This window comes from Balearica regulorum, chromosome 5 (genome assembly GCF_011004875.1).
Source record: "Balearica regulorum gibbericeps isolate bBalReg1 chromosome 5, bBalReg1.pri, whole genome shotgun sequence".
NCBI lineage: Eukaryota > Metazoa > Chordata > Aves > Gruiformes > Gruidae > Balearica > Balearica regulorum.
In genome coordinates, this window is record NC_046188.1 from 11,668,127 (window position 1) to 11,739,322 (window position 71,196).

General features: G+C 45.6%; 2 protein-coding genes across 3 annotated transcripts; one reads left to right on the forward strand and one right to left on the reverse strand.

The window, feature by feature from the left end:
* Nucleotides 1-14,025: 14,025 nt before the first annotated feature.
* TRMT61A (tRNA methyltransferase 61A) lies at nt 14,026-37,199 on the reverse strand. Its single transcript, XM_075753468.1, has 4 exons — nt 37,082-37,199; nt 34,433-34,797; nt 24,653-24,919; nt 14,026-15,453 (listed from the first exon to the last, which is right to left on the reverse strand). Exons 2-4 carry the CDS (start codon nt 34,761-34,763, stop codon nt 15,125-15,127), a joined length of 927 nt encoding a protein of 308 aa, XP_075609583.1. The 5' UTR covers nt 34,764-34,797; nt 37,082-37,199; the 3' UTR covers nt 14,026-15,124.
* A 4,524-nt stretch (nt 37,200-41,723) lies between these two features.
* CKB (creatine kinase B) lies at nt 41,724-49,904 on the forward strand. Of its 2 annotated transcripts, none has more exons than XM_075753470.1 (8): nt 41,724-41,825; nt 43,445-43,632; nt 44,116-44,270; nt 45,170-45,302; nt 46,222-46,393; nt 47,930-48,053; nt 48,776-48,965; nt 49,538-49,904. In XM_075753470.1, the coding sequence occupies exons 2-8, from the start codon at nt 43,455-43,457 to the stop codon at nt 49,714-49,716; spliced, it is 1,131 nt and encodes a 376-aa protein (XP_075609585.1). In that variant the 5' UTR covers nt 41,724-41,825; nt 43,445-43,454; the 3' UTR covers nt 49,717-49,904. The 2 variants fall into 2 exon arrangements, with proteins under 2 accessions (XP_075609585.1, XP_075609584.1); XM_075753469.1 differs by lacking the exon at nt 43,445-43,632 and adding an exon at nt 42,763-42,975 and having other exon boundaries at nt 41,725-41,825.
* Nucleotides 49,905-71,196: the final 21,292 nt, after the last annotated feature.

Below are 71,196 nucleotides of genomic sequence, written 5' to 3' on the forward strand. Positions count from 1 at the left end.
ACTCATTGCAGAAAGGTAGAAGATCTTTCAGCTACTCTTGTTCCTGTCTGATAATTAAGCTGCTAAACTAAAGGTTGCCAGAGGGAGAGGTGATCCCAAATACGTTTTTAAAAGCACTGCTGCGGAGCGCTGTGTATCCCTGTTCCCGCAACACCTGCAGAAATGAGGGGCTGATTCAAAGGCTGCTGAAGTCAATGGGAAGGTTTCCAGTGACATCCGTGGGTTTAGATCCGATCCCTAAATCCTGGGCATGGTTTCATTGAGAAAAACAATACACAGCAGCCTTGGAAACTGCTCCCCAAATCACTGTCCTTAGACGAAAGGAAACATTGCTGGTGAACTCCAGCAACTCCTGAGTGCCACGATAGCACCTTGGATCACGAACATGCAGTTTCACATTACAGATATTTACATTATATTGCCCATCTCAAGAGTTTACGGGATTAAAGCCATATTTCCCTCCCACCCCACCCCAATCCTGAACTGACACATTTAGGCTAGATTGGAGGCTCCACTCAACAGTGCTCTACAAAGCATTTTGTTAAATGGGTCATTTGTGCTTCATGGTTCATTCCTTATAGTTAGTACAAGTAACTTTTTAGATGGAAAGAGTCCACCTGCTGTTCTGCACGGTACCAGGTACTGCTGCTGTGTCACCTCAAGCCCAAGCTCCTTAATCGCATATGCCTGGTGATGCAGGTGCATTTATCTGCTGATAAGAAGTATTTGCATAAGGCAGATCGATTTTCTTTATATATATATATATCCTGATATAAGAGGAAGTACGTGCCTGGAAAATATTGGCAGAGAACTGGAGAGATACCGTAGTTCCTATGACATCCCCCATCGGCCTTTAATCTCTATCACCAGTATTACAATTTGCAATGGGGTTGAAAGGCATTTCAAAGAGCTCGGGTGGTAAAAGTGCTGACTGCAAGCTTGGAGTCCACGGCTGAAGGTTACATGCTGAGGCATGGCCAGCAATGGCAGGTCTGACAAACAGGTTGAAAGTCAGGTGCTCACCTTGCAATTTCTTTGCTAGACATGAATTCAAGAGCCTTTGAAGGTCAGTGGTAAAGTTTTCTAGTAGGCTGAAGGGAAAGATCTGTCTGCAAATAAAGTTTTCACCAAATGCAATGTTACTATAGAATCAAAGTCCTCTTTGTTTAACAAGGACAACAGGTTTATAAAGATCTTATCGCTGCTAGGGTACTACAGCTGCTCTGCAAAAACACACAGCAGGGTGCCTGAGAGCACAGGAGTGACATTATACCACATTAAAGCCTGTAATTAAAAGAATAGTTCTTGCTTGGAAAAAAATTAACAGAGAATGCCAATTCTTCAACTTTTTGTGGGCAGGCACAATTCAGAGAGACATCAGGCAGGTGTAGCAAGGTGTCCATGTTAGATGATGCTGGGCTGAACCTTAAAAGAAGACACTAGAGAGAAAGCCCAGCAAAGGTGCTGTGTGAGTCAAGTCCTCTGGCTACAATTTTCAGGGGTCCCACAGGGCTTTCCACTGGTAGTGCAAGCTGGCTTGACTTTCATCTCTGGGTGTTTTCCTTTCTTCTCATTAAAATTAACTTTCCCTGCTGATATTTCCTCCTACCTGTTGGACTTCCCCCGGGGAGAGGTAGCTCCAAGGCCGTATCACGTATGCTCCGTAACACGGACTTTGGAGGAACGTGGGAGGAAAAAAAAAAGTTGCCAATTTGGAGAGATGCAAAAGACACATTTAAAGCTGTTATTTAAATATGAAATGGCAAGCTTTTAAAAACAAAGCATTTTTATGAATAAGAGAAGCTCATTAAGACTTCTTAAATAGTGCCAGCTCTAAGGAAGAGACATTTTCATTTAGCTCTGTGTGCAGCAAGGAAGAGTTTTTGAGATTCTTGGTATTTACACTGAGAACAGGCTATATCTTGTGAAGATCTGGAGAAAAATGACAGAGCACTTTCTTTACTAAATTGAAGCTTTGCCCCCTGGGCAACCCAGGCCAGCGGGACGCAGGTGAGAGGAGCAGGGGACGCACCAGGCTGCATTACGCCCGCTCCCTCTTTAATCTGTGCTACCACAAACTCATCTGGCTTCCAGGTAGTGTGCGTTACAGGTGAGCTTGGCTATTGCAACTCTGCTCCAGGGACCTCCAAACGCTTCGCTTTCATATTGGATGAAGAGTATAGAGCGCTTATTTCGTGCAGAGATATGGCTGAATTACATCGGATCATTCCCCAGCTTTCAGAAAACCTGGATATAAATCGTAGGTCTGAACTGTGAAATTTATGACAGATCTTTGTTTCAATGTACAGAAGCATTCTAAAAGACATTAATTTACTGAATAAACCACTAATACGCTGACTTTATAAAGTACCCTTCACTTTGCTTTCTGCATATAATCGATCATCATGTCCATATGGCCTTTGTAGAGTGGAAACTAATATTATAAACAAGCATGTTAGAAGGCTTAATATGAATAACAAATGGGTAGCACAATGCTAGGGGCAGAGCCAGCAGCAGTGTCTGGCCCCGTGCTGACTGACTGCAGAGTCCTCGCCCGCGATAGTGCCGTGCTGGACCTGAGTGACCTGTCCAAGGTCAAGCACAGGGACCAGTTTGGCAGCAGCGAGCAGGGACGCTGGCCCTGCTCCATCAACTGAAGTTTTCCTGTACAGGTAATCAAATTTTCCTTGACTTCTTCGTTTTAAATTTGTGAGAAACTGGCCCTGCAGCCAGAGGGATTCATTCCCCAGAGGGGAAGCAGCCTCCCTGCCCGTGCCCTCCCCAAATGGGCGCTGGCATTCCTGGGGTTTAGCAGTTTCCCAGTCTGACTGGGAGGAGGAAGACAGGCAGAGAAGTGGAAACACCAGTTTCAGCAAGGAACACGGAAAAAGCCTTCCCATTTCTGAGACTTGGGTTTCTGAAGGTGCTTCCTTCCTCCTCAGTTGCTCCTGGCGAGACACAGGGAGAGAACATGGTTCCTCCAGCGGGATAACATCAGTCCTCCACAGCATCCCAAGAGGTGACAGGGACATAGAGGCACAGTGTGTCCGTGCTTCTCCTGCTCTTGCGGCTCATGGCAGAGTTGCCTCTGGGGGACATCTGCTTCAGGGGGCAAATTTTGTTGCTGCCCAGCCTTCACTTTGCAAGTGCGTATTGATGATGGAGTGCAATTATTTGTGGTGAAGGTACAACTGCTTCATTTTCCCCAAGTAAAACTTCTAATGCGAAAAAACCCCCATCCGTAACTAATGTCTGAATTCACAGCACATGACGCAGGCAGGTAAAGCTATAAAGGTGATCAAGGAGATAAAGCAAAGGCTGCTGACTACGTTGCCTTCACGTATGCCAAAGTGCCAGCGTGTCTTTCAGGGCATCAACTGACCTACCCTGTGCCTACTGGGGTGTGCAAAGCTGTGGGATGGGAAAGTCGTCCCCGTGGTGCTGTGGCTGCCATGAGAGCACCTTGCACCATTCCTGCACTCGGGCATGAGCCCCAACGCCACCGCGCAGCCCGAGACCTGCCTGAGAAAGGGGAAGAGAATTAAACCGACGCATTAAAAAGAGACTGAAATGAAATGTCGTGGGTGTGATTTGAGTAAATGCTTCAGAGCTTGCGCTTGAAAATAGCACAGGGGAGGGGGGGTTAAACCTTGTGCTGCGTTTCCAAGTGGCTCTTTGGATAAATTGACACAAATTCCAGAGGGATTTTAACTACAAGGACTAGGATCCAGAACCTCTGCTCAGCCTGTCATGGAAAAAGCCTGATTTCAGTTCCATGGGGCAGGGACAAAATTTGGGAAAGGAACGTGCTTATAATGTGCATGTTTGCACAAGCTTTATTAGGATTATTTTTAGGAGTATTTATTGTACCTGGCCAAAACCGTATGATGCAACACAAGCTCCTTTCAAATAATAGCTTGGTGAGAAACAGCAAAATAAACATGCACCTAGTGAAAGGCTCAGGAATAGGGTTAATTTTTATTTTATCTTCGGCTTGATTTTCCTGTTAAAGAAATAATTCTGCTGTTAAAACTCCATTTGTAGAGAAGCGTGGTCTTTTTTTAAAACTGACTTTAAGCTGCATCATGGGGAAAGAATCTCTGCGACTTCCCAAATACTTCTTTTTCTAGGGGATGGTGGGGGAAGAGATTGGAAAGCGAAGTAGCTGTAATTAGGATGCAGTTCATTCCTGCTTACTTTCCCCAGCTACTGTACTGCAGTGCAAAGCTGCTTTGCTCTGAACCGTGGGGAGGGCATGAAGCTTCCCTGCACAGGTTTGCTCCTGGTCCTGAAGAGATGAAAGAGAAATTTGTCCTTCTGCTGGCAAAACCCACTGCTTACACCGTCACTCCTGTGGCGGCACACACGGTTCCCCAGCACCAGTGATTAAACCGAACCGAAATTCCTCACAAGGCTGCGCCAACACCCACAGCCTGCGCCCCTGCGGAGCTCAGCCCGGCGTTCCCCGGGTGCCGGCGGCCAGCTCCGGCTGCGGTTACATGGCAGTAAATCCTCAGCAGCCAGGGCAGCGCCAGCACCGCGCCGTGGAACTCAGACTCCAGCACCGGGACATTCTTCAGGTGTTTTTGAAGCCGTCTTGCCTCTTTTATCTGTTTTTCAAAGATAATGAGCCAAATTTCTGATGCCATTGGTTTACATTTCCTCATTAACTCTAATTGCACTGGGTATGAGAACAGGGCCTCCGGACAGGGCCACGGCAGCCTCCTGCTCTTGCGTGGCAAGGAAGGCCTTAGGTGGCGATGCTGAGGGGAAATTGTCAGAGCAGCCTCGTGTACGGGTATCCCCCGAGTAACCGCTGAAGGTGACACGGTCGGGGATGTTAGTGAGATCAGATCAAAGAGCAGAGCCTGTCCGGCCCAATCAGCTCCGTGCCAGCGAATGCAACCGAGAGACCTCCCATAAAACCAGTACCAGTGGGATGAGGAGGGCACCCTGATTGCGTGTGACTAATCAGACAGGGACGTAAAAACTCCTCTTTAATGCACCTGCGATTTAACAATGTCACCTTATGCACGATGGGTCCAATTCCAGAGAGACTTTTCCAAGTTTGCCCACGTTATCCCATCAAACGCCCAGCCTGCGAAGGCAGCATCCTTCTTCGGGACCAGCACTGAACCCACTTTTCCAGCGCATTTTTTTAGGCTCTTGCCTGTCAAGGGCAGTTGTTGGATGGGGCTTGAATTACGGGCCCATTCCAGTTCCCTCCTTGCGTGAACGCCGCTCTCGCAGGCAGACAGCTGCTTTTACCTCTTCTCTGAAATTCTGTGAATTCTGGACCCTGTTCAAGACTGAGAAAATCAACTGGGGACTTTCCATTGTTTGCTGTAAGCTTCAGAGCAGCTGTTATTGTTCCTCATCATCTGCTGGAACATTTCTGATCGAGTTATTGTTGTCTCCTGAGGAAACTTTTAGAAGACTGTCAGAATGAAGAAGCCTTCACTTATTGGCAAAGCAATTTTTTGGTTTCGTTCCCAGTGCGATAGTCAGAGTTTTTCCTTTTTTACTGACGTCATGGCTTTTGGATGTGCTCAGACTGACTCGTGGGTGAATTCAGTATTTGTCTTCATAGCTTCTGCTACATTTTCGTTTTTACCCTGCGGTGGTTTATTGGCCACTCGTTCTTACAGAACCATGTTTAATTTCCACAAAAGAATGAACTAAAGTCAGAAAAAAGTCTTTATTCTTTAAGTGTTTAGAAGGAAAAAAGTAAATTAATTGCGGTTGCTTAATATCACAATGTCTGTGTGTTTTTTTTTTTCTTTTGCAAAGACTTCTCACACATATCTCCATCTGTAGCCATTTTTCTGGTGCATCTGGGTTTTGTTTCTCTCTTCTTGTGGGAACACTGGTGGGTATTGTCAGCTTTTTCCAAAGTTGTGGACTTAGAGATCCAGAAATCTACTAATTAGTTCATGTTTAATCTGCACAATCTGCAAGAGCAGTTCTGGAGTCCTGTAGATTTGTTCCAGCACAGTCAAATTATGCTGATTAGATGGTAAAAAGCCAAAAGAAAAAAGCATAAATAGCAATTATTTTAAATAAATTCCAAGCACATAAAGACTGATTTTAGCCTCGCCTGTTGAAAAAAATCTCACGCAAACTGTAGTGTGTGTTTATTGCATTTTTTCCCAAATGAAGTGGAAGAGTTGGACTTAGTAGTAGTGAGAAAAGAATTGAAATGCCCTCCGCAGCTGTGATCAGGAGCAGTGAAACAGATACTCCCCGCAGCTGTGCGGTGCCTTGCAGGGGAGAGCACCGTTACCGCGCTCTGCCGCCTGTTCCCAAGGCAGAGCGCTGTCTTTTACAACTCCTAATAAAATCCTAATGCCTGTAAACCAAACCGCTCCTGTTGAACCGTGCCACCTCCCAAGGTCGCTCGAGCTGCCTGGTGGGGGAACGGGGCTGCTCCCCGCCGCAGCCACCCGCAGGCAGCCCAAACCCTGCTGCAGGTGACCGGGCGGAGAGGGGTAGTCGCAGGACAAGGAGCGTTGCTCCATCAGTGCAACCAATGGTGCTACTCAGCAGTGCTCTTCCTGGCGCTGCGGTGGTTGCTGTCCTTGTTTTGGGGGTGTTATGGAGTTTAAACAAGGCATTTAAAAGTCTCGCTCTTTGGTTCATCACAAATTCAGGCACGGGAGCCAGGAGGTTTAGCTCCCCAGGCTGCGCTGCAGGTAGGAGGCTTCTTCCATCATTGGTCTCACAGGACTGCTGCACTTGCTAAACAGCAACACACATACTCGGAGGATAAATACAGGGGAGAAAACAAGTCAAGTATAATTGGAATGTTTATGGACACAGCAGAGCGAGTCCTCTGCTTGTCAAAGGCTTTCAAATGTTTAGGAAACAAAGCCATAATGAAAACCTCCCATTTTACAAGTGGGCAAATGTGCTGTTAAGAACCACGATGGTTTTGCAATGTCAATCTTATTACTGTGGTTGAAAACACAACTGGAACTTGACCCTGACTTGCAGCATCAGCCATTACACGTTTTGGGAAGTGTCATGGAGCTTTAGACCATCACTGCCAGGAAGGTACAGAGGGACCTTGGAGTAAATGGGCATGAGCTCCTCGATTAGCTCCATTTAGTCACGCTCTGCTAGGAGGTTTAAAACACCTCCTGTGAAAAGGAACAAGTTTGTCCTTCCCGTGGAGGGGATGATGGTGCTCCTTTTGGCGGTGTCGCTCAGCCTGGAGCAGCCGCGGCGGTGAGCTGCCGCTGAGTGCTGAGCTCCTCTCCCCGTGCTGCAGCCCCAGTGCCTGGTACCCAACACCCATGGGCTCACACCTCCCGAGAGGGTTGCCCCCCTTCCCCTCACCCTGGTAGCCCTCTGCATTTATCTACACTGAGTTTCACCTCCACTTTATTGCCCAGTCAGTGATTCAAAAGGACTCACCTGTAAAGTCTTTTTATAGTTCTTTACAACCTGTCCCCATCCTTACTGCCGTAAATAACTTTGTGCCATCAGCAGACCTCCTTGGCTAACTGCTCAGCCCTTTTCCCAGGTCATTTGTAACAACATTAAGCTGCACAAGTACCAGCACGGATGCTGGGATGCCAGCTGTGACCTCCGTGCTCCTGCAAGACCCAACTAGGACCTCTACCCTCCGTTCCTTATCCCTCAACTTGGCCTTATTTATCCTATAACTAATGGCTTCAGAAAGTGCCTTAATTTGATGAGATTCCTGAGCTTTTTGCATGGGTGGCTCTGTAGCCTTGCTCATCGTCTTTTAATATTACTTTGGGGGGTATAATTGAATTCAGTCACTCTTAGGTGCTCTATAATGAATTGGGGCAGGACAAGAGGAAACCGCTGGTTGCGTGGCGTTTTGAGCAATTAGCAGCCTATTTCTGCTTTGTTGATTTTTACTGGAGGAAATCAAATGCTGGCTGGTATTCTGTAAAAGTGCAATAAAACATGACTGTCTGCTGCTAGGGTGACTGCATGGGATCCAGACTATCCAAAACCAGTGCCACGTTTCATCTGCTGGGGGAAAAGTACATAACTCTATCTATAGTCATCGATCCTTCTAATTCACAGGAAATTTGGAGGGTTTTTTTCAGCTCTGATAAAAACAATGCAGCACATAAGCCTCTTTGAGTCATCCTCTCTGCTATAAGATCAATCATAAACAGCTGATTTCTATGAGGCAGATGTATTTATAGGCTTGGGATAGAATATAGATTTTAAAATGCCACTTTTCTGCTTCAAGGAGATCAACTTACATTTTTAATCTGTACAAAATTAATCCAGCTAATTAATGAAAATGGCTACAGAGTAAAATTAATTCGTTTCAGAAAATCATTAAGCATTGATACAGCTACATGCTCTGATTTGGTAATGAGTTGTGACATGGTGAACATTATCTAGCTGTATTTGCATCCAGGTAGTGTAAGAACTTGTCGGCAAGGAGATGCTGCCAATGTGAGAGCAGGAACAGCTTTGCTCTGGAAAAGGTCCTTGCTCAGCACGAGGAGAGCACTGTTATTTAGGAAGGAGCTGTAACCCTTCCAGCAGAAGGAAGATCTGGGACGTCAGGTCCTGTTTTCCATCCTGCCACTGACTCACACAATTCCCTTATGCATCAGTCTTTAAAATGAGCGTGGTGCTGTACGATTCCCAAAGAAACCTATGCAACCAGGGCCCAGGTCATCAAGGGAGTTGTGCTGAAATCCCACTGAAATAAGTGAGTAAGGCAGCCAGCAGCTCCCTAACATGGAGGTAGACCACCACACTCTCACAACATCCATCTCTTGCCACAGCCATTTTACAAATCCCTTCGCCTCCCTGAGTAAATGTTTGCAGGATCAAAATCAAACCACCTGAGAAATGAGGAACTGTTTCCTTACAAAGCAGAAATCATGTCTCACATGGAGATTTATCATGTGGAAGAATCACATTTTCTTCTCCTAGGGAGGCATGTTGCACCTTGACTCTTATAATATACCTCTGTCAGAAGTGGTACAGAAAGAGCTGGCAGGTGCACAGGCGGTTGCTCACTCTGAAGGAAACACCGAGCCCTGCGTATTCCCTTGGAGGCAGAAAATGCTCCAAAGGATAATACACAGGACCCAGTGCTGTTCCTGAGGTCAGGAGAAAGCCCCGGGCTAGCTGACATGCTGCACGGTTGTCCACCAGTCACGCCACACCTGTTTTGCCCGTGGCTTGCTCAGCTGGTGAGCTGTTCAGGACAGGCTCTATGTGCAGTGTTTAGCCCACCTGGGCCTCTTGGTGTTGCTATAATGCTAGCAATGCACAGGGGCTGGATGTAATGCTGGCACCCCGTTGAGGGGGAATACAGTCCCATTTATAGTCTATATAAGAAACCTTAAGGAGTCCAGTGCTGTCGTCCTTGCTCTGACATTTGCCCACAGGCTGGTAATCAGCCATAACCATGTGAGTATCTGCTCTCGCCGCTGAAAAAGGGCAATTTTCTCTCTCTTTAAAAAGTGCTGCTGAGATCAATAAGGAAGTGTTGACAATGAAGGATCCTCCTGGGAGCACTAGGTGGTACAAACTGGAAATCAATCTCCTGTCTGTGAGGCTTTGTGTGCTTGTGAGGTATATATTCCACTCAAGTATTATCCATTTTCTTAAATGTTTCCACCTTATCTGACAGGGGATACAAAAACACAGTAAGAGAACGTGCAGAAACTGCAACTTGTGTCTTAGTTAAATCTGAGATGTCATCACAGGTAATCAAATCTCTTTGTTGTCCCATGCTCTTGCCCAGTAATGTATTGAAGCTTGTGATTCTTTTTTGTATTATATATATTATGTAAGTATATAGTATATTTTGCTAAGCTAATTTAGACCACCATTGTAACAACAGCACGACATGACGTAGGTGTAATCCAACAGGTTGAGCTGACTGCAGATGCTTTAAAACCCTCTTTTTCTCTCCCTCCCTCCTTTCCACTCCATCGGTTGCAGATCCCAGCCTACATGCCTTGTTAAAACAGCCTGATTGAACTGACATCCTCACTAATGAGCATTTCTGATCCATGGCTTTTAAGGGGAGCAGCTGGAACCTTCTGGGGAATCGTCTCTTCGTTGCAAAAGGCCAGGAAAGGAGGAGCCTTCTCCCAGAAATAATTCTCTACCTTGCTACTGCTTCTTCCACTTCTTCCTCCAGGCAGATTTGGTTCTCACATCCAGCTGATTCCTAGAATAGGTGGCTCTTGATTTTTTTTTTAAATTATTCTGAAATAGTGCTTTACGGACAATTTCTAAGGGCATGGGGGACCAATGTAAAAAGTACCACAGAACCTACAATGTCATCATCTTCCTCACCCCCCAAAGTGGAATAAAATAGCTTCTGGCTCAGAATATTTTGGTATCACAAACTTTCATTCCACATGCTAAGGGACCGGCTCGGCCAAGTCCCAGACTGCTGTGTTAGGGGTAACTACTGCTAACGTACTTTTGACTCAAGGAAGGAGGGGGGAACTACACCCCCCACCCCACCCCACCCCAAGCAACAGGAGAGAGGAAAATCTCACTTCAGACTTCCCTTTCCTGCATGGTGCCCGATACAAAGGGAGGTTGCTAAAGCAACAGTTTCTCCCAGCTGACTAGACCGAGTCATGCACATAGGCTTCGTGCTGAATCAGTACCAGTCCCATCAGAAAGATGGAAAAAGCTCCTTGTCTACTTCCTAGCTTCGACTGCTCAGCCAGCACCTCTGGGAGCTCTGAATTCACTCCATCCTGGTCTCTGACATTTCCTGCAGCTATCTGGACCCCTGGGGAGAGCTTCTCCACAGCTCCACTGGAACCATTCATGCAAATCACCCTCTTAAGAACTATAAAGGAATACGGTATTTAGCATCAACCCACTCAGCCCCCACCGAAATAACTTCAGGCTGAGGTCTTCAGCGGCTTGAATGATGCTGTGCTGTTGCCATGGCAGCACAACCGCTCTCCCAGGGTGCCTGGGGTCAGGACCATTCAGGAGGCTTCTCACCACAGCACCTTGCAGCAGCTGTAACTGCAGAACCTCTGCGGCTCCATGGCCTGGTGGGGTGGCAAAAAATAGCCCTTCTCCCTGCCTCGCGGGCCAGTAAAGAGGAAAATGCTTGCCTCTGCCAAAAACCTGGCTGTGCAATCTGAGTTGTCTCAGAGCGCCAGGAAGAGCTGGTGTATGCTAGCAGTACGTCTGTTAGCTTTGGGTTTGAGGAGAGAAGCGGGGAGATGACAGAAGGGATGGCTCCATGGCAAGGGAAGCCCAGTTGTGGGCGATCTACCTTAGCAGCCAGGTAGAAACACGTGAGATGCCCCACAGGCCAGTGTTCCCAGCTGGCTTCTGCATTTATTTCTATCAGCGTATCAGCCAGCTAACCTCAGAGTTCAAAGCTGTTGCCCTCTGGCAGAGGAGAACAGCACGTCCTGAACAGCCTACAAAAGGACATCAAGCTCCTGGGCGAGATATGCAGGTAAAGGGCTGGATACCAGTGAGGAAGATTATTTTTATTTGACTATTTAATTCAAGGTTTATTTGTTCCCTGTGTTGATACTGATGCAGATTCATTCCAGTTCAGAAGCCGTCACGTAGGGAAAAAGGAAATAACACAATCTGGCTCCCCTCTTTTGGCATCTGAACAACATAGTTCCTCAGAAGCACTCAAGAGGCCAGCAGCATGTAAATGCTTTCCCTCATGGTGACACAGACAGAACTTTCTGGTACTAGAGTAACCCCCTTCCTCCCTTTGACTAGTCCCAGCTGCACGTAGCTTTGGTGTGAATCATGGTTATGCAATGCTGACTCTCCCACTTTGCTCTTATTGCACCTCTCTCATATTTGCACAACCAGAAGCCAAGACGGAGCCCAGCCATTTCTCAGCCATCCTATTCTGAGCGTGCACTGCTCCCACTGGCATCAGAGGTGAGCTGGGAGCACCGAGCACCACTGAGCTGCAGCCCAGGAAGGCACAGTCTTCTCCAGTCTCTGTCCAGAAGGAACCTGGCAAAGCATGAACACGTCGGCTGCCCAGTGCACTCACCCACCTAAATGATGCAGACTCTGCTGGGATGCGCGATAGTATTTACAAGTAGATCTAGGCTCGCTGCATCTCTGGGCCCCCCTCCTTTCTAGGTCACCATGACTTCCGCAGTCATCCAGTTGACCAGGACTAATGGAGCACAGATGTACTCTCGAGGGAGTGAGTGTGAACCAGAACCCTCATCTCTGGAACGCTTCCCAGGAAGAACCATCTCCTCACCATCACGTATCCCAAAGTACCTAAGGAGAAGACAGAGCAGGAAAGGAAGCAGAAGAGTGAGTTCCTAGTCTTTTTGCTACTTTATCCCTTTAAGGTTCTCAAGCAAGATTTATGATCACATCTTCTTCAGAGGAAAACAGTGTTGTGCTAACAGGTAAGCAGGAAACAACCACAAGGAGATACAGATCTGCAATGCTTTAATTAAAGCACAGGTAAACAGCGAACAGCAGGAGACCTCTCAAGCGTTTCACAAGCCTCATCTTAGTCATTACTGTTTGCCTTGTAGGTTACAAGGTGTCTACGACTGCTCTCCACGCTAGCTTGTAGGGCACGGAGCACAACAGGACAAGCTGAACCTGGCTGTCGGGCAGAGCTGTGTGCTGGTGCTTGTCCACAGCAACTGAGGGATCCAAGTGCACAGCAGCAATGAAAAAGTGCAGCCTGCCAATGTGAGACCAAACTGTGTCAGGGCAGGAAGAAGAGATGTTTCTTTCCATACTGAAGACTAAAACGTATTAGAAAGAGAAAGGAGCCTTTGAAAGCATGGACCGGTCAGATTCCCCCAGTGTGGCAGGAAAGGCCCATGTTTCTGACTTACCACTTTTGGCAGGGAATGTAGCCAGAATGTAAAACATGGGTGATCATAAGCAGAATTAAACAGTGGGGGGTTCTGGAAGCACAGTACTGTCCATGCTGGACAGTGTGGGATCCTCCTTGTGACCCTGACAACAAAGCAACAGCAGGAAGCGGTGTGGTGCTGCCGGCCATGGCTGTGATTGGCAGCAAAAACACAGAAGCCTTGTTAATATTGCAAAGACAGAAATGAAATCCTTCTCCTCTTACGCAATGCTTGCCCTTCCTCAGCAGGGATCAAATCAATATGAGACCTTGCAAAGTCAATGGTTTATTTCAGGGGTTTTGAATTGGGCTTTGTAGGCAAAAAGGCATCAGCCTTGTTTCAAGCTCCACGAAGACACATCTGTATTTCCATTCCACATCTATTTGTGGGACAGAAACATGACTTTGTTCCTCTTTAATCCTCTTTAAATATTACACTATTTTAAAATAAAGTCTGTCAGGAAAAAAGAATCAAGTCTAGGGCTGGAATTATCCCTGGTGAAGACTGGGGATCCCACTTGTTAGTGAGTAAGAATCACCTTGAAGGAAGTTAAGAACAACCTTGTAGCATTAACGTCGTATTTCCCCATCCTTTCTTCTGGTTTATGTTAGTACCTTAGCCTTACCTCTATGGTGGTGGTTTAAGCACACAAACGTGCATACGCATACACATGCAAGCATGTCACTATAATACAGCTACCAAACCATATAAACAGTGTTAACAGTTTACTGCAATGCCTTTCTGAGGGACATTAACAGCAATAGAGAGAACTTCCACATAATTTCTGAGGAAATGCTACAGTTGTAGGCCAACTTACATAACTGATTTAGTTGAACAGAATTGCTTTCTGCCTTTAATCTGCTCAACAGTTTATCTTTGCTGTCGTGATCAGTTGAGCTTTCTTTAAACCATTATGGATTAGCGTTCTGCTATAACACGTTAAAAGCTTAGCTTTGTTTATTTTTGTCAAGAATGGGGGAGGGATATCAGGTTCAAATGTTCAGGCAGCAGTTCATGAATGGTTATTTTTCTTACATGGCAATCAATATATTCAGGTGCTGAATGCATGGCACAGCTAAACGCTTCCAGAGATAGAACTGGTGGCCAGAATAAAAATATTTGTGAATTCATGAAAAAAGGAAAAAAAAAAGAAAGAAAGAAGGAACTTTATAAATTTGCATCATTATTTTAATCTGTAAATATAAAATTTAATCCAGCATTCAAACAGTCCATCACAGCTACCAGCTTTGTATGGAAGACCAAAGAACAAATGGTCTGAAAACTTAATAAAGCTGGTTGAGGATTTTACTAAGTTTGCATTGTTGTTGCAATTTGGACACAGAAATCCTGCCAAAAGCAATCTGTCATTCAACTGCAGGAAGATAGTACACCATAATGCACAAAAACCTCCAAACAAACAGAACCTCAGCCACACTACTTAAAAAAAGGTGTTCAGATAATATTAACCAGCTGTTCGGTGAATTTTCACAGTGGATTCATCAACTATGAAAGTGGATGATCTATTAGAAGACTACAGTATGAATCCAGGTCCAAATTTCTACTATAAATTGATGAGCACAATATACTATTTGAAACCAAATCCAATGATTAGCACACTTCCTTGACCTCCGTGTAATCTAAGTGATTTGCAGATGCCAGCCTGGAACAGAGAGAGAGGTTCTGTTCCTGAACGCTGCCAATAATCCTCTGTGCAGCCGAACACTATTGCAAGGAAACACTAATTCTGTGATCAGTCATGTTGGCAACCCCATGACCTTGCAACTTTCGTTTCTAAAATGAAGCAAGTAGGCACTTCCACATTCCTAAGAGCAACACAGACATTAGAGGAGTTAAAAAAAAAAAGTGTCTAGTGGTGCTAGAAAAAAATAAAAACATAAACCTGGGAAAGCAATTCAGAAAAGAGGAAGAAAAAATCCAACTTATTTGCAATTAGTGTGCTGTTTGTTTTGCTTTCTTATCGGGAGAGATCTTTATTCTGCACATTCCAGTGAATGGCCATTCGCTATTAATTTATCTTCTTTCTGACGGCAAGTGGAGCACCATTCCAGAGTCTCAACATTCCCTTGATGCTGCTCTGGTTAATGCTTGCGTGCTATTTAAACAAAGCATATTCCAACCAAATCTGACTATATATGGAATTCCCTGACAAGTAAAAATTTGGATGCCCTACAAAAAAGAACCATGAAAACAGAAAACATACACAAACACACAAAACACTCCAAACTGCACAAACTCAACATGTACTAAAACAGGCTCTTGGTGGCGAAGGTCAGGTATCCAGTGTGACCGACCATCTCCCTGAGTGGCACGCCACTTTTGAACTGCACAGTTCCTTGCTGCAGATTAGCGCACGGGCTACCTTGGTTTGATGGGTTGCTGCTGTCAAAGCCAGCGCTAGAATTATCCTCAGCTGCTTTTCCAAGGTCAGGGATTTGCAAGCTAATTGTCCTTACGTTGTACACTCGGAGCAGAATTTCCAAGGTGTTAATCTCTGTAAAACCATATTCTTCCATTGCTAGGCAGGTTCTTTGGACTTGTTCAATGCAGGGGGAGAAAGAGCAGATGCGGCCACCTGCAAAATGAGACAGGTAGTGGAAAAGAGAGCAAAAACCAAAACAAAGCACTTAATCTTTTTTCAAATTCTCCCAGATGCACATAGAATTGCTATTATACAAACAAAGTGAAAACATTCTTCAGGAAAATCTCCACGAGGCAACTATGCATTTTTCAAGTGCACAAAAATCAAACATGGGCGACTCTATGTGATGCTTCAGACTGTTTAAAAATTTCAACAGCAAATTCATTCATCTTCCAAATCCAGTGTTGCCCACCACATTTGTTCACAATAAAACTGTTAAAGTTGATCCCTTTAGAGCAGTGACTTTTTTGGAATCACTCTCCACTATTCTGGACTGAGGCACCGAACTGAAGTTGGCACCTACACAAAGCCAGAAGTCATTCTCCGCACACTGTACAGAGTTGCCTTCATTAGAATATAAGCGTGCATGCACACACACTCTGACAAAAGCGGCTGTGTTTATTTGAGAACGATGGTATGCGTGTACAGAATAAAGTAATCTCTCCAGGCCATAGATGGAGTGCTGTTAAGGCTTTACCCTTTTAGTCAAGCTGACTATCATGTCTCCTCAGCATTAAAGTTTACTGGGTATCACATCGGGCAGTTTTACAGCAAATGCTTCAAAACTCTAGGATAGGACTTTGAAGTCATAAACTAACACTTGTCTGCGCACAGTGCAGATTTTTGGTTCTAATACAGGGTATTAATAGGACCCCTCCAACTTTCTGTGTGCTACAATGTCACCTTAACAGCTGAGAATAGAATGATTCAGATTTACTCTGAAAAGCCACAGCCAAATCAGATCAAAGAATTATAAGGACACTGTCTGCCATAAAGCCAGGGCATGTGCTTTCACCCAGGACACAGTGTCTCACAAGGCAACTGCCCTTCCTGAAAAGCTTTTGTGCTGGGGGAAGGAACACTGGGCAATGCAGCTCCAGCTATTGTTTCACTTATTACAATTACATGAAAATGCTTGCTGACCTGATTTGCATTCCTTCCCAGCCCCCTCCCAGGCCCATCCAGTCAAGCCTTCCAACACTAGTTGTCTAAGCAGTTAAAGAACCCATGCAAGTGAGAGCAAAGCATCCTGCTAAAAATAGAGGCTATGCTGGGACTACGTGAAGCCTGCTTTATCTCAAACTCCCCTTTTTTTTTCCTTTTTCGTTTCTAAAGTCACATCTCTAAAAAAAGAAAGCATCAGGTCTGAAAGCGTCACTGTAGCACTCTAGTTACTGTGCAGCAATGATGTGCTGGGTACTGACTGAGGAAGAACACTTTCCATGACTGTTAATCCACCATACACTAAGTAGGATTTAATTTTAGTCCTGAAATAAAGTCTCCATAGCCAGGGGTTCTTAATCATGCATCTTCAGAACAAAGTACTCTGGACAAGTAATTCCCTGGAGTGACAATTAAAACCCAAATCTAATAATCACCTGCAAAATTAATGCTGGTATGTGTCATTATTAACCAACTCTGTTGATGCTGATTTAATTGCACACCCAGTCCACTAGCTCCCATGAAGTTACATTTCTATGTTCATCAGCATGGCCAGGGCTACCAAAATGATTCTGAATCAGACAGCTAATCTTTTATGGCCAAAGCAGTACACACTTCTACCATGTTTGTAGATGTAAAAGAGAAAAGCTCAGGAAGAAATTTCTATTGCCTAATTAGAAAGCTACTATGATGCACATATGTCATGAAGAAAGATGTTATATTCTTATTGTGTAGGGAACTGAAAAAATGTCTAACTTAGCTAAATGTCAGTTCACAATAACTCTTTGTCTGCGAAGTAAGAATTTGCAGAGAGACCAGAGACTTACTACTATTTCATTCAGGCTTTTTTGGTTTTGGTGTTTTATATTGCAATAAAAAAGGGAAATATATTTACATTTACAGTAAGTCTGTTCTTATTTATTCTGAGTACAAGGGTTTCAAGATATGTTTAGGCTTTTGAATTCACGTGCTCTAGATTTACAGTCAAAAACTAAGGAGCCTGCACACAGCTGTTGGCATACAAGCTGCAAAGCCGCCTACGGTTCTTGTCAAGCCTTCAATTAAAGGCAGAGCACCCTTCATTTGCCTCAGGATGGTCAGCTGAGCATAGCATGTCAACACCAAACTTGGTGATGATTTATCAGATTGCCTCGTTGCAAAGCGGACTTCTTGGGGAAGTAAGGTTACAGAAAATGGGCTTTCAAGCTGCTTGGTAGGGAAGAAAGATCTTGCTTGCAATAGCTAACATCCAGAGGGGAAGTGCAAAAATTAATGTTACTTTACTTACTGCACTGCTGGAAGCTTCTCAGGTATAAGGAGTGAGAAAACAGCCTAACAGTTGCTATTCCATATAACTGAGAGCATCCAGTGGGTTTTAGTAGTTCTGCCAATTTCATTCTTTCCTTTTCATACCTATTGTTCTGGTTATTACACATCCCTCCCAAATAAATATACTTACAAATAGCTTAGAAGCAAACCCACCAAGCATCTGTCTTTATGGGTCCTAACAAGTGGGAGAGGGGTCTCCTGCTTTTTCCTGTACACAGCATTGGGTAGGCCAGATTTCACTTGCAGGCTGGACTTGTTTGATTAAGTAGATATTAAGAGAAAAGTGGAAAGCTACAGTTAGCAGAAGGTTGGAAGGCAAAAATGAAATTGCAGTTCCAGACTGCAAGAGGCTGTCTAAAATAGAAAGATTTGGGAAGCTTCGATTGCCATGGTGTGTTTAGACCAGCAAAAAACCCCACTCTGAGCAGCAGAAAACCAGCACTCAGAAGGACACGGTTATCTGTTCCAGGAGCGGAGACACTGTCATCTTCAACAGACCAGATGCTTCTGAATTCTCTACACTGGGCTTCCCTCTGTACCCCCACCAGATTACCAGCTAGGCAACACCCTTTCTGTCACAATCACCAAACAGATATAAATCTAGATTTCAGCATTCACAATTCTCAGATTCTCTAAGAGCCCTCTTGTCCTTTAGACATCAAGAGGCATTTAGGGCTTAGAGGACTTGAATATGCATTGCTTTGTCTTGCCATGCCAAGGATTCCTTAGTGAATGAAGAAAAGACATGTACTCCCTCCCTCTCCACTTGCTGGGGCACACTGCTCTGTGGATCACAAAGGGGTGGACTAGACTAGAGAGCAGTGAAAACCACTGAAGAGAAACTTTTTAGTACAAACTGAGTTTGTGTTCTTTCAGAGCGCTCCTTTTAGGAAAGCTACCGTTCCCAAATTTGGTTAATGAGATGTGTGTCATCATAAATTGATATAGTAATTATCTGAGATTAATCCTGTTCACATTGGGAAGCTGTGTGAGCTTTTTGATCTGAAGAGCTGTCTAAAAATGTGTTTATTCATGTATAATGCATCTGACAAGTGCTACAGTTGAGGAGAAGAGAATAATGAGACTGTATGAAAGACTTAAATTTTTTTCTACCTTCAATTTTACAGGGAGTGACTTAGTTTGAAACATTTAATGGAGAGATTAAATCTCCCAAACCCGTAGGCTGGAACAAGCCCACACAGTCCTGGCAGTCATTGTAACCAGCAACAGGGTTGAGAGGATATGAAAACTGAAGTACAATTCAGACTGGAATGATTAGAGAAGAGAGTTAAAGGAAAGGGGGAAATAGAAGATTTGCATCCACATAGCACTGTACATTTTAACAGACAGTATCTAATTAGTAATCAAGGGACACAACCTTGCATCTTTACAAGACGTCAGTGCCTTGAAAGTTCCTCCTCTTTCAAGAGCAGTTCCTGGTACTTCCCTGTGCAACTCCGACAAACAATTTTGTTTCTGGTTTGTCTGAGCAAGGACTAACACCTCTACCAGTTCTATTTAGCTGATAACTGCACTAGGTTTGAAGTATGGAAAATCTGGCAGTGCTACCCAATTGACAAGAACTCCAGTGCATGCTTATGATACAGAAAATGTGTCCAAATTACATGCTCTCACTTCTGTAGGTTATATTATGTGTCACAAGTGTGCTCAGACAGGTTTTTTCATCATCCCAGTATTATTCAGAAGATGCAGAAAGAACATATGTAGTGCAGCACCATTAAGTTCCAGGGAAAAGAGCCTGTAATTTTAGCAATGGTTCTGTGATGTAAAGAACACAACACAACATTTTTACCTCCAGTAAAAGAACACAGCCCTGGGTTTTGGGACTTCAGTGCATTGTCGTAATTGGAGGATTATGTTACAAAGATCTCATGGAAGAAAAAATCACACAGGCATTATCATTATGTAGGGGCGAGGCAGGAGTCACTGAGCAGCATCACCGTGGCATTTACTCTGTGCTAGTAGGACACTAAAAATATTGCCTCTGTAAAAGGGGACAGAACGTCCTTTAAGTGAGTGTGCTCGTGGGCGATTTGATGTAGCTTCCCTGACAAGTGAAATTAGAGGATTCGGCTGTTGGAAGAAATTAAAGGATGCTTCTTGATTCAGAAGAGAATTTTCTCCAAATCACTTGCCAGCTCATTAATAGGAGCTTGTTGTGATTGTCTGCAAATGTGACCTTAACATCTATGTTTGTAGGTGCATCCTTCAAAAGGAATTTATTCCTGCTCACTACTACGGGCTGGCAAAAGCATGTAACAAGGAAATTAAAAAATCAGTTGGCTCCGAATTGGGGAAGAAAACCTAACAACTTCCTTTAAGCATATTTTCATCCCAAACTACTTCTTACAAACTGTGTAAAGGCCAATAGCTTTGGCCGGCATTCCATGGATTATGATGCAGGAATCCTTCTGCTTGATTCTTGACATGTGATTGAATCACTTTTACTTCAGGCCAGACCCACTGTGTGCACCTGACCCTGGCAGACCAGAGCTATGTTAATGCCCTCCAATGAGATACAACTACTGGGGCTGGCTCAGCAAACAGCCAGTGCTTGGGAACCAGATGAAGCTGCTTTGTGGGTTAGCACCCGGTCCTAGATCTTAGTGGGGCAGCTTTGCACTAGACCAGATGGCATCTCAATGTTGAGAGGATATGCTTCAGTTTAGTTTGTGGGTCTTTAACCTCACCTTGAGTTAATTCTCTTTCAAATCAAAGCAGGTACCGCACTAGCAAAGGCTGGTGCCGACATTTTAGCAGGCACTCATTGCTTCATCCATTTATTCCAAAATAATCTCCTGGGGACATAAGAAGCATAGATATCGACTTGAGTACCACCTGCACGGGTGAAGGACAACAGCAGGCTAGACTGTCAGGCTCCACTTCCTGCCCTAACACATTCCCTGTGTGTTCTTGAGGTAGCCTGAGCCCAAACATCAGCCTTGATGTCACTGCCCTCTTCTCAGTCTGATTCAGCCTGGGGTACCCCCTATCCAGACACCACATGGGTGAAGACTTGTTGCCAGGGATTTCAGCTGCTGCTCAAAGCCACACCTAGGTGGTTTAAAAATGGGACCATGAATAACTTCTGGGGCTCAAGAAAAACAGCCAGTGAGACGTTCTATGTGGACGTGGTATTCCCTGAAAGCTCGGGGGAGGAGGGAGACAAGCCCAAATGAAAATTGAAACCAGCTAAACCAGGCAACAGCTTACCTGCACCACAGGTTACTGGGAGAATGAGATATTATTTATGCTCTTATACAGCATCTGTAATAACCAAACCTGGCAGGTTAGGACAACAATCAATGGCTATGCTAAGGGGAAAAAAATGCAAACAAGACCTGTTTTAAGTCCATTGTGTACAAATGAAACAAATATAAGAGTTTGGAAATGAAAACCAACTACTACTACAAAGAGCAGAGTACTGCTGAAGGGCTTCTGTGATGGCAGGAAATGCAGAGGCCCAAACAGGGAGATGTTCATAGGGAACTTTCCCTGCAGAGTTTTGGGGGGAGACCTGACAACACCATGTTATCTGATTCAGGTGATATCTCAAGGATCACAATTTGACAAACTCATAATTTAAGGGCTTTATGATACTCAAGAGGGAGTGGCAAGTCTGAATTTAAGAGTAAAATCTTTAAAAGAAAGAAAGAAAATAAAAGAGGGGTGGTTTTAATAATTTTGTGACTCAGACTGTTAAAGTAAACACCACCAAGGACTGATTTATAATGCAAGAGGCCAATCCAACTTAAAATATGGCTGTATTTTTCCATCTCCCTACCTGAAAATTTAAAATCTGTATGAAAATTACTGGACAAGTGGGTTTCTGCCTCATCTTCCACAGCCTTGGAAGAAATAGACAATATTTATGAGAGTAGAGTAGGTGGATGCAGAATTATATTCAAAGCACTACAGTATTCAGCTGTGAGATGACTCTGAGTCAAAAGTTTCAGGGCATTTAAGAAGTGTAGAATATTGAGGATATTTTTGTTACCCTACAATTTTTTCATTTTCTTCATTTTTTAAAAATATAGCCTGAAGGGGTTAACAGCAACTTTGCAAAAACCACCAAGGTCAGATATTGGGAACAGCAGCTATGACTATAGAAAAGCATTAATCAGCAGATGCTGCAAAAGAAAAACAGTGCAGGTCTGGAAATGAAAGCAAGTTCTGCAGTGCAGCAGTGCCTGAGAGATACTACAAGCAGCATTTCTGCTGAAAATGTGACTGGTGAAATCAGCACAGAAGGATGCAGCTGAGTTGCAAGCCTGAACGTTGGCAAAGTACATCACCAGAGAACAAGAACCTTCTAGTCACAAAACTACTCTGTCATTTTATTCTTTTAGCTCTTCAGAGCTTGGCAGTGCTTTAAATGGGAGGCCAAGCTACTGTAAGTGTATTTACAGCATACTGCAAGGCATAACGTGAGTGATAAATACACTCTGTAAAGAGGATCATTAACACTCAGCCTACTAGGAGCTGCAACTATTCAGGATCTTGAGCTTAAGTAGGAGAGAAAACACTGATTTGATAAGGTTTTGTTAAGAACTCTCTCTTACATACTGTCTCAGCTGAACACTCTATAATGAATATTGTGGTTTTAAAGAGGTGGCTAGGTGATGCTATATATTGAATTCATTTAGCTCTGATTTCATTCAAAGTACCTTAAGACTTTAGGGAATAAATTACCACTATCTGGCAGTACAGCTGCGATACTTGCATGGCACATCACAATAAAACCCACAGTGTGAGTGGTTCAAATGTGACCCTGTCCAGATGTGAGAGGGTGTGGAGGGAAAATAGTGGAACGACTCATTTTCTCCAGTGATGCTTTATCACTATACTAACCCTTGGAACGGCCGTGAACAGCAGTATGTGCACAGACTGTTCTTACTGCGGAAGAGCTTTAACTTTTTGAAAACAAAACAAAGGAGCACTATAAAATTATCTGCCTGTGGTAGGGAAAGGGAAGCAGTTACAGATACCCTTCGATCATATTTTAGATTTTACAGCAGTGAAAAAAACCCACAACAAAACTACCCACATGATTTGGAAAAAAACAGAAATGTGGGTAAGTTTGTACTTATAACTACTGCAATCGATTATATTGCATATGAAAAAGAAAATCGGCTTTTGTTAATATGCAAAACAGCAAAATAAAAAAAACATGCCTGGCTCAGTCAGGTACTATGAAACCCAAAAGGTGAGCCTTACACCAATACCAGATCTCAGACACTGGTGGTGTTTGCAGCAAAAACTGCAGCAAGGATCAGCAACTTCACCTTTTGACTGGTACATAAAGTGCACGATGCCACTTCACAAACACAAAATGTGGGATTTTAAAGTATTTATATTGCTTAAGCAGATGTAACCTTGTAGCATAGCACAGAAAAGTATAAGCAGATGGTAGGGCCAGTTTAGGACTATAATACCTTTTCTAGCATTGCAAATGCTGGAGTGAGACAAGGATTCAAAACTTGGAACAGTTCAGGCAGCTCTGCTTAGCATTCTAAACATGCACCACTTAAATAATTCAAATTGGACTGCGCAATGCAGCGCCTTCTAAGCTGGGAAGTCAGCTGAGTACTGTGCTCACTAGATTAGATAATTTGAGCATGGGAAGGGCATCGTACAGTGCAGTGAAATTTTTTTTTTTTCCCCAGGACACACTGGAAAGCAGCTACAAATTGAGCTGTAACCCTTGCAGGTACAGTGTGCTAACCAGTCTCTCTTTATTTATTCACTTTTTAAAGAAAGCATGTGTTACATTGGTATCAGAAAGCTTTCTAGAAAATTCTCACTAGTAGCTGAGGTAGCCTAACAGCTAAATCAGTCCTCACTGAGCAAGGTAACGTACATTCAGTGACCTATAAGAACAAGCTTAAATCCTGTGATTACAAGAAGACCTAGCAATTCACTTAAACTCAGGCCTGTGATTACATATTTTAACAGAGAACTGGGCCTTGGCACATAATCAAGTTTTACTAAACTCATGTCCCAGCATGGGCACTGTTCAGCACTCCATGCTCTCTTGATTAGAAGAGTCACTTTTGTAGATGGAAGTGATCTGGCACAAGTTAGTTCAGATCCACACTAGTATAGTTACACTAGTATAACATTAATTAAGGGAAAACTTATTTCAGGATAACATAATAAATTATTTACTGAAGGTTATTTTTCAATAGGGAGAAGATTTATAATAAACTGATAAAATCCATCCAATATCTCAACAGCAGTCCTGACTTGTTACCACAATCCCAGAATAACTGGCATAAGTTAGAACAGCCTTTATGTTCCATTCCCGCTGCAACCAATGGCAAACTTCTCATTAGCTCCAAATAGCTGAGATTTAAGGCAGAAATTGGCAAGCATATTTAATTATAACCACATTTTCTTTAACAATACTGATGGGGTGCTCTGTTAAATAGGTCTAAATCTGCAATGATTGATGTGAAGTGCGTCTGAACACCTTTTATACAAACACCTTTCCACTGAATTGCCAAAGAAATTTGCTTTCAGCATTTATTGTTACTGCTGCTTCCCACACAGATCTAGCAAAATGCACTTGACAAAGGTTCAAAGGGTTTTTTACAAACTGCCCATGCTAATTGTAGCAGCTAGCACAGGCCTGTAGGAAAAAGTTGTTCTTCTCTTTTCAAATCTTCCACTGTGAATTGAAAACCTGTTTTGAAGGTTTTTCAGCCTTAGAAATGCCTAGAGACTTTGACATTTGAGAACAGTGATCGCACAATGGAAGCGAGCGGACCTAGCGTATGGCTCAAAGGCAGAGCTGTGCATGCACAGTACTTCCTGAACAGAAAGAGGTAAGTGCAGTTACCTTCAGCTTTTAACGCTGACTTTGCATGTCCTATGGCTTCCCATGGAGACGGAATATCTAGGAACACGGCATCTGCAATATTTGATACACCAAACCCATTTTTGCAGACATCCTGGTTGGTCACGGTGACCAGATGCTCCACCCCATGTTCCCGAAACTCCTCCCTGGCCTTCTCAGCCCTCTGTTGGTGGAACTCCACGGTGTACAGATGCCCTGTGGGAGCCACTGTCCTGATGAGAGCGTGGGAGAGGGATCCACTGCCCGTACCTGGAAAATAAAAACAGCTCATGAAATGCCTTTTGACGGTGCTAAACATTAGAACAAAGGTCTTCTCCATTAGTCCCCCTGCTTGAACACTTATTCAAAACCCAAATGAACAGAAACTATTGGTTAAACTACTGAAAGAGAACAGTCCTTCCTTCACAAGGGGGACTAAAGGACCTAGGAAGCAGTCTTCAGGGTCCTCAAAGCATTAATTAAAAATCTGGCCTCTGTCCCTGGAGTAGAACAATAATGCCAAGGGTCAGCTATAACTCTAACAAGTGCCAGAAGAGAACATGAGGATGTAAATGCAACAGGAAAAAATCAGGGAAATTAACCAGAGTTTTTCTCAAAGTGCCAGACTCTTCTGGAGTGAAAAGAGATGAAGCAAAATTTTAACATATTTTCAAAACCTTATACTTCATTAAAACAAAGAAAAGATTGAGGCGAGGGTCCAAGCTTGAAAATCCTATTGACATTCATGCAAACAAATGGACTTCGGGATATAGAGTCTGTTTGCCCAGGCCCCTCAAGAGACACTAGCCATCCTCAACTCCCACCGGCCATCCTCAACTCCCACTGGAATTAATCAGAACTAAAGCCTCTTATCTCCTTGCAGTCACACTGATCAAATGATCTGATTTCGCAGGTGACTTGCATACATACGTGCCTACACAATCTTAACAAAGTCTCATGAGATCCATCATGTATCTGAAATTGTGTGTAAGTAGAATTGCCATGTACAACCAGGGGCTTTTTTTTTCTCTTTGTTTTAGTTTGGTAATTTACGAGACTTATTTTTAATGATCCACTGGCATATTAAATAGATGAATGACTAATAACCAACGTTTTCACTGAGGAAAACACACATATACCAATTCACACTGCAAATTACTCATTCAAGTGGCATTTAGCAGAATAACCCCCAAACTCAAAACCCCACAGCAACCCCAAATTATCTGTGTTTATTGATTTATAATTCTGTACTTGGAACACATTTCTCCTGTAGAAAGAAAATCTATTTCTAGCTATCTTCAATGACTGTTCAGGCTAAATTTCAGCCTGAAGCAAGTTCTTTCAACTAACATAAATCTTAAAAAAACTTATAAGGGACAGAACCTGAAGTACAGCAGTGGTGGAGAAAGCTCAGAAACTAGCAGAAAGGAAATTAATTACGGGACACAGGGACTGGTACAGCTGCTTAATTGGAGCAATACTTTCTGTAACCATACAGGAAGTCAGAGTTTACTGACGGATCCAAAGTTCTTGCCCTCTAGTCACATAAGGGGAGAAACATTGTCGTGGCACTGTATTTAATCTGACAGCTCTGAAAGGGGAGCCATTCAGACTATAAACAGAGCTCACAGCCCATGTTTGCCACCGGAGCAAGCAACTGCGGTGCGGAATCAGCACCGCTCCTCTGCTTCCCTCTGAGAGGGCTCTGACCCCAAGGGGGAGGCTAGCACCCTTCCCCCAGCTTTAATGGGGCAGATTAGATGAGGAGTGAGGACCTACAGATTTTAGCACTGGCTCCAAAGAGATCCAAAGGAAGAGAGAAACTGTGATACATACATTTATTTAAAGTGAAAATCCATGCATTCATGCCAGTATTAAAGAAAACAAAAGGCAAAAGACACATACATGTGCACACATGAAAAACTATCTGGCCCATGGGACCTACAGGCTCTAAATGTCAACATAAACTTTTCCCTGGTCAAAAGGAGTAACAGTAGCACAGTAGCCATGTGGTTGTAAAAACTCAATGATCTGTGTGCATAGAAAAGAAATAGCATTTCATTGATTTTTTTTTTTTTTTTTAAATGACAAGAGCAGGGAACTATTGTTCACAGGATGCTAAAATGACTGAAATCCTGCCATTACATTTCATGCCAAAAGGCAGGATTGCACAACTGAGAACTTTCGCAAACTGACGGAATTTAATTATTTTACCTCTCAAAGGGGTAATGCTGCACACTTTCTGCATCTAAAGGAGTAAACAGAAGGTCTGCCAGCACAGCTGGGCTGTAAGCAGAAGAGAGAGGCAGCTTGTGCATGTATCCAGTTTCCGTGTTCATATTCTTTTACATTTTTAATCACTTTCCTTTTAAATCTGCTCTTAAAACCACCACAGACGATACTGTTTGTCTCCTTCCTAGGAAAACACATTAAGAGTTTTGGGATTATTTTCTGGTACTCTTTTTTTATTTACAAACACTCCAAACCAAACCCAGAACTAAACCCAGGATGTTGGAAGTCACCACTTGCAGGCATATTACAGACTGAACTTTTGTTAAACAAGGTTGCCAGGAGTTATTTATTGTTGACTGGCTACCACAAATATGAGAATAATACGCATGTATCACATTTTAACATATCAAATTCTATCACGCTAACATCATTAATGACAGTATTTCTGAAGATGCTGCCTGCCTTCTCCGTGACAGCACTCTCAAAACTCCAGGAAACAAAGAACGAGATGGTTATGAATCACCCACCATTGCAAAGTCTTTCCTTGAAGGGATACCAGATTCTGAACCCAGTCCTGTGAAATGATGAAGACCCTCAACTCTCACGTGCCTGATAGTTCAGCACGCTTGATGTGATTCATGAAGAATATGAGGGTCCGGCAGTTCCATATTAGTCCATACTCAACACAAGCCCTAAAGCCACATCAGCACTGTCTACAGAAGGCAGAGGTTCAACCCTTTGTTTCTCTGATGTTGTAAAAGAGGAAATGAATGTTTATATTCACCTTCTGCCCTGCAAATCTGCAACATCCAACATTTGACTCCTCTCGCCACCTTCCCAATTCCTTTCCAATTTCTCTTTGTCCTTATTTCAAAATCACGACTGAAAAAAAGTAGCATTCAGCAAAATATGACTCAAAGAGTCCTAGGCACCAGTTTGGAGTAAGTTCTAGTCAGGTTCAGGTTTCCTTGGGAGATGAAAGGTATCCTTAGCATGATACAGAATCAGTCAGGAAAGCAGCAAAACACAAGGAGTACTACTGAAGACGTGAACTAGAATGCCACCAAACCTGAAATATCATAGCTGAATTACCTGTATACAAATGAACCAAAACCCTGAATGCTCAAAAATGAATATTTTGTATCAGAAGAGGCGAGTTAGGAACTGGATGAACTTCAATAGATTTTCATTCTCCTATAGGTGCAGTGAAATGCCTACGTTCCTGATTTGACCTAGAAAGCGGAAGGTAAGACAACTTCTAGAACAAATACAGTTTATAATTTTTACACCAGGATGCTTGCCTTTCTGACAACTTGCACTATAAATAGCCTTAGAAACTGCTCTCTACCACAGGACAATGCCCATTTAACTACAGCCTATTAATCATGAATGGACTCTACAGAAGAGAAGTAAAACAATGGTAATTCAAACTATACTGAAGACACTCTTAACACCACAGCTGCTGTTTTAGAGCTCACTTAGGTGAGCACTTAGGTCATTGCTAATGCCTTTGGAAAATATGATGCTCTTTTATGTTGACTATTCTGTGGTCTTAAACATCTTAGTCAAAAAGCAGAATCTGCGTTGCAGGCATTTAATGAGACACTGCAGGGTCCCCAACATGCCATACTCAAACCTCCAAATCTGAGGAGGAGGCACCGTGTAGGGGATCAGCATGTAGACTAGGAAAGTGATCCATCTCAGTCCAAAGGCATGAATTAAGGTCCCACGTTAAAACCCCATGAGTTAGGTGGCTAATGACCCCGCAGACCGATGTAGTATCCTTCCCTTTTTCTTGGGCTCAAGCACACTCCATTCTTCTCTGACCCATCTAAGCTCAGGGGAGTGTTTCTGCCCTCTCCCAAGACAAGGAAAACACTGTAGTTTTAGAAGGATTTCAATCTTAACAAGTGGACACCTAGATGAAACACTTTAGCTCAGCATCTACTGATACTTCCTTCTGATTTGTAGACAAGAAAGCACTGATCAGATGAACTTGGTGATCATTCCCCTCACCTCAAACAGATCTGTTCTTCTCAGTCTCTGCTTATACATAAGTGACAGGTTTTCCACAGAGAAACATTCACACATCTCAGCCATCTTGAGACAATGTCCACGTTAAGATCATTTCTCACCTTTTCAAAGCTGCACTGGACAACATCTGAGCTGTTCAAAAATAACATGTGCTATTTCAACACAGTATAGATACACATCAGAACGCTGTCCAGAGAAACATGAGTGTTACCACAGCATCTAGCATAGCACTTGACTGATAACTGAGTAAGAGAATACATTTTTACACTGTTTTCTGTTTCGTCTGGTTTTCTTATTGCAAAGGGTATTTGTCTAACCTCCCGGAATCTCACTCATGCTATAAACTAAGTGACTGATTCTGTGTTCCACTACATTTCCTCATTGCAGGCTATTGCTTAGCTTGTCTTCCCTAAAAATTTCTCATCAAGGTTGCTTCTTTTTTTAAAAAGGAACTACAAATTGTGTATAGCAGTGCATAAGCAAATGCATTTTGGAATAGAGCTGAAGAAGCTCTTAAGTGCATATGTAGGTTCATATTGCTTGAAAAAAGGAAAAGTGAGAAGTATGCAGAGTACTATTTAATACTGTGTCTCTATAATATCTAGTAACACTTTAATAGAACTGAAGTTTCTGCTGCAAAATTTGGCTACCTAAGATATTCTGAAATGAGTAAATACAACAAAACAATGGCAGCATTGCTGTATTTGTCTCCTAGCGACGACACTTAGACCTAGCAAATAAGACAGGTCATGAGTCAGCCATGAGAACGGAAGGAGCCTCAAAACCAAAGGAAAATTAATCTTTACATAGAGCTAACAACTCCACAGCTAATATCTGTCAAGAAACACTGAACAGAGAAAGACTGCTTACTGTACATGACAAGTTTATGTAACAGGAGAATCATTAATAATTTTTAGCAAATATATGAAGAGATATTAAGCATCTGATGGAAACTAACCCAAAGATCTTACTGCGAAGATAGGCAGAGGCACAAATCATGGTGGCAGAGGTGAGACACAGCAAGAGCAGGGACAGAGAGAAGGAGATTGAGTTTCAAGGAGAGGAGCTGGCAGCTGAAAGAGGAAACAGCAAATCAAGAAGTTCCCCTTACAGAAGATTAGCTCTTTCTCCTGCCCATCTTTTGTGGACACCATACTGCAATAGGCATTTTAGGCAGCAAGCTGGAGGTCAGAGAGGGCCACTGCTCACTGACCAGATTGAGGAGTTGCAGGAAGATTAGTAGGGAAGTTTTCCAGGCTGGCACTGCCTACAAAAGGATTGGGAATGGGAAGACTGAAAAGAATTTTTCCTTAAAGAGTCGGAGTTCTTTAGGGAGGGATCTTCTGCAAACGGACATAATATTGTTAAGTTCAGTGCTGCATGAGAAATGCGCGTGGTGGTCAAGTGAAATGATAAGATGAAAGTGAGTCCAGAAAGTCTGCAAACAAACACTTTAGAGTATGAACAGCATTCCTCATTAGCTGCAGGTCAGCCACAAGTCTGAATACATTAGAGTGATGCCTCATGTGGCCACAGTTTTGGTTCAGTTCTTTGGTCTGTCAAGAGAATACTATGATCTCCGACATTTGTACTGATGAGACCTTTCTACTACTTCAAAAGGTGCTATGCAACGATTGGGTTTTCGAATTCTTCTCTCACTCTAACCTGAACAGCTGCTAAGACGTAGATAAGGGAGACATTATAAAACACAGACTTAATTAGTATAAGCATATTCCAAAATCAAATTAATACTTAGAAACTTTGGTCTGTACTTTACACTAGAGCTGCAAACAGTTTACATACACTTATGCCACAAAAATTGTAAAGACATGAGCAGTATTTCTCAAAAAGTCTAAAGCACTTCAGTAGAGTCATAAGCATACAGCTGACTTGCTAGGACTCCACAATAAACTATTAATCATTTATTGACTATCCATTAATCATTAAGTCATCATTAATTTTTTATGGGTGTACTCTTAACAAAATCTATACCCAGGCTGTGAGTTTGAAAATTTCATAATTGTTTTTGAGAAGCTCTAGTGTAAGGCTGGTGAGCAGCTCTTGTTACTCCTCCACAGAGAAACCATGAGACCCAGAATACTGTTCTCAGTCTGCAGAAATCCAGTCTGTGGGCTCAGAAACCCATTGCTGTGCTGTGTGGCAATGAACAGGGTTTAGCAATTTTTAATTTGGGATTTAGCTGAAGGGAAATGAAAAATCCAATTAACATTTCTGCTCATGTGAGTCTGATTTTGTTGAACACTGAAGGATCACTGGGATGGTGGTTAGAATACTTTTGACTAAATTACATTTTATCGAAGTACAATGCTCCATCAAAGCCAAAATATTTCTGAGATTTATCAGATTAAATGAGGTTTCACAGTGCTGTACTGCATTCCCTGAGTAATTTAGAGGGTTAGGACAGACACTTGTTCAGGTCTCGCCAGGGAGAGAGGACAGTAAAAAAGCCTAGATATGTGGGGACTAGAAAGAAACAAAAAAGGGTTCAGATATTGGAAAAAATATCTGAAAGGTTTCATATTGGTTCCAATGTAGTACAAAAATAAATGTAAAACCCTCAACATTTGTTGTCAAATGGAGTTGTTATGCTACATGCAGCTGTAATCACTGGAGTGAAAATAGCCTTGCCTGGGAAGTTGACATCAAGATTAGTTTTGGAGAGTGTGACGACACACACAAAAAAGATTCAGTTTATTTCTTTATCTAGACAGTGGCTGCACATGCAATTAATGCAAATGGTATCAGAGTTACTTGACGAGAATTAAAGTTTCACACTACCAAGCCACCCACAGCAGGTATTTTAGAAGCTATCTCAAGGTTCCTTTAATTCTGGAAAGATTGGGCTGTTAAAGACTGTATCAGAGTGGGGAATTCCTCAGACCAGGGAACAATGCTTTCAAGAGATCTTAGCTCCAGCAACAGTGCTAACAGTTTTTAAATTTCAACATGCTTTTATAAATTAGAAATTAGCAGAAGACAGAAAAAGGATCATATTCCTACACCTCCATCATGAAACATCAGGCAGATGCTGAGTTCCCTTAGAGCCTCATTTTAATTGTGCACGCACTGCTGACAAGCTTGGTCTTTATGTATTTATTAAAATTTATTAAAAATAATAAAAACTGTATTAATATGTTTATATCATTTATGACAAATCAGGACTAATCAATTTAAACTGCATAATTCAAGTGATATAAAATTAAGCCTTCTGGCTATTCTACTGAATTTTTCTCATCACACACAAAAGATCATTTACACTCATATTCACAGCATTACAACACAAAGGGTATTTCATCTTACTTTATCGATCCTTTCTTCACACAGTTGTGGAGACTAATCCACAATTTTGCTTGCTTACACAAGGTAAATGCAGGGCACTCTTCCACGGTCCAATTAGTAAGACAAGAAGAAAAGAGCCTGGCCTGTTTACAGTGCCTGCTTTGCCAGTCCATACAGCAACTATGTGTATTGGTTCAATTTCAAATAATAAAACAGACAGACCTCCATGCTAATTAATACTCAAAATACACCTAAAACCAGCACCAGCAGGAAGCAGACTCCAATGTCATTACTAGAGCAGATTTCCTGTCTTGTTTCTATTAATCACCATTGGGCTGGTTCTGTCCAGGCTACACAAGGTTTATCTAGAACTAATGATTTTGGATCACTGAATACAGTCTAATTTAGGATGACATTGAAGTAGATTATATCACCACTGGAGGCTCCAGTTGTCAATACCTGTAAAATTTTTAATTCAATTCACCACTTCTGGTCAGTTGCAAGCAAATTTGCAGTAAGATCTCTTGCTTCAAGGTTAACTAGATAAATTTGATGCAATACTCTTTCTTTGTAAACAGTGAATTTTTCAAGCAATACAAGCAAAACTATAGTAGTAAAACTGTTCACTTTTCCTAGAAAGCTGAAGTTTGACAACATAGGCAGTAAAATAAACCAGGGGACAGTTTCCCATTAGCAAAAAGGATTGTTTCTGCCTGTGACTTTTGACTCACAACATTTTTGGGAATCTGGATAGGTTACCTCATCAAATGTTTCCATTTCTTAGCTGTTTACATAAATGAGCTTTTAAACATTTTCACCCTCTCTAGGTACCTTTGACAGTACTGAAAACATTTTATGTGCAGCTCTGCACTTTAACATTCACCTATTCCAAGTGAGGCAGGACATGGAGCAATTAAAATCTCTTCCCTCCCCAAATAATTTGCTGTGTTTATTTTTCCCATCCTGTCTAAACATAGCAGGGAGGTGAAGAGGTGAAGAGCTGCCCAATGAACAATACTGCTACTTCCCGTGACAACCCCAAAAATGCCTGATTGTCCTACAAACCAAATTATAAACTCATAGGACCCAATCATTTTAGCAGTACCAGAGGTTCTGCATATGGCTTTGACTGTTTCAAGTGCTGCTCTACAGCAACCAGCTCCATATACCACCTGTTTCTTAATGGATGCAACTGGATGCAGAGAAAAGTGGTGTTTTCAGTTGTGTTGGAAAGTGGTGGTTATACCTGAAAAGCTGCCCAAAATTATGCTTGGGTGGGAACAGGAAATGTTAAATGCAAGAAAGTGCAGTGCAGCACAATCCTGTCATGCTGATCCTTTGCCACATCTATGCTTGAGAGGGAAGTGCATGAAAGTGCTTCATAAAAACGCACAAAGGAAACAGAAAAAAATGAGGATAAACTACTTCAGTTCATATTTTGCCAAACCTCAGAGATGCACTCAAATCAAGCAAGCCTCATACTGCCTGCAGTAATAAAGTATGAAGGCATTATTATAATCTGTATTTAACCAGGAAAATATTTAATGTAAAATTTCACTCCGTACTTGCAAACTAAGCAAAATCATGGAAGCTGTAATAAAATAAACCAAGTTTAGAAACAAAACACAGCCCTGTGATGAACACATCATCCATTGCATTATACAGCTATGGTGATTTTGCATGCAGTTGCAGTGCTACAAGTGGATCACACTTTGGACGAGAAAGACGAAATACACGTATTTACATGGTATCACATAATATAAATACTGCCAATTTATTTTCCTTACTAGTTCAACACCCTATCATCAGTCTTCTTCACTCGGTTATCTCAATTATGTTCTCTGAAGCTGCAAATTCAAAGCCTGAATTTTTATTCAAATCATGTATTTAAAAATATTTTTAGCTACTTAACTAAGTTTTAGAAAAGAGAAATAAAATGATTTATATATTTATTCTAAGAAGATGAATTAATGAAATACATACTCAAAGGTATACCCATACATGAGGCCAGCATACTGAGGTAACATTATTGGTTGAAGAAACAGCAGCTGATAACACGTGCACATGAAATGGAATTACTGAATGTGTAGGCTGGGAAAATTATACAACAATGGGAAAAAAACTCCACCTTTTTGCAAAATGTAAAGATAAGCCTGTTTTTTCATGGAAGTGTTGGTGTTAGTTCTTAATAAAGGATTTCAACATATTAATTATTACCTGATTCGCACACTATGGAGCCTGGTTTCAGTTCTAACATCATGGTGATTATAGAGATGTCAGTGGAATACAGAATCTGCGTCCTGTGCGGAAGATTCATGGTCCACAGTTCTGGAGTTGGATGAAGAATAAACACCCATCCTCCTTTACTGCAAGTCACTTTGGAGCCATACTTCTTGCCTATGAGGTCCATGGAATGCCTGATGACCCCATACTTAGTCTGAGTTACAGTGCCATGCTGGACTTTCACAGGAAACATGGATTCGTGGCCCAAGAACACAATAGCTGTGTCACCATCCTTTATCGTATCTCCGTATTCAACAAAACTCATTGTGACAGTCTTGTACTTGGCTGATGGTTGTCAACTAGAAAAGAATAAATATGTCAAGAGAGTTTTGCAGAATCACGATGGAGCTGAAACTGCAGACATAAACCCAAGTAATTTTATTTCCCCGATACAGAACAAAACCACGCTGTGCAAATAAGATGTTAGCAAGGGAACTCCATGAAGCTCAGGGACCTCCCCCCTGCTGCTCTCTTGATCCAATTAAAATCAATGGAAAGATCCCACAGATTTGAGTATAACCAGTATTCTTCCCATTTTATGGTACATTTTAAAGAAAATTTAGTTAATACATTATAATTTACTCAGCCTGCTCCACAATACAGCTGAGAAACTTGCAAGGTAGTATCAATTTCAGCACTCTGTTCAATTCCAGTTCACAAGCTCTCAGAGTATGTTGTAACTTTTATTTCCATCTGCTGGCTTATCCCTTGGTGATTTACAACATAAGACAACTGTTACTTGCCTGGATATCAATCACTACTTACTAGGACCACTAACAAAAGTTTACTTGAAAGTTTTCCAAATGAAGTTTTAGAGACAGAATAAAGGTAGTATCTGCATTAATTTATGCATAAATGTGACTAACTACAAGGAAAAAAGGAATATTGTGGCCTTTAATTTGCTATTCAGGTGCAAAGTAATCATATGGCAAGTGATCTGTGCTGCAAATAAATGTAAACAACTATTTGCAAGCTAATGCAAACAGTTCTATCACTTTAGGTCCATGGTCTCAGAGCTGTTTAGAGAATTACAATTAAATTTTGTTGTCTTTGAGAAGACAATCTAGAAATTAGAAGGCAGCTTACAATGAAACCTGGCATTGCCTTTCAGATAAGGCAGCTAACTAACTAGAGCTGAGGGTTGATCATTTTGTGGAAGGAATTGTTTAATGAAGTAACGGTGATCCCAAAGTTAGAAATTAAAGCCCATGACAGAAGACTTTGAAAGTCAGATTTCTGGTTGCACAAGAGAATTAAAAGCAGCTTTACTTTTGGTTTCAGAATAATGACTTGATTCCAGCACTTTTGTATTGAATGTGTAACAGCTTGGTCCTACTTCATTTTCATTACAAGCTTTTAGTTCTCAAATTCTGGTCTGCTTCTGTTGACCAAAACTCATTGTAGTCCAATTTGTTGTTAAGCAGCTAGATTTATAGTTTTTCCACTGCAGTCACTGAGACTGATAAACAGATGTGCTTGGGGCCAAAACTTCCAAAGCTTATGACATGCTTATTGCATAAGGTATTCAGATGCCAAAGCAGAATAGGCCTGTCTGGACATACGGTGAAATAGTAAGAAGAGCATCCCATGAATTCAGAAATGTATACATACTGACTTTGTGAGATAGTACAAATGCTTAACTGTGTTTTGTAGCTTGCACCTTCTGATTATATTCATGTCTTAATCTTTCATAAATGACACTTGTAGCTGCTACACTTGTCTCCTTAACTCTTTGGGTAGCACGCAGATGTCTTGGTACAGTACTACTTTTGCCACACAGTGCTGTGGAGTGGAAGTGGAAGGGATGGCGAGGCTGAGGCTTGTGGCACCGGGTTAAGACTTTTCTGTGGGCTTGCCATAACTGCAGTGACCTAAACTCAATGACCCAGGCGATCTCTTGCAGCCTCACAAATTAAACTGCTAAAATGATTCTGTGTTCCCTTCAGCCAAAACCCAGATACACCTCTCCTGACCGGCTTCCACACAGACCTAGCAGGCTACCTCTTCCCCTCTGAGAAGCCTGGCTGCCTGACACGGCAGCAGGGGGAACCTCCCGAGAAGGAGGCAGGCATAGCCGCCTGACCTCCCGGGCAGTGCACGCTCCCCGCTAACACAGAGGCTGGTGAATCCGCTACCTGGCCACCCGTTCCAGAAAGGCTGTCCCCGGCCGCGGGGCCTCCCGCCCTTCCCGAGGGCCGTTTCTCTCCGCGCCCCCTCAGCTCCAGCCCCGCTGCCATGCCGTGAGGGCGGTAAGGCCGTTCCCGCGCCCTGGGAGCGCATAAGTCCATCGCAGCGGACCCGGGAACTTAATGACTGCTCCGGGGTCGTGTCCAGGGTTGATTGATTTAATTCGGTATTTGCTGAGGCGGGGTTAAAGCACAGACCAGGCAGGAAGGGGAGAGAACCCGCCGGCGGGGTCAGAGGACGGATTAGCCTGCAAGACAGCAGCATTAACCCGTGACGGGCCCAGCCGGCGGCTCCGCGGGGAGCGGGAGCGCCCTCGCCCCAGGGCGCCCTCGCCACTCCTCAGGGTCTCCCGTCCCCCCAGCAGCCACCAGCTCTCCCCGTTCCCAGAGCCGTTACCTTCCGGAGCTGAGCCCCGCCAGCACGCCCGGCCCGGCTCTCCTCACACGCGGTGCCCGCCCAGCGCCTCCTTCCGCCCCGGTCGCAGGCTGCTGACGCTCCCGCCTCCCCGCCGCCTCCGCCCTCGCCAGCCCTGCCTGGAGTCGGGGAGTCGGCGCCGCCCGTGCCCGGCGCGGCCAGCCCCAGCTGCCGCCGCACGACCCGTCAGCCCCCGCAGCCCGATCAAGGCGCCGTCACCTCAGCCTTCCGCTCCGCAGGCTGCCGCTGCCCTACCCAGCCTCCCGTCCTCTCAGCGCTCCTTGCTGGGGCCCTGGGGGGGGCTGGGGACGGTCACCGACCACCCTCAGCAGCCCTCCGGGCACCCCTCGCCGAGCCGGCCGAGGTGGGCTTGCCTCGGTGAGGGGCGGCGATCCCAGGCGGCTGCGGAGCCGAGAGGGCATGGAGGGTTCATAGCAACTCTTGGTGAAATTTGAGGGGTCCCAGTGGGCAGCAGGTTGCTGTGAAGGGCCGTGAGGGTCACCAGTGAACCTAATGGGAACTCGTGTTTGTCACCCATAAAGCGCATGTTTGGGGAGTCCTGAGAGCCGATGCCAGCAAGGGTGAAGCCCCTCCCCCAGGGCATCGCTCTGCCTTTGCCATCTGTGGACCCAGGCCTCACCTCTGGTGCCCGGGGAGGTGGCTTCCAGAAAGCTCTGCCTGCCTTCCCCCAGCGGAGCTTGTTTGGGGGAAAGGCAGCTCGAGGCCATCCAACCTCTTCATATGGGTTTCGTAAGGCTGTAGGAGAAACCAGAATGTGGGCTCAGAAGCAGCGGAATCGTTATCTAAACCCCAAATAGCATGGTACTGACTCCTACTACTGTCTTGTGTTTAGGATTGAAGTGATGTGGAGAGCCAGGCATGCCCTGGCGGTATGGGGGATTTAGTCAGGAGGCAAGGAGGAGCAAAGGAGGAGAGAGTATCGCCTCATCTTCTGCTAGCAACAAGCCCAGGCCACCTGGTGTGGGAGGCGTATGGGCAGAGCGGAGATCATGTGAATCACCCTGGACACGCAGGTAACAGTCCCGGCTAAATCACATAACGCTCTGTACAGTGCTGCGTTCACCAGTAACATGTAATGCACAATAGTGGAGAAAAAGTCATCCTTCCACAACCAAGAACACAATAATGGAGAGCCGTTTAGATGACAATTTGCGATTTTTTTAATGAATGTGATTCCATCAAGTATAAGGGAATTTTTTCCCATTACCTTCAGTGATAGCATATTTTTTGTTATGCTATTGACCTGCCCATATCATAATTGCAGTAGTCTTTGTTATTTAGTTATGAAACTCTCCTCCATCTAATCTAAACATAATGTATGCAGTTTCAGAGGTTTATTAAACTGCGAACTCCTACTCAGCTGTTTTTCTGACTGGCAATCATGGCTCTAGTGTGCTTTTATATTTGTACCTACCTTGGGTTTTTTTTCTGTAATTTTTAGTGTCATTGGTTAGATTTGTCATTGTTTATGTTCTTATGTCCTTTCTTTCCCATGATGAGCTGCTGTTCAGATCGCTGTGGGCCTGACTGTATGCAAGATGAAGACACTCAGCAACTCCTAGTTTCCACAGGCACTCAGCTCAATGGAAACGATCAGTAATTTTGAACAGACTGCCTAAGCAGTGTAAAAAAATACACTGAGGATAATAACTAGGCAAATATATTTTAGGCGATAAATGTAAATGGGAAGAGAAATTTCATTTGGGAAGTTAAGCAGATGCAGCTATAGCCAGTTCCTTTAATCTACTGAAACATGAGTGTTATGTTTCATTTTCAAGTGCTGTTCAGTTGTCAGTTAGGGATTGAAAACAATTCAGCTGCATGTAGCAAACCACTTTGTCTTGCTGTTTCTTAATTTGGAATATTCTTCTAGATTTTCAAGATGTTTATCCCCTAATTCTTCAGGTTCATCTTATGTTCATGCAAGTAATTTCAGAAGATGCGTTCACTAGCTAACACCCATCTCCTCTTGCAGTTGTACACAGCACAACATGTATAATTAAGCCTCTTAGGAAGTTAGCTGCATGGTTCATGATTAACTTCCCTTAATTCTTCATTGTTAAAGCTCAGTGCAGAGATCTTTGGAGTAATCACCCCACCTTTCCATCCTGAGCTGCAGAATGGCAACCTAGTGTATAAGTCAGGATGGACTAAGGTGTCATCCCAGCACAGAAAGTACATATCAGTGCCTTTATCACAGTCTAACAGGCCGTACAGGCTCATCCAAAGAAAGTATTCTCTCAGCAGATGAGCTAGATAAAACGGTTGATCAGAGGCTGTTGACACACTGCGCAGCATCTATAATTAAGTCACTAGGGAAGCTGGGACGGGATGCTGTAACAAAGGTAGGATCCAATTTACACACAGCTTTCAGCAAATCTTAAAATGCTGTCTGAATAAAACGCAGTGAGGTAATAGCCACTTCTGACTTACTGCATGCTAGAAATTTGTCAAATAATGGTGAGGAAAAGGGGGTACAGAGTGCACTGTTTATTAAACACGTAAATTGGATATATTTTGGTTGTTTTCCGCCCATGACACTCTTTCCATGTCTTTTCAGACAGAAAAGACCTCTTCTTTTGTGAAGAAGAGGTGTCTGTCTGTGTCAGAAGTGCTATAATGAATGGCACATTGAGAACATTTATAATAACTATAGTGACTGGTATTCCCTGTTTGGCAAGACTGGGAGGGAAAGAATGTATCCAATGAATAGAAATGGATCCTTGGATTTTGGTTTTTGAGGTGACCTTGACTCCACGAATCTACAGAACAATTATAATACAGAATAGTTGATTGCTTCTCTGTGTGGCAATAGATTATGGAGTAAGACAGGAGCCTTCAGTACCTACCCTGATACACCTTTTGTGTGTGTGTGAGTGTGTGTGAAGAAAAACACCACAAAAACATGGGGTAATGTAAGAAAATGCCCTTAGTTTTATTTCTGTTGTTCTAAACTAAAAATAAAACCAGAGTGTTTTACATAAAAAAAAAAATCCACAATCAAAACTATGTTTACAAGTGAAGTCATCAGGAGATACAACATTTATTTTGAGGACTCTGGGTACGATTTTACACTTACATTCATTTAATACTTTCTTAGCAATGGCGTTATTTGCAACTTACACTATTCTTAAGCATAATTGTCGTGTGAAACTAGTAAAACATAGGGGAAAATTTTTGTGAGGTTAAAAAGGCAGAGGAGACCTCGAGAGAGGATTTGTTCTTTGATCGTCCCTTCACCTGGGAGATAAGAGACCAGACTTGCACAAACGCCGAGCCCTTGGCTTCTACTGGAGAGCTGTGTACTCACATCTCCGTCCATCAAACCTGGAATAACTTGGAAATCTGGATGGCAGCCAAACATAACACATTTTTGTTTGAAGCAATCTATGCTTTTTATTTTGTAATAATTTCCCCTATGTCTGTACATATATATGTATTTCTTAAAAATTTTTTTTCAAATCCTAAGCAGTTCTGTAAAGTGCGTCCACTTTTCGTCGCGGTGAGGGTACTGGTTGTGGTGCTGAAAGAATTGTGGTGGGGAAAGAGTTTCTCCTGATGGCTCCTGACATTCACAGCTCGCGTCAAACAAAGCAACTTTGCGACTCAGATCCGCGTTCACATGAGTGAGTATGCTCTCTGTTTGGACAGGAGGATAAATGTGGGTTCTGCTGTGAGAAACACACGTCAGAGAAAGATAAACTATTATGTAAAGGTGAAAGTCAGATCAAGATAGCCATTCACGTTGTTAGTATATTTATTTCTGCAAACAATGGGATTCTCGGCTGCATCTTAGCTTTGGGACAAACCCTGCTTATTCCTACAGAGACCAATGGAAGTCACTAGTTCATGAATTTCAGGTGAGCTTGAGCTGGTTCAAATCCCAGCCTGCCTGCTTCTGCCGTCAGTGGGAAATCAGCCTCTTGGCAACAAAACTTTTTCGTGCATAACAAGAGCAGGAGACTCTCAGTGCTTCACACAACCACTTTTTAAAAAATTCCTTTCAAATTAAACTGTGAAACGGGCCCGCAGCCTTGCAGGTGCTGGAGGGGAGGCACAGGGCGGGTGGCAGGTCCTTCCCCTCCTGCTCTTGGGCTCAGCGGCTGAGCACATGGCCGTACCAGAGGCTCCTGCCATGCCAGCTCCGGGGCAGTTGACCACTCACACCACCGGGGGCATACCGACCCTGGTGCTACAAACCCCTCATTTTTATGTGGTGGATTATTACACCCGTTACTGAATCCTCAACCAAGGCGCGAAGGCTGAACGCCAATAGGCCATGTGCCGTGTTGGTGTGCGATGGCACCGCCACCTGCGGACAACCCTTGGCCAATGGAATGTGGGGATGAGTTTATGCGCACATTTACGTGTTTAATGAAGTCACCGAGGCCGCCATTGCCTCCCCGCTGCAAGGCGCAGCCCCCGCAGGGTTCCATGAACCCCGCCGCGCCCCCCACCGCCCTGCCTCCCCGAGGCCAAGCAAAATGGCGGCAAGCCTGGGTCCGGCCAGCGACAGCGCGCTCGCCCCGCCCTCCCGCACCTGGCCCAATGGAATGAATGGGCTATAAATAGCGGCCAATGGGACAGCGGGTCCTGCTCTATATAAAAGAGGCGCGGCGGTAGCACTGGGGCTCCACTCCGGTTAAGGCAGCAGCGGGGCGCTTGAGCGGGCGCGGAGGTCCTTGCTTTAGCTGCGGAGCCCTCGGTAAGTCCCGGGGCAGCCGAGCCGTCCTGCAGCTTTGAAATAAGATTTTTTTTTTGTAATTTTTTTTTTTTTTCCACTGTGTGGGGTGGAGCCGGTCTGGCTGAGGAGGGGGAGTGGGGCTGCGGGTACGGCGGGGGACAGTGAGGGGCAGGGGCGCCTGGCGCGCAGCCGGAGCGGGGGACGTGGCGCGGCGCTCCAGCGGGACACGGCGCAGGTGCTTACCGGGCTTGCCCCCAGCTGGAGCGAGCCCCGCTCTAAAACCAGATTAACCCGGTATTTAGCAGGGTAGTTACATATGCTCGCCCCAGCCAGGTCCCCCGAGGGAGCCGTCTGTTGTATAATGGCTTGTTGGATGCTTCCCACCCCTCCGCTCCCAACTCGGAGAGCAGCCGGGGTTCCGCGGGCGGGGAGGGCGCCGGTCTCTGTCGCTCCTCGGGCCGGCGCGCAGCGGATCCCCCCCGCCCGGCAGCGGCGGGAGGAGGCGCAACCGCCCACCGAGAGCATGGCGGTGCCGCCCTGCTCACCTGCCGCCCGGCCCGGGGTCCCGGCGGGGCCGAGCACCACCCCGCCCCCAGCCCCGCGGCGGCCTGGACGCTCTCCTCCCCCGGAGCCGCCGGCGGGGTCTGCCCGGCCTTGCCAAGGCCACTTCGTGCGACCTTGGGCGCGTCCCTTCACCCGGGCGGTGCCCCGGAGGAGCGGGGGAGAGCCCTTGCCCTTGCGCTGGGATGTTTAAGGATGGGGCAAGGCTGGTGGAGGTGAAGAACTTTTTTCTTTCCTCCTTCCTGGCCCTTGTAGAAGATGTTGTAGCAGCAAAGGTGTAAAAGGCACGGGTGGAACACCAGCCAAGGTGACCTTGCTGGGTGTCTGGCTTCCCACCCTGGGTGGTTCGGAGGCCTGCCAAGCCCCCAGTGAAAGGCTTCCCCTCTTTCTCCCCTAGTGACTGCAGTAGGGTCAGACATGCCCTTCTCAAACAGCCACAACCTCCTGAAGATGAAGCACTCTGCTGATGATGAGTTCCCTGACCTGAGCGTTCACAACAATCATATGGCCAAGGTGCTGACCCTGGACCTGTACAAGAAGTTGAGGGATAAACAGACTTCCAGTGGATTTACGCTGGATGATGTCATCCAGACTGGGGTTGACAACCCAGGTAACGGCCGGGGACCGTTAGATCTGTATAACGATCTGTTCTCCCTCCTTACTGGAAGTGCTGCTTGGCAGTGGCACCCAAGGCTCTTGAGCTGCTGAGAGGCAAATCTCATAAAGCATTAGAGATGGCTCTAAATGCATGGCTGTGTTAAAAGTGGCCTTGTTCTATCAAGCCATGTTCCTTGCTGTGATCTGACATATCAATTCCCAGACACTTCAATTATGTAACTGCTCTGCTAAATACTTTCAATCTGAACAAAAAAAAAGCCAAACCAAATGCATTCTAATTATAACACAACCCGGGGGGGGGGGGGGGAAACCCCCCAGCCCTGATGTTATGTGGGCTTACCTGGCTGTTCTGGTCTATTCCTATTCCAAACTGGTTATGTGATGTTGTCTAGCACTTCTATGAAAAAAGGGGGAGCAGATGTGTTTATATGTTAACATTACAGTATTTATTTTTACTCTAGCAATATCAAAATGGCCCAACTAAATAATCAGAGACTGCCTCCTGATGAGGAGTACCCGGACCTGAGCACCCACAACAACCACATGGCCAAAGTTCTAACCCTGGATTTATACAAGAAACTGAGAGACAGAGTCACGCCCAGTGGCTTCACCCTGGATGATGTCATTCAGACTGGGGTTGATAATCCTGGTAAAATGTGTTGAGAATATTCTGTGTGAGCCAGCTGAAGTAACTGGTGCTTTTGAATATGGTGACTTAAAACTAATCTTGTGGAGGTGGTATTTATGAGCAGACTACAGAAATACAGCTCTGTCTGTAGCAGAACAAATGAAAAATGAAGCATGCTTGCTTACAGCAAAGCATGATTGTTTAGACTTAAAGTTCTATCTATTGGTCTAAATTAGCTAGTGAAATTGGATGTGCTGTGCAAATTTGTCCTAAACCAAGCTTGACAAGTAAGCCTGGTTTAATGGCAACAGCTATGGGTTTCCATAGCACTGCATTTGCCTAACCGGATGAAGTGTAAAATGTAGGGTTTCTCCAAATGTTTTTATGTAAGAATGCATTTAAGTGACTAGACCTACCACTAAAGAACTTGCCTGGTTAGTGCTGCGCTGGAGTACAGCCAAACATCACCCAAACTTAGCTCTTCTGACTTTATTACCACTCCAGGCCATCCCTTCATAATGACAGTAGGATGCGTAGCTGGTGATGAAGAATCCTATGATGTGTTTAAGGAACTCTTTGATCCAGTTATTGAAGACCGGCATGGTGGCTACAAACCAACTGATGAGCACAAGACTGACCTGAATGCTGATAACCTGCAGGTACAAACTTTTGATCAATTACTGATGCCTACTGGTCTGAGAACTGGGTAAAGTTGTTGGCAGCTTTCTAAAGTGATTGCTCAGGCTCTGTCCCCTCACTTTCACCCAGCACAGACCCACAGGCTGTGTGTCCAGTGCAATCAGACTTAAGAACTTCCTGCTGTAGGATGTCAGTCCAGCTGGCGTGCAGCAGGAGCTTCATGTGCTGCTGCAACACGGCTCATGCCAAACATGTTCAACGTGTATTTCCACAAACTGTAGTCAAGCTAAACAACACAGTCCTAGGAGTCAAGGACTGTCATAAAACTTAATGCTTTCAACTGTCTGATCTTGGATCTTAAATATCACCTTGTGGTGTCATACTATAGAATGGATGTTGTTATGGCTAGGAGTAAGGATTTCTGAGCATCTTATGGATTTCAAATATTACCGTAGACTCTTAAGAATTCCTAATGCCATGTTGATTGGCTAGCCATAGATCATCTTGAAAATAAATAAAGATACTTTGGATGACAGTAGTGAATAATTCTCATTTGCAAGATTAAGCACCTACCTAAACAAGGCTTTGCCTCATGTTGATGCCTCTAGATTGCAGATTTGAAGGGGTAACAGAAGCCCAGACCACAGTCTGAAATGGACATAAAACTGATGGGTCTGATGGTATCCCTGTCTTCTAGCACTACTTAGTAGCCACAGCCTTAGCCTCAAAACAAGGGTTGCATTACACAGGTACTTGAGCTAATGCTGAAGGAAACAGTCCTGAAGTAAGACACTGGCTTACAGGCCAAGTAGTCAATATCTCAACTATAAGGTGCATGCTTAAATGCATGGGAGCTACATGTATTTAGGGTAAGTGTCTTGGAAACAGGGTTGTACTCACTGGTTTCCTAATCTTGTAGGGAGGTGATGACCTGGATCCCAATTACGTGCTAAGTTCCCGTGTCAGAACTGGTAGAAGCATCCGTGGATTCTGTCTTCCCCCGCACTGTAGTCGAGGAGAGAGGCGGGCTATCGAAAAGCTCTCTGTTGAAGGTAAAGTGAGAACTGTGTGCATCAGGGAAACTACTTACGTCCTTTGTGCAAGAGGTGTTCTTCACAATTTGAAAATGGAGGCAGTTGGCAAAAGCAGCCTCCCTCAAGACTTAGTTTGAACATGGAGCCTTCCCCAAAAAATGCTCATTGCATTACAGCTGCATCAGCATTTCAGTGTGTAGCTGAGAGCAAGAGCACATGTCAGAGGGAAGTCTGACTGCATTAAGTTGACCTTTGCTGATCTTGAAAGCTTCTCTGTGTGTGTGGGGGGGGAAAGAGGTTGGTTCATCATGGCTCAAACCTGAAATGTAACAGGTATGTAGAAACTTCAGGGATTGAGTCATAGTTGCAGTATTTTGTGGCTGCTTTTAATTGACTTACATTAATGTTCAGCTTGCTTAGAGGTGTTGTCTTGCTTCAAATGTGCAAGTAGAGTAGAGTAAGCCTGAGTTTTCAGTGCAACTCCTCAGCTGCAGGTTTTTTCTGTTGCCTCCCAACTCTATTAATGAGAGGAAAGGATACACTCAAGGTGCAGGTCTGGAGACTGAGAGTGGAGTTGTTCCAAAACCTCTCAAGGGCAGGGTAACAGTCCTTGACTAGAATAATACTGTTTGTTATGTTCATGACCTTGATTCTCCTTGGAAGAAATCAGTCTGCTTGTGCAGTTAAGTGCACAAGAAATGATTCTATACTGCATATTAAGGGAACAAAGGCTACTTGTATAAGCCTGGAAGGTGCAGACGAATCATCTGATACTGCCTTAAGTTCTGTCATGCTGCAAGGGCATTGCCATTGCAGATGAAAGCGAGGGAGGAACCAAACCCAGCAGATCAGACATTGCCATGCTTTGTGTGTGGTCTCTGAAGTGCTGGGAATGTCTAGCATCTTTGGTCCCATCCTAAAAGTGACTCTCTTTCAGCTCTGGGTAGTCTGGAAGGTGATCTCAAGGGGAAGTACTATGCTCTGAGGAACATGACTGATGCAGAGCAGCAGCAGCTGATTGATGATCACTTCTTGTTTGACAAGCCAGTTTCTCCTCTTCTGTTGGCATCTGGGATGGCACGGGATTGGCCTGATGCCAGGGGTATCTGGTGAGTATTCCTGAAAGGGAGGACTTGTGCAAAGTCTCTGCAAAAAGATCTTGCAGAGTTGGTTGTGGCCCAAACTGTTGGACAAAATGGCAGCTTCTGAACTGATATTACTGAATCTAATGAGAAACTTGCGTGGTTTCCTCTGGGGAAGTTGCATCTAAACCAGTAGAATTTGGACAAGTGTTAACCATGCACCACATTGGGTTGGTAGGAACGAGTCAGCTTGGCTAGCCTGTAACCAGAGCCTACCCATCCAGCACAGGTTAGTGAAGCACCGAACAATAATTAAAGCAGTTTATGAAAGTAGATCACTTCTAAAGGAGTAGATGTGCCACTACATTTGGCTCTTGTCCCAGGACCTTAGAGTAACTTGTGGTAACAAACCACAGCGTTGGCTTAGCTCAGACTTGACGCTGGATGCATGGTTGCTCGCTTGTAGTCTCATCACTTCTGCTTGCAGAAACTCACTGATGCTGGACTAGTACGGCTTTACTTGTACTAGTGATAAGATTCCCCCACTGCTCCCAGAGACTTGGTGACACAAGTTGACTGATGCAGAGGTGTGCAATGGAAGGATTCTGCTTGTCAGATGTAGGTCGCCTATATAAAACCCTGTATCTCAGGAGCTTCTGCAGCGTAATTAACTTGCTCCCTTGTAAGCCAAGGGCTAGGTTTTTATCAACTGGAATACTCCAGTCTTATTACTGTAGCTGCTTCAGTACAACCCAGAGGAAGCAAGCTTTGTTTCTGTAGGTCACCTTTAAGATTGCATCATCTACCTGCAGTTTGCCAGCACTAGATAGCGCTGTCATCCGAGTATGACTAATCTACAGGCTTGAAGTGTAAAGACTCAGTGTTGTCTGCATAAATAACTTTCCTCAGGTACTAGTTAACTTTTGATCCTAATCAAGCTGAGAAATTATCAGCATGATAAATATTGACAATAGTACTTGCTGCCAGCTAGGACAAGAGGGGCCCACTGGTGTTCAGAGGTTTTTATAGCATCTCTGAAGAGCCTTGATCTAAAATTGACAGTGAAAACTCAACTTAGTTTTCTGATAAGGTACAAAGTGCAGTTTAACAGAATCTGACAAAATTCTGATAAAAGGTTTTGTATTTTGTCAACATAGTGTCATTATGAACATCACTGCACAAGGCTGCCTCGAAGTCTGTGCTGATCACCCTGCTGCAAACTCTGCTGGACAGATGAAATCTCTTAAATTTGTAAACTCAGGCCACAAGTGAGCTAGGACTGGATTTTAGAGTTTGATACTGTAAGACTGGCTAATAGCATGTTATTACTCATTCTCACCTGTGTAGGTACAGGCCAATTCAAACTACCTCTTGAAAAGAGCAGGGTAAAAACTACTAGCTTAACTCTTAGGTCCTGCATGGACAAAAGTAGTAAGATTCGTTTCTTTGAAGAAGCAACTAAGTGAGCATCTCAAACTACAATGATGAGTAATTTGGTGCTATTACAATTATCTTGAAAACGTCAGGTGGGACAGACAGCAAGTTGTTTGCCTTGTCTCCTAGGCACAATGATAACAAGACCTTCCTTGTTTGGATCAATGAGGAGGATCACCTTAGAGTTATTTCCATGCAGAAAGGTGGCAACATGAAGGAAGTATTTACCCGCTTCTGTACTGGACTAACACAGGTAAACCAATAATGGCTGAACCATAGGCTCAAATGGTACGTGTTTCTCTGGTTAGAGCTGAGAATTCAAACTCTTTCAAGCCCCATCTTGAGTCCTGCATGGTTATGCTTCACAGCTTGGGTCTCTGGGAACACCCTGATGAGTTCCAGAGCTGCGAGGGGTCTGAAACGCCTATACAGGCAAAGCATTGTGGCTATGAAATCTAGAATATGTCTTCTGATGTGGCATCCTTATCCAAGTGTCTAAACTGTACCTAAAGGATTTCTACATGGTTCTATAAATCAAGCATTGAGACACCCTGGGTGGAAGGAGAAATTGCTTGAATGTGGATGGACAGACCTGGGCTGAAGCTTCTAGGCTTGTATGCCTTTCTCTGCTTCTGGTCTTGATATGAACTTGAGTATTAGCAGCCTCTTCCATAATCCTAAGACACATGCCAGCTTGACATGTACTAAATCAAGCTTTCCAACAGATAATGACTTCAGATTTTGTAGTGTAGCTTAAACTTAGCCTGTCTCACTGCTAGGAGCAAGATTAAAGCCCTTAAAAGCCCCTCGTTGGTGGCCCTTTTTTCCAAGTGGAGGGGGCTTATGTGACTGACTTAAATAGCTGTTCAAACTGTTGTGGCTGTTGCTATGTAACTGAAGCTGTAAATGAGTGCTAATGGACGACCTACATCCTTCAGGCAGAGAACAATCTCTAAACATCCATTCTATTTATAGATAGAAACTCTCTTCAAGTCCAAAAACTACGAGTTCATGTGGAATCCACACTTGGGCTACATCCTGACCTGCCCATCCAACCTTGGAACAGGGCTCCGTGCAGGTGTGCACATCAAGCTACCAAACCTTGGGAAACATGAGAAGTTTGGAGAAGTCCTGAAGAGGCTTCGGCTGCAGAAACGAGGCACAGGTGAGAGGTGGTGATACAGTGATGCCCTAGTCAGGCTGCCCTAGGACACCAGCAAAAGCCTGGCTATAGCTAGAGCCATGTCTTGGTTTGCAGTAGCTGTTAGACCATCCAAAAAGGACCTTTTTAAGCACATGGAGAGAATGAAACCTTCAAATCCTAGCTTGAGGGGATGGGGATGGCAGTGCTCTACTTATACCTTACTGTATCTGGCTATTTAGCTGTGTGCTATCTGATATTCTGAGCATCAGATAAGGTGGATCAGATGGCAGCTGTTATAAGAAGGGATGGGAATGCTGATTTAACTTCTGGCTAGGAAATAGCTACAGTAGTTACTTCTGACCACAGATTTGATGCTCATGGGTTATGAGAATAAAGAGCTGGCTTTGTGGCATGCTCTGTGGCTCATGTAGGCAGTCACGTGCAGCTTTATCTCCCTGCATGTAGGAGGAGGCAGCACTAGCAGCTTGTAGAGAACTGTCTTGCTGTGTTCCCACCTCAAGCTGGTGAGGGAAGAAAGGTAGGCTTACCTGTGCTAGCAGTGGTCAGTGTACTAACAACATCTCTTGCTCCAGGTGGTGTGGACACAGCTGCTGTTGGAGGGGTGTTTGATGTCTCCAATGCTGATCGTCTTGGCTTCTCTGAGGTGGAGCTGGTGCAGATGGTGGTGGATGGTGTGAAGCTGCTCATTGAAATGGAAAAACGCCTTGAAAAAGGCCAGTCCATTGATGACCTCATACCAGCTCAGAAATAAAGCACTTTATTCTCATGGTTCCTAACTTATTGGATGAATAATAAAATGTCACTCCAATTCAAACCCCTGGGGTCAGAGCCCACTTAGTTACACTGTAGAGAAGTCTTCCATCCATCTGTGTTAGAGTTTATTTTTTTGATGGTTGAGATGTTGCTGAAAACAAAATAAACTATTGTTTTGGCCTGAAATGTCTTAGATGTGTTAACTGAATGTCTTTGAGATTTAAGTGACTTGACTTTGTTATGTTAGAGGGGCTGGCCTTGTGTATTAGCACATCTTCCTGGCTGTGCTGGTGCAGTCTGCTCAAGTTGAAGTGTGGCTAAAGCAGTGTCAAAAGTGAACCTTTAAATTGATTGTAGTTGCTGTAAACTTGAGAACTAGTGTTAAACATGAGTCACTGCAAACATGCCCAAGCTTTGACTTGTGCATCTGCTCATGGCAACTGTAAACTGTCATTATCCTGACTATGGCAAGCCAGGCTGACTCCTGTAAGGGAGAGGAGACAGCTCTGGGTACAAAGGGCTACTGTTCTCAGATCCTCCTGGGGCTGCAGGGCAATGCTCTGAGGTCAGCCTTCAGCCCATAATATCAACACTAAGCTAGTTTGTGGGGAGGACATCAAATCTTTAATCTCTGGAGATGTGCAGAGGGTTGGTATAAACAATTGTTCTTTTGGGGGTAAGGAGTGAGGTGAAACTCGGATTGAAGCTGTGCTTCTCTAAGTGGTTTCAGCTCAGCTGGGGAAGAGATTGGGCTTCGAAGCTGCCAGTTACAGGAAAATATCAGATAACTAGTTTTTTCAGCTGGCTCTTGTTGGCCCATGCACCATTGTCCCATGAACCTAAACCCAAGCAGTATAGTCAATTAAAACATGTTAAATAGTTGGGTTTTTTCCAAATTGGGTCTGGCTTGTAAGCTCAGGCTGTTTTCTGGGTGTGAGCTTGCAGTGTTGTATTAAGTAGGTCTGTTCTCCAGAATGGCTGTAGTCTGTATTATGTGTGCTTGCTGTGTGGAAGTGTCACATTATTAATCTACAAGAGCAACATTTTCTAGAAGTATTGAGAGCTAGGAGTATTGGACCCTTAGTAATGACCGCTTTTGTAGCTCGTGCAACCTGGGGAGCAGATAGCACCTGCTCAATGCCTCTACCCACTGCTAAAATCTGGCTTTTACAGAGGGAGCGTGATGAAAGGTTGATACATAGCTTCACAGCATGCAGCTTTATATAGGCTCGTGGAGATAACTGAAGCTTTCTTTTGTAGAGGCTGTGATATTTCTAAGGCTGTGATTGCAGGCTGTCACTTAGCTGAAGTGATGACTCCAGTTGGGGTAAGCTAATTAAATTTTGGTGAGGGAAAGGCTGAGTGAACATCTCAGATGAGGTGGTTTTTTTTTTTTTAATACAGCTTTTTATGTGATTCAAATTTAACTGGGCGGGGGAGAGGAGATTGCATGTAAGAATTTTGTTCTGTGCTGGGTGATGTTCCTGTATTTGAGTTAATCAGCACAGGGATTTTTCTGTACAAGGCTTTTGAGAGCAGGAAAGGGAAAATGGTGCAAGAGACAACTGGTTCTGTATTTTCTTTAGATCCCCCTTGCTGTGCTTCGTGTCACTGTTCACAGACACTTGGTAAATAGCTGGTGCTGCATCTTGTAATCAGAGAGTGTTCATTTAGTGGTGCCTCTCCCCAACACAGCATTGTTACTGTGCTCACAGCAATTACCTAATGGAAGGAGGTGCCTGAAAACTTGTCTATTTTTTTCTAGCTATATCAGCTGGACTAATAAAAAACATTTCTCTCCCTAAGCATCTTGTTTATCCTATGTCCGTAGCCCATCAAAGCTGCTATATCTCTTTGTCTAGTTTTAGCCCCTGGGTCCCTGCAGTCTGAGGTGGTACCTGTAGCTGGCTAAAAAATTATGGTCAAAGCAGCAAGCTAGTCTTTAATGTTTGCATCCAACTAGAAAGTATTTCTTTTTAATTGGTTTTCTTTCCCGCCCACCACCTTTGCAGTATTCCCTCCTGTTGCTGCCATGAGGAATAACACGACCGTGCTTTTGTTTCAGCTTGTACAAAGCAATTGAAAATATCGCAGAGAATGAATGTGTCACGGCAAAGGCTGGACACAGTGACCTACCCCAGCTGGGACTCGCTAAAAACCTGTGATGGAGAGAGAAATTAAACCTCCCACCCCCTTGCCTTAAAAGCTTCGATTTGGTTCTCAGCATTACTCACTGCCGTGCCTTGGGTGCTCAGATGCTGCGGCTGTACGAAGGTCATGTGGAGCAGCAGCTCGCTTGTGCCTCAGGCACCTGAAGCTGTGCTGGGCGATGGCAAGCTGCTGCTGGTCAGGGCTGCCTCGGCCCTAAACCGAGGGGAGGAGAGGGAGGTCATCAGTCGCCACTGTGCTTCGTACAGGGGAACTGCTATGAGCCTTGCTGGTGGAGCCACCTGCTTTTGGGATGGATGCGGGAGCTGGTGTGGCTGGCAGAGCCCTCTGGATGGGTGAGCTCATGCTCTGCATCACACCCAGCGGTGATGATGTTGCTCCTCACCAAGCCTGGAGCAGTGCATGGGCTCCTCCGGAGCTGAAATCGTACTGGCGATGGGTGGGTGTGGGCTGGGGGAGGAGAGGGGCTGGGAAGCCCTTCGGTGCGTGCAGGCACGTGGTGCATCTCTGGGCTTTCTCATGAAGTTTCAGCTGAACTTTTCTTGCTTACAGATTTGGGAGCAGTGATTGTGGCTGCCGTCCCGCTGCCAGGAAGAGCAGCTGAGCTCTGCTGGCTGTAACACAGGCCTCACATTGTTCCCTTTTGCTGCCAGCACACGCCATGCTCCCACAGGCCACCATGTTGTCCCTCGGCTACCAGCTCACCACTCAAAACACACTGTTTTTATAACATTTTCAAGGGGGATTTCTTTCTATTCTTCATTGCTGTCGTCTTCTGAACATTCCTGCTCTCCTCTGGGGAGCAGCTGCCGAGCTGTAGCCTGCGTGCAGTGCCCATGCAGAGCAATGCCTGCGCCGGCACAGTCAGTCAGCCCAGTCCCCTTCCCTCTTGGCACGCATGGCACAGGCAGCACGTTGCGTGCTGGGACCCCAGGGTCCTTATTCAAGAAATCAAGCTGCTTGGGAAACCATTTACTTCTCACATTACACTTACTGGCAGTAGACTGCCCATAAATGGTCCTTATTCCATTTTCATCCTATCTACTGGAAATTATTCATGGTCTTTCACCCGCTTGTGGACTAAGCCACATGGAGGACGGTGGTAAGCTCAGCATTGCAGCATCTACCCTGGGCACGCTGCCATGCTGTGGGAAGCTCTGGGCCTGAGTGAAGTGGTCAAGCTGCCCGCACGCTCCCTTGTGCCCCCAGCCAAGCCAGGGGACAGGATGGCTGCTTCACGAGGAGATCCAGGTGCTCCAAGGAGGCTCCTGCTTCCTGGGACGAGATGGCTAACCTGGGTGACTCCTCTCTCACAAAGCCAAAGCATGGAGCAAGGTGGGTGCCCAGTGAGAGCCCTGCCCAGGGTGCAGGAGGCTGCTGCTCGAGTTCTGTCCTCTGCTGGGGATCCTCGCTCGGCTCAGCTCAGCTCAGCCCCAACCACAGCCAAGGCCAGGGCAATGCTTTCCTCCGGCTTTCCCTTTTGCCCAGAGTAATTAATCCATCACTAGGCCAAGAAGAAAAAGGAAGGTGCTATTGCCTAACTTCTCTGGCATCCATCTGGGAGGGAGGAGGTTTAGGCTCCAGCCTGTCCTCAGATGGAGTGTTACCATATTTTTATGCAACGTGGAATAGCTTGAGCAGCAGACTTTGAGTGATTTTATTTTTTTTGCTCCGCCCACCCACCCACACAAAAAAAATGTGGTAGCATGGTGGGCAGGGCACTCTTCTGGGAATGGAGATGGCATCTCAGCCTTTTCATCTCCTGTTTACTTTTCTTTTTCCCCTGGGGAAGCAGCAGGCCAGCAGGCTCCTTTCACTGCTCCATGTTCCTCTGACTAGTCTGCCTTCCTGTCCCTCTTAAAAGATTGCAGTTATGAAGCTGGAAATAGCCCGTGTGACCATTTGCTCCAGCCCTCCACCAGTAGCCCGGGCACTTCTCCACCATCCTAGGGCTTCGTGGGTTTTATTTGTCCCCAGTGAAGAGGGAGCCAAACCCAGGGCTGGAGGAGGACACCCCATAGCCTAAAATGTTGAGATAAGAGGCTAATCAGAACCGGGGCTCTTGCATTGCTTGACACTCTCCCCCCGTTTTTAACGTGTTAGGATTTATTTTCTCACACAGAAATTATGCAAGCTCCTGGCCAGCCCCGTTTTGAGGCACGGCCTGCTTGCCCTTGGCTCCCGGCCCCACAGCACCTCTGCCTCACCAGCTGCGAGCTGCTGGCTGCCACACGGAAAACCCAACGGCAAGGGCTGCCCTTGGGCCGCAGAGGTGTTTGTATGTGAATATCCTGGGTTTCCCCTGCCTTTTGAAAGACCATCTTTTCTTTCGTCCAAATGCTGCATAGACCCTGGTCGAGTGTGCCAGGTGTGAAGCCATATCTACTACACCCACAGTGTGGGGCTAGTAATTAAATTGGCAGCGTGGGCTCAGACTGGGACTGACAATTAATGGGGAAAATCTGCATTACCAGACAGGGTAAAAATAAACAGAGATGCATCCACACCTACCAAAGATTTTTGTTTTCCTCCTCCAGCCAGTGACTAAGACTATGAGAAACCATATACACATATATATGTGTGTGTGTGTGTTTGTGTATGTATATGTATGTGTATATGTACATATATATGTATATTTTTATATATGTGTGTGTATATGAATATAAGCTTTCAAAGGGCAAAATGTCTCGTGCTCAACACCTGGAAAAATGGATAGAAACGGTAATACTTAAAAAAGTGTGACCACTGAGGTTTTTAATGAATGTCAAAAGCTTCAGCTAAAAATACAGAATGGGCAACCCTGAGCTTTCTATGATGCAATTTCAAAATAAAACCAGAATTGAAGATTAATTTGGCTGATACATGTGCCAGGCCCAGATCTTTGTAAAGACCTTGGCTTCTCACTATATTTAGGTGGGTGTGAGGTTTGGAAAACGGCTGCAGTCCAGTTGCTCTTTCCACATCCGTTATTGATGATCAGAGAGTAAAACTGAGAATAACCTGTGCTGAGGAGACCTTGGAAGTGTCAGCTTATATTTTTGCAATGACTCACTGTGATGGTGTTAGTCGAGCATAGCAAAGCTTTCCTGGGTTACTCGGGAATGAGCAAGACTGGAAAATAAGTGAATTATTAAGTCAACTGAAGCCCCATGTTCTTTAGCCTGGTCCAGCAGAGTGGTTAGCACATATACCGAGGACGGTTTTGTTGGGGTGTAAAGAGCAGCTGTTTGCAGTTCAAATGCTGCTGCATGCCCAAAGTGTAGCAAAACCAGAGGGAAGACTGATGGCAGGTTCAGCGCTAGCGCCAGCCCTGCTCGTGGGAGCTGATAGAGTTTGTGCACCAGCTTCTGCACAGAGAGGATTTCTCCTGCTTCACTGGCCCAGGACAAAGCTGGAGGTGACCGCAGCAGTGAGAGGCAAATGAGATGATAGTAGGGCACTGGGTGGTGAAGTCATCTCGGGCAGGGAAGCTGGTGTTTCAGTCAGCATGGGCCAGGCTGTGGCCTTGCAGTCTGCCTGCAAAAACTGGCCGGTCTCCCTCCACAGCTGTGGTGAAATCCCCTGAATCATCGCTAATCACTGCTCTGGCTGATGACATTCCCGGGCTGCTGGGCAGAGCACGCCTGTGATTACTGGGAAGCCGGCAGAGCCTTCCTGTGCTGGCAATGCTGATCCGGAGGGCCGTGCTGGGAGCGAGCGACTGAAGACATTGAGATGGGCATGAGAGGAGAGGTCTCCAGTGGGAATGGACACCAGGAGGGCCATGGGACCACGCTGCTCCACGAGTGGGCTGTCTTCAGCAAAGGGCATCGGAATACCATCATGTCAGAGCGCTGCTGTAACAGCCTCCGAGTTGGGACTTGTCCGGGGAGAGACAGCTCCAGAGATACTCGTAGGAACGTGCCTGAGAAGAGGATTGTGATGGACGGGAGCACTCATGGCCCCAGAGCATCAGCTCCTCACCACAGGAGATTGATGGCTGGCTTCTTTTTAATAAGCCATTTTTTTAGGGCAAAATGTTGTTGAGCATCTCGAGGATGCTCTTTCCCCCAGAGCTGGAGTAAGTGCCTTCCTTCCTTCCCTCTGCCTCTGGGACAGCCCCCCCTGCCCGGGTCAAGGGGACATGCTGCTGCCAGCACCACTTCCTCTCCTCCATCTGGTGCATGGCACGGGGAGGTCTCTGGTCCCATGAAGGGGTACCTGGTGGGGCCCCAGCAGTGCCCCAAACCTTCCATCTACCTAGAGAGTGGAAAGGGCCACAAGGAATCAACAGCTCAGTGACTTCCCACTGCTGAAAGCCTTGGGAGAGGCTTGAGGATTTCTTACAGCTGTCCGGGAGGCCGGAGGATAGCAGAAGTGGGAATGCAAGGCCAGGCACACATGGACATGTGTGTAACCGCCACAGTGCACCCAGCCACCCCGGTGCTCAGCCTCAGTGCCCCCCGGGTGCTCTGGGCACCTCCCCTTTCTGACTGTGGTTCTCCAGAGACTGATCCCTGCACTGTCTCTGACAGCAACCCAGAAGGTCCATCCTTCTCCTCCAGAGAACTCTTGTGAAGCCCCATCCCAGCAGCAGGAGGTAAATGCTGGGGAAGGCTGCACCTCCCCACCGCAGTGATGTCCCAAAGGGCTGTATCCTGGCCAGCATCCCTGGCCACTGGTGACCTTACAGACCATTTCTCACTGCAAGGCACCTCCTGATTGCATTAACATGGAAGAGAGTCAGGCTGAGAGGCAGCAGGCGTTGCACCAGGCAGCTCTCTGCAAGGCTGTGTGAGAAGCACACTAATGCAACAGCTGCTGAGTATCACACCTTACATCTGAGCATCACTCATCCTTGTGCAATAGCTGAACTGCCCGCCAGTTATCTCACCAAAGCACTCTCTTTGACTCACTCCTTCTGTGGGGTGCAATGAAGTGGGGCAGGGCTGAGGGCTCATGTAGGCGAAAGGCTGAGCTAACCTCACAGCAAGCAAGTGGGGGACGTGACCAGCTCAGAGCCATAAGTTATGTGGTTTTTCTTACTCAGTGGTTTGGCCTTTTGGGGGGCTTTTTTTTTTTTTTTTTTTTTTGGTGGTTTTTATTTGCAATGAACCCTGTGATTTGCAAAAAGAGGCTTGTCAGCAGGACGGAGACCTTGCAGCTTAGCATAGTGGGAGCTGCCTGCCTCTGATTGCAGGCAACAGCCTGTGTCACTGCTGAGCTGGAACAAGGTGATGAGGACAACCTCAGCAGGGGATGGAGAAGGTCCATCTCCGCTGGACCTGCTGCTTGCTGCTGTGGGGCAGCACTCCCTGGCACAGGGGGCTGGTTTCCAAGTAAGTCAGAGAGGAAGGGACCCTTCTGCGGCAGCACAGGGCTCTGCCTTGGTTCATGTGCCTATCTTCCTGGCATTAACCTAAATTTTGGACAAACCCCAGGCTCCAGCCCCAGTGGGGAATCATCAGTCTGGCCCCAGCAGCTGCCCCTAGAGCATCCAGCTGCTTCCCCCACCGGCAGTCGCAGATGCTCAGCAGTGTTTCGTGCCGGTGGTCACTTGTGTCCTCAGACAGGCAACAGCACTGCATGTTTCGGGATGCAGCCCTGGGCTGCTACCCATTGTTGGAAAGCTGCCACGTCCCTCTCCTCTCCTGGGGGGACCAGGACGTCTCCAGGGGCTGAGCACCCCTCCCTGCAGCCCTCTCCTGCTCCCCTCGAAATGCCTTTGAATTGATTCGGGTGGTCCTGGTGCTTGGGCATGACACCCCTGACCGCATGGCTGGGAAGACCCTTACACGTAGTATAAAATGCAGTTTTAAAAGCAGACAAAACTTGTATTTTGTTTTTCCTCAGAAGGAATAAAAGATAGCCCTCGAGCAGTATTTATGAGAAAAGACACCAAGCGGTGGGTCAGCTGGAGCCCCTGAAGGCATAAGACAGCAGATGGCCAGTGTATCTTTTCCAAATACTTTTACATAATCAGTGTCAAAGCCAGCAATGATATGTCTCTGTAGTTAGCCTATGTGCCCTTTCAGCCTGTACTTTCCTGGGGTACCTGTACACCGTCCTTCTCTTCTGAGATCATTTCCATTTCACTTGCCATTGACATGGCCACATTGAGATTTTTTTTCATACAACTTAGTTCAGGAATGAAGCTTCCACCAAGAACAACTACTCTGGAGAGCCATCATCTCACACAGGAGTTATTTAAATGTGCAGCTGATGTGCCTTTCAGCTCAGTTTATTCACTTGCAGTTAAAGCCAGCCCTGAGCAGGGACCTCCGAAAACACAGATCAGATTACCTAAAAGAGATTTGGAATAAACACATCCAAAAAATATAGAGAAACAGTGAAATACATTTATAAACCCAAGAGCTATTCGAGGCTGAATGGGTATGGGAACAGTTATTAAAAAGACTCGTAAAACTGAGAAGTAAGGTAAAACAATTTTTAAGATACTAAGAAACAACTTCCAGTGGGTACCAGTGAGGGGGGAAACACTTTGTTGTTTCCCATCGCTCTTAGTCCCATGACACTTTCAAACACAAATATCCATCATTAAACCTTTATTAATCCTCCCTTCTGATTTTTCCGTGGGTCATTTAGCATTACTTAATACTGAGCTTAGGGGAAAACCTAATAAGCCAACCACTAATCTTTGAACTTGGCACATAATTCTTTGTTTGCTATTTCTTAACATGTTCTTTCTTGTCCTTCCACCCCACTGAGAAAAACCCTGGAGTGCCGGCAGAGGTAATTGCGGATGGCAGCAGCAAGCCAGCCGTGGCAGCGAGCCTGTGCTCACACCGGCACCTGGGACACGGTGGCCATGGCCGAGTGGCTGCAGTTTCCAAACAAGCTGTTGCTGGAGATATTTTGGGACCTGGAAATGAGCCTCTCAGAAAAGGTAACCTGTGGTGAGGGACTATTATCAAGCCACACTGAGACTGTGGGATCTTTGGAAAATAAGACAAGAAAATTAAATACATATATATTTATTTTAAGTGACAGCACTCACAGTCTGCATGAAACATGCAGCTAACGTATATTTTAGAAGCAGCTGAAAGCTTGGCAGTGTTTTCTTTCCTTTCCAAGGTAGAAAAGCTCCCTGCCAGAAGGAAACCTCCAGGACTGGGCTTTGGGGGCATCAGCAGGGAAACCCCAAACTCTGGCTTGGAAAAGAAAACAAGATTGCTCCTTCAGCTTCCACCAGGCTTAGTGCTAACAGTACTTTGCATTAGTATGATGTTGCATTTAGCAAAGCATCATGCAGGCTTTTAACCGGCCCTCAAAGAGTATCGTTAGCCTCACTTCACAGTGGGGAGGAAGCAGCTTTGCTGAGGCTGGGGACAGGGTGACCCAGGAGGCTCTTGGACATTGTCCTCTGCCTTCCCTCTCACCCTCTTCAGAGGCTGGGGTTAACCTGGTCACTCTTCTTCTCCAGATGGAATATAAAAAAAAATATAAATCTGGTTTGAGGTGCAGAATCTTCCCTTAGCTGAATGTCTCTCTCACACACAAACTCACTCACAGCCCTGGGTGAGGATTTTGACCAAGTATTTTTGTCCCAAATAATTGGATTTTTTTATCCCCCTTTTAGTCTGTTCCTTCCTCAAGATTAAAAAAAACCAAGCGACAACAAAAGTAAAAATAAAGTACAAAGGTCTCAAGAGAGCTCAACCTTTCCTCTCCCCGCTGCCTCTCCTGCAGAAATAGAAAATTCCTGCAGAATTTCTCTTGGGAGTGGAAAAGACTGTAAAAAGCACATTATCAGAGGTGAAGAGCGTCGTGGTCCACTCGCAGCTCGAGACCCTGGTCCCCCCCCACAGGTCAGCTCCCACCAGTGTGTGGAGGGCACCAAAGGGGACATCACCCTCCAACCCGGCCCAGGGCAGACCCTTGCTCCAACCCAAGCCCTGGCAGCAATAAAACCCTGCAATAGATGTGGCTGACTCCTGGTCTGCAGCCCCTCAGCTTCTTGTTTCAGGTGTTGGGCTTTGTCCTCCAAGTTTTGACCATTTTGGGGCCTTGGGCCCCTCATGGCCTGCACCCTGGGGTGCTGATGGTGGCAGGATGGGGCTTTGCTGCCCCAGGAAGGCTCGGAGGGCTTGGGGGGCAGCAAGAGTAGCTGCAGAGAGCAGCGATCACAGCAGAGGTCCACCCAAAGGAGCCCCAGTAAGGAAAGGGGGTAAAAACAGTGAAGAGCTGGGGACAAATCTCCTTGCAGGGTGAAAGTGGGGTCGGAAAGCCGAGGGCTGAGCAGTGCTGCCCTGGCAGGCTGCGTTCCCTCGTTCTCATGGAAACAGGAGCAATGCCCTCCAGCTTGGTTGTTTTCTCAGCTTATTTTTAAATGCAGCTCCTGTTTATGCTGCCAAGCATTTCAGCAGCCCTTTCCTGGGGGCTCCCCCCAGCAGGACCCCAGGGTGGCCTTCGAGGAGCAAGGCAACGCTGCGAGGCACAGGAGGGAGAGCGGCCCCTGCGCCGGGCGAGCACTATTTAATCAGGGCGACGGCTGGAGCCCCATACATGGCAGCGCCAGTGAGCCCCGGCCCTGAGCACCAAGGAGGATCTGACGAGCTGGTGGGAACTCCTGTATCTGCTATAGGTCAAAGTCACATTCAGCAGCGGCCAGGAGCGCGAGCTGGCGTCTTTTGACTTCCCCTCTATGCTGCGCAGGCGAGGAATCGTCTAAATAAAAAATCCCCCTTGGCCCAAGCGCAGGAAACAGCTGCCTTGCGAGTAGTTGGGTCAAGCAAGAGACTTCCAAATCAGGGCATCCCGGTCCCCTCGCGGCCCTCGCACTGCCTGTGTGAGCTCTGAATGGGGAATGCTCTCTTCTCCCCGCGCTAGAAATGGGTGCCGGTCTGTTCCTATTAAAGGATATTGTTTAATCGCTGGCTGGGCTGATGTTCGTGCAGGCTGGAAGGAAGCTGCAGCCCAGCAGAAATCCTTGGCAAGTCTCGTGAGGGCCTCGGGTCTGTTTGGGGATGCTCATACTTTTGTGAAGGGTGCAGCTCCAAAAACCAGCAGGGTGTTGCCATTGCAGCAGAGCCGATGGGTCTTGGGAACCGAGCTCCTGCCCCACCGCTTGGGTGGTGTTTCCATGGGGCAGCCCCCCCACCGGTGGGGGCTTGGCAAGACCTGCAGGTCTGAGCGATGCTCACTGAGCCTGAGCATCACTCTGCAGGCGACAAGAAGGCAGCCCAGGAGAGGGGGACATGGCACTGGCCCCATGAGGCCCTGCAGAACAAGCTCCACCACAGGGGGTGGGTAGGGCAGGTCAGCACCCACTAGACGCGAGGAGCTGGCAGCAGGGGACTGCACTGCTTGCAGTGAGCGGGGTTGTGGTGCACAAAGGTACCCACCACTGGGAACCCCAGCACCCAGCTGGATTTGGGCTGGGCTCAGGAACACAGTTTGGCAGGCGGTGAGGGCTGCCACCACCACCAGCTGTGACCGAATGGTGCCAGCAGGCAGGGCACAGCCCTTCACTGTCCAGGATTTGGTTACCTCCACCTGCACCGCTCTCCAAACCCAGGCTGACTCCACAGCAGCAGGCTGCAGACAGGTCCCCACTCACCTTTGCAGCTATATTTCCAGACCACCCACCTGCAGGCTGCAAACTCAGGGCCACCATGAGTTGCTGCAGTTTGGGGCTTACCTGTTTTAAACCACAGATGGTCCCTTGTGTCACCTCAGAGTCCACTAAGCTGAACAGGGCCAAAACTGACATGATGTTTCCTGCAAAGAATTAGGGTTTCTGCTGACATGTTCACCCCACTGAGGTTCAGCTAGGCCCAGAGGTTTGCAAAAGCCGTAGCTGCCAGTGCCCCAGAGTGAACAGGGAAAATAGCTCCCCTGCTTTTTCCTATGTGCTCACCAAGGCATTGAGCTTTGCCTTTAGCTCAGGCACAGCCAGGTCCAGCTGCCAGCGTGCTAGGCCACCTTCGTCCCTCCTGTTTTCTCCTCCTCCCAGCTCCCCAAAGGCAAGGAGAGGCGCGGGCTCATCACAGCAGCAGATGACTTTTTCCACGGAAACAGATGCCTGCTTCAGCCGACGCATTGTCTTTGTGTTGAGCTCGATCCCACCTATTCTGTTTGTCACTGTTGTTATTATTTCCATAACCTTTTTTCCTCCAGACTTCTGGCGTGTTCCTGCTCTGGGAACACATTACTTCAGCCTTGCCCGCTCCAGGGGGCTCAGAGGCTTCAAAAGGCATCTGAGAGATCGTTCTTCCTGGTAACAAGTGCTCCTTCCTTAGATCCTCTGGGGACATAGTCTGTGGTGCGTCACACACGGGGAGGAGCTGCCCAAGAGAGCAGGACCATGGCCGTGGCCAAGGCAGGAGGCACATATCGCCAGCAGCCAGTCTGGGAACTGCATGGGCTGGGGCAGGAGGGAAAGTGGCTGCGCTCCTCCTCTGCCAAGGGAGAAAACTTTTCTTGAATTCAAGCATATGACAGTCTAAGCAAGAGCCAACACTCGAGGTTTTTCTGGGTTGCTGCTGGCTAAGGAATTCACAAAACAGCTTGCTGCTTCCTTCAGCGGTGGTGGTGAGATGGTCACAGTTACCCATCCAGGGAGACTTCAGCACACATCCCCCAGCTCTCTCCTTGAGATGTGCACAGGACACCTCCGGTCCAGCTGACACAGCCATAGCCAGTGCTGCTGACGAGATGAACAGCCCTTTTCAGTGCTGCTTCAAACAGATACCAGCTCCTTACAGTGAGGATTCGAGAGACTTTCTGGTTCCCCAGAGAAATGACTGACTGACCATCTGCCTGAGTTGACTGTGAATATTTATGACCTCCAACAAGGACAGCAGCAGCTTGTAGACAGGACAAATAACCACGGGGTTGATGTATTGTGCCTCCTCCTAGTTCTTTGCTGAGCTTGAAGGTCCTCCTGATAGCATCCTTAGATGGTGTGAATCCCTTTCTCTTCCCTTCTCCAGAAGAGAAAATTTCATCAAAGTTCTCACAACGTTGTGAAAAATTATCACTTTGTTGAGAAGAAAATTTGGGACCTTCTCAAACTACTCTGCTTACGTCTACCAACAGAGAGCTTTTGTTGTCCTACACGTCAGCCTACCCACTCTCATTGCGGCGGCCAGAAAGAGATCTAACTTGAGACTTGGGAAAGTCTGACTCCTACTTTTGCAGTCTTGTGAAAGACTCTTGCACAAGCTGCGCCACTCCCTGTCTGTGAGGCCAGGACCTTCCCTTTCTCTTTCACACAGGGGCTAGCCTGGCCCACGTGGAAGGTCCTTTTGAGGAGCAGCCAGTAGAAGAGCAACCATCCAGCTAAAGGAGAAGTTGGAAGGAGAAGTAGGTCTAGCAACTAGACAAGAAACCAGGGCTAGGAAGTGTCTTGGCCCCAATCCAGCCTGGATTTGGGCCAGAAAAGAGAAATGAAACCAGCTGAGATAGGAAGAAGCTTTTTGCTGTAATTAGGCAGTGCTTTGACCTTCACCATCTCCAGCTTGCTTGGAGCAGCACCCACCCCTGCCAGCCATGGCTGCTGCCATGCAGGGTAAGATGGCAGCAGACCGGGGTGCTCTTCAGTGGAAAACCCTAACTAGAGAAGAATGTGTCAGTGGGTGATCTTATTTCCTGGGGGTACTCCTTCACACCCACCAGGCTGGACCTTTGCTGTGCGGGGACAGCGGTGGTTACCACTGGTAGCATGGGGGTTGCCCCAGAGGGGTGCAGGATGAGGGGACCCCCATTATAAGCACTAGATAGGGAGGGGGAACAACAAGTTTCCATCCTAAAAACCGACCCAACCCTCTAGGCATGCCAGGGAGGAGGGTGGTGAGGGAGGGAACGCCTGCTACTCCATTTTCAAATCCGTTGATCTATTCTACTGACTTGAAAATAGAATAGAAGCAGAGACCAGATCACTCCAGCCTTTCCTCTTCTGGACTCAGCTCCAGTTCTGCTCAGTCTCCTGCTTCAGGAGGTGGCCTAGTTAGGGACCCCAGCACCCACAAAGATAGATTTTAGTACCTTTTCCTGAATCTCAGCCCACTCCGGGATTTTCCACATGGCAGCTGGTGAGTGGGATTGCTGGCAAGTCTTTTTGTCTCTGATGGCATCAAGGCTGAGCAGGGCCATGTTCTAGCTCCTACTAGGTTTAACACCTCATTTCCTTTGCTGTCTGCCCCAGAAACATGGGGAAAGGAGGTTACGCACCCTTTAGGCTCAACAGCAAATTGTACAGCACCATGCAAGCACAGACAACTTACTGTGCTACGAACTGAAGAACTGGTTTGGGAGCTGAGCCTCGCTGGTAACTGTGTCCTCTTTGCCCATATGCTGATTTCTAAGTGGGCACAAGCCCTTCATCAGCGCACCAGAGAGCTGGCAGAGGTCCTCCTAGGCTGCACAAAGAGCATCTTTGCTGCAGAAGCCACCTGTTCCTCAGCCCTTCTCCCTTGCTCCAGAAGCCAGGCTGGAGGGCTGGGCAGAGGACATGGCTTCAGGTATCCAGCCCCAGCAAAGGGTTCCATAAAGATTTAGATGTTATACCAAAAGTACACACAAATCTGAGCAGATGTTGGTAAAAAGGTTTGAGCTGTTGGAAAAGCAACACTAAACTAACAGAGATGGACCAGCAACCCCCACCCTTCCTTCTCTTCCTGTATTCTGCAGGAAGCCACTTTCAAACTGAGTCATGGTCTCCTACCTCTCCAGCCATGGGGATTCTGCAGGGTAAAGCTGTGTAGAAGTGGATCTCTCCACAGCTCTGGCTGGAGAAGGGCAGGACTTGCTAAGTAAGGGCAAGAAATCACCATTTTCTGTCTCCAGGTGTACACTCCTTGCTCTAATAAGCTGCAAAGGTTGAGCTCTGCTGGCAGGAAAATGGAGAGCCCCAGCAGCATCCCACACAGCCCTTGGGGGAGGGTGGGAGAATCAGACCCCTTCAGAGATCTGAAGTTGGCCTCCAACCTCTGCAATGCCCTACCCACAGGGTGACTCCATCACCAGTGAATTTAGCAGCACAAACCCCTCATTTCTCTGCAACCAGCCAGTACCGCAGAAGAGGTGACTGCCACCACGCTCCACACATCCCCAGCCAGGACACTTACATGTGCCGTAAGCGAAGCTAAAGGGCACGGTACAGCAGGTGAGCATAACAGGTGCCATCAGCAATACCATGCTGATCCAGAGCTTTACTCCCAGGTTTTTGGTTTTCCATTTAGCAGCATGTCTATCTTTGGTTCAGTCCAAATTTAGGACTTGTTTTCATCCCCTGCCTTTCCCAAACTCAGCTGCTAAATCAATGAAACTCAGCTTTGCAGTGAAATGCTGAATGCTGCCGCTTCCAAGCCACAGAAAACTGGAAAAAGGCACCATCTGAGTGACAAAACAAGGCACAAATGAAACGCTCTTTATTCTCACATGTTGTCGTAGGACAGAAGGGAAGGGTAAGGTAGAGGTAACAGGAAGTTAATGAGAGATGCTGGTTAAATAAACAGCATGTCTCCCCACAAACCTTGGCTCTCATCCCTCCTTTTTATTTTTATCCTTGCCGAATGCTTTTGTCACTGCCTTTGCTTTTACTGCTTTGCAAAGGTGGTTCCACATTTCCCCGCTTCTTCAGCAGAATTAGCCAGACGTAAAATAGGAAATAAAATAATGAACTGTCTTACATCACACAACACTCACCTTGGCAGACCAAGCTAATAATGTCAGCAATAGAAAGAAAATTGGAGAACAGTCTGGTATTTAAGTTACCCAAGTTATTATGTGTACAAACTAGAGCTCGGCTCCCTTTTGTGCACAGCAGAATTCATCCCTGTTCCACGAGGATTCACCCTGAGCGCAGCTCTGACCTGAAAATTGACCTTTTAAGGAGAGCTGCCTCTCGATCAGCAGATCTGGTCCCTGCTGTGAACTGTCACGGTTTTTAGGCTGGTTTCTCAGTGAAACGAGCCTTATGTAGCCACGCGCTGTGTGTGAGCGCCTGTGCTTGTGTCTGCTTGATCTGTCCTCACTGTAGCTGCTGAACCTGCAGGCTAGCTTCAACCAGGGTCAGTGGACAGATTGGAGATAAACGTCCCTGCAGGTCCCCTGGAAGCAGGGCTCAGAGGAACGGGCCCTTCCATGCAGCCCCTGCAAGCTGCAGCTTCACCCCACGGGCTGTTTGCACCCATGGATACAGCGTGAGATGGTGTGGGAAGTGGTACGTTGAGCCCCAGCACAAATCCAGGTGAATCAGGGCCACTTGAGGTGGTGCTCACCGAGCTCCTCCTCTGCCACAGGTCAGGTCCCCCCATCTCTCCCTTTACACCTTGCAATACTCCTTTTAATGCCTCTCAAGCAGAACCAAAGGGCCATCAGGGAGAAAACCGGACACGGCTCTCTACAGCAACACGACCAGGACACAAGCTTTTCCTCCCGATTATGGAGGCCTCGCAGAGCAAGCTGGCTGCTCCCTGAAGAGCCACACCACCAGGACAGTCCTGCCCCTGTTTCATTAGCGCACAGAGCCCACGCTGTCTCTCTGCTGGGGCATTTTATTGTCGTGCATGGTGCCCACCACTGTGCAGCCCTGCAGGCATCGCCAAATACACCTAATTAAGTGTGCATTTCTGGTGGGGTGTTTGATGCCACAAGAAGAAGTCTGGAAAGCACCTAGGAAGTGAAGTCACCCAGAAGAGACGATTCTCCTTCCTCCTCATCCTAGGGACTGCTCTAAATTCAACCACACACTACAGCCTTGCATGCACTTGAGCTACACTGCCCTTCAGGTCCAAAGAATCTCTTCAGGAACTTAACACTGGGGAGATCCCTTGGCATTTGCCATGCTCCGTACCACAGACCAGCGCTGAGAAGCGCTGGGGCCCCTGGAAGCACTTGCACTATTTTCCCCAGCTAGAAGAGCACTTACAGATCTGGTCTGGAGAGATTCATGGAGCTCTGAACACCACAGGAGACCTCAAAAAGAGACCATCCCTTGGACTGAGACTTTAGCTAGAAAAAGCGTTCAGCCAGAAGGGTTCTGCCATGGCTCATCTCTGGAGATAAGGAGAAAACAACAAGTTTTAGTTGCCAGGGGTGAGGAGGTTCATAAAGGGGTCAGTTAGATAAAACCACTAAAATTTGCTCTGTGGCTGCTCCTAGATTGGTGACGAGGAACAAAACCTCCCAATAGCAAATTCTGCTCTTGTTGCTCCCACCGCACGGCCACGCACAAAGCGAGGAGCCCTGTGCACACCACAGCTCCCACCCCAACCAATGCTTTCAGGGCATCACCTTGGGAGGCGCAGAAAAGGGCTCGGCAGCAGCCGAGGGGGTCTGTAGCTGCGGGAAGGAGGGGACGAGTCGCAGGACTCTGTACAAAGAACATGGAGAAGTCTGAGATCGGCCGAAATAAACAGCAGCTTCTCTTCTCCATTTCCACTCACTGAATCCAAACACCCCAGCGATAAATATTAGTACCAGTCACTATTAATCTCCCAAGGGCAAAACTTTGATTACAATAAAAGTGAAAGCTGCAGCAAAATATGTAATTTGAAAGAAATCCTGAGCAAATAAGGAAGTTTCACTTCTTGCCTAGTTGAAGCACAAGCAGCAAGATTTGTTTGAAGATTAAAGCAGACTGCAGACATGGAAAATGCCAGGCATAAAGCTTTAGAGTGACTTAATACAGTGAAATATAAATGGCAAGTGATCCCAGATTATTTTAGAAAAGGCTGGCTGCAATTTACAGCCTTGATTAGACTGATTACTAAAGGATGAACAGCAAAACAGCTTCAGTAATTAAATTTCCAAACAGGAAAACAAAGATTCTTACTCTTTAAAAAGCTGGAAATGAATTTAAGCATTCAATATTACTTTTACCTTCCTCAGCAGAAAAGCCTGCTGCCTGGCATGGTCATTGCTAGGAAAGGAAACAGAACAGGGCTTGACAAAGAAGTGGAAAAGGGTTTTGCAGCCTTACAGGTTTTCCATGGCAAAGCTAAAGACCATTTAACTACATCTTAGCTCTGAAAACAGTACAACATAATAGAAAGTTAAATGTAGCATTAGGGTAGTTTTCAACCTGAAAAATACGCAACTTCCATCGATATTTTGTGGTGCATTTTTCCCCTAAGGCTTTTAGCAATAAGCCAAAGTTGTCCAAGCAGATGATAACACCAGCAGCCAACGTCAAATCCCCGCTCTGCATGGAGTGATCCTTGGAGCTCTTTTCTGAAGACGCTGGAGACGAACACCAACCAGAGCCGTGATTCTGCATTTGAGAGACATCCTGTGGCCACTGCTGACATTGCAACGTCCCTCTGCAGCTCGCCTGTCCATCCATCCATCCATCCATCCCGACCCCGCTGCCAGCCCCTGCTCCTGCCCCTCTGGGCACCGCAGACGCAGGACGATTACAGACACACTTTCCAGTGGCTCCAACCTCCTACCGGGCTGGTGGGTTTTCCATCTACGTGGAAACATGTGAAAGCACTTCACTTCATGCTTTTTGGCTGGGCAAGCCGGGAGGGGAAATAATTCTATGCTTAGAAAGACTGTGCTGTTTGTATCCGACTACGGTGCTCAGGCAGTGCTGAGGTCTTGGGAAGAGACACCTCCAAGCAAACAGGACTTCACCTTGAGATAGGGAAATGACTGAAAACCGTGCGATTGTAACATCAGTAGCATTTCAGATTTTGCATCCCCATATGTTTTAACAGAATTATTTTCATGGTGAGATATTTGAGTATCTTTTATTCACCTAATACTTTCAGTGTGATCAGCAACTACAAGGAAACAAGAACTATATGAATATTTTGGTTTTACACCCTGAATTTCATAAGGATATTATTAAACGGTAACAGAAGGGTATTAATGGGTTGAGTGAGAACTGCAACATTTCTATGCCTTGAAATTCAATGCTGTGGTTCCCATAGCAACCATAACCATGGCCACTCCGCATGAATTTTACATCTGAGTCGCAGAACACACAGTTCCAAGTGCTCAGCGCACGTAAGCAAAAAGAAACAAGCAAAAGCACTTTTCTTTCCCTCTGCAATAAATATCTTACCTGCTAGGTCACAACTACTACAAGGTGTTAAGGGCACTTGCAGGTGAAGATGAACTCACAACTGGCAATTAATGCCCCGAACACAGCTTCTGTGCGCATGTAGTTATAGGATTCATAGTGTTGGTGTTAACACAGCTTGTTTTCAGTTATTGCTGGAATGAGAGCCCGCTGTTTGTACCAAAGGCTAAAACATTCCTAGAAGGCTAAAAAAACTACCCAGGTAAAGGTGTTTGAAACTCTTTTGCTTCAAATACGATACTATTTCAACTCCAGAAGCATTGGGCGAAGAGACTGTTTCTCCATTGTTTTGCTCATTTTATCCAGCCCCTTTGCTTGGAGGTGGTACCTGGTAGTACGTTAAGAAGACACCAGCAGAAACATGATACACATCGAGTTATACGAGTAAGTTTAAGGCTTCGCTTTTTTCTGCTTAGTTTATCAGAAGTAAGGAGCGCACACGAATGGTTCGTACACCCGTGTTGCATTTCTTGGACTTCTCTCAGCATTTACTGCTGCTGTAACACAGGGCACTGACGGGCTGTTGGTATGATGAACTGTGACTTTAAAAAAATCCTTATTGATTGCATGAGGTTGAGCTTTTATCCAAAACTTACGCATCTTCCTGTTTGATTACAGTTTGTTCTCTGAAGCGATGGAGTAACAGTCAGTAGTGAAATCAATGAAACAATTCACTGCTACCAGAGGGAAAAATTCCAGTCAAAGGTGGAATTTTCACCACCACACATTATAGGAATGTCGGGGGTTTAATTGGAAGCACCAGTGATTTGTAATAATGCGAGCCTATCTTTACAGGAAAGCTCCAGGGCTTTTCTACGAAAACTTAGAAAAGTGATACTATATTGACAGTTGGAAATACAGGAAACTGCAAATCTCTTATGTTTAAAATGAAACATTAATCTACAGTGAGACCAGCTTTCCAAAACTGTATTTAGTATTTCCTAAACATCTGCAATGTGAATTAGAAAACAAAATTTTACATTAGTATGAACCCCTCAAACAGCAGAAATACCATCTACTGCCAAGATATTTCAAGTATTTAACTCCTCAGGTTGCAAAGAACAGACATGGTCTTGGATAGGTGATCACAGACCGCACAGCAAGAAACACCCAGCCACCCTACCCCTGAAATACAGGGAACGACACCAGCTCATAGGTGGCCCCAGCCCATTCCCAGCGAGGTACCCAAGTCCTTTGGGAACCAAAATCAGCAGGTTTTAACTCAAAGTGAAAATACTGCTGCTCCAGACCAGGGCTTAACAGAGAAAATGGTTCTCTGGGTTGGCTGCAATCCTAAATTGCACTCCACAATGTGCTGTATCACACAGCAGCTGTGGGAAAGACCAATTAAAAGTCTCTACACATTATCCCAATAGGCCCACGTGTACCTGAGCTTTTAACTGAATTGGAGAGATCTCTATTTAAATTCCAGATCTGCTACAATCCTTCTGTGACTAGGACTCCTGAACCCCTGACTTCATTTCTTTAACATGTGGATACTAATTTCAGATTATTTTTTTAAAATAATCTATCCTGCAAAAAAATGCTGCAATTAAAAAAATTTGGGACACAGTACCTCACTACATTTGATTTTGAAATCTCACTGTAGTACAAGAGAAAAAGGAGAACCTTGCCCAAATCTGTACTAAAAGTCTATGAACCCATAAAGAATGGTCCAGGTGCTGCAGCTTGAATAAAAGTAGTATGCGAAACACTTCGACCAGCAGGACTAGCTGTTCCTCTAATCCACCTTTCCCTACTTCTTCTCAACATGGCTGAGGACCTTAGATCTTCCAAGAAGGTAAAATAGACTGAAGTATTTTCAAAAGCCTAAGTGCATGAAAGGTTTGCATGAGAAAAAGTTAAAAAGTTTATCTGAACTTGTTTGTTCTTTTTCAGTGTTCAGATTTTGGTTTTTCTTCCAGTGTACGTATCTCAAAAACTTTCATTTAAAGCAGTCAACCCCTCCCCAAACCCAAACTCTAACGCCATTTTTCTCTGCCAGATCCAGCAACCAAGAGACACCTTCAGAACTGGACGACATGGGGTTTAGTGACGCAAACCTTTAGTCACAAGCCCATTACAAACACACCCCAAGACGCCCTTGGACCACACATTCCAGGACACCAATCATGCCACCACGTAAAACCACTGCTCGGTTTCTAGGCACGCATCTCAACACACTGAGGAGGCCTGCTGCTACCTCCTCACTACACACTGACCTCCAATTATTTTAAAAACTTGTCTCAAGGACAGAAAAAACAGCTGGAGTTC

Excerpts from the sequence above, each read along its gene's own strand:
- TRMT61A (XM_075753468.1), bottom strand. The coding sequence starts at position 34,763 with ATGAGTTTTGTTGAATACGGAGATACGATAAAGGATGGTGACACAGCT. Across the intron at positions 24,920-34,432 it reads CTCCATAGTGTGCGAATCAG|GTACGGGCAGTGGATCCCTC; the intron begins GTAATAATTAAT and ends TTTATTTTCCAG. Across the intron at positions 15,454-24,652 it reads GTCAGCGTTAAAAGCTGAAG|GTGGCCGCATCTGCTCTTTC; the intron begins GTAACTGCACTT and ends CTCATTTTGCAG.
- CKB (XM_075753469.1), top strand. The coding sequence starts at position 42,783 with ATGCCCTTCTCAAACAGCCACAACCTCCTGAAGATGAAGCACTCTGCT. Across the intron at positions 42,976-44,115 it reads GACTGGGGTTGACAACCCAG|GCCATCCCTTCATAATGACA; the intron begins GTAACGGCCGGG and ends TTACCACTCCAG. Across the intron at positions 44,271-45,169 it reads TGAATGCTGATAACCTGCAG|GGAGGTGATGACCTGGATCC; the intron begins GTACAAACTTTT and ends CTAATCTTGTAG.